Source organism: Colletes gigas, unplaced genomic scaffold (assembly GCF_013123115.1).
Source record: "Colletes gigas isolate AHSC1104 unplaced genomic scaffold, ASM1312311v1 Colletes_gigas_Sc00012, whole genome shotgun sequence".
Lineage (NCBI taxonomy): Eukaryota > Metazoa > Arthropoda > Insecta > Hymenoptera > Colletidae > Colletes > Colletes gigas.
In genome coordinates this window covers 4,624,522-4,696,610 of record NW_025106641.1, presented here as the reverse complement: position 1 = coordinate 4,696,610, position 72,089 = coordinate 4,624,522, and the positions used below count along the sequence as shown (strand labels likewise).

At 45.7% G+C, this 72,089-nt stretch overlaps 2 protein-coding genes across 4 annotated transcripts; both read left to right on the top strand.

Annotated features, from left to right (window-relative positions):
* Nucleotides 1–28,957: 28,957 nt before the first annotated feature.
* On the top strand, nt 28,958–44,876 carry LOC122399259 (glucose dehydrogenase [FAD, quinone]-like). 3 transcript variants are annotated; one of them, XM_043399810.1, is made up of 10 exons: nt 28,958–29,141; nt 31,820–32,028; nt 41,596–41,724; nt 41,906–42,102; nt 42,416–42,775; nt 43,131–43,278; nt 43,338–43,655; nt 43,977–44,347; nt 44,412–44,506; nt 44,597–44,876. In XM_043399810.1, the coding sequence occupies exons 2-10, from the start codon at nt 31,821–31,823 to the stop codon at nt 44,676–44,678; spliced, it is 1,908 nt and encodes a 635-aa protein (XP_043255745.1). In that variant the 5' UTR covers nt 28,958–29,141; nt 31,820; the 3' UTR covers nt 44,679–44,876. The 3 variants fall into 3 exon arrangements, with proteins under 3 accessions (XP_043255745.1, XP_043255744.1, XP_043255746.1); XM_043399809.1 differs by lacking the exon at nt 28,958–29,141 and adding an exon at nt 31,101–31,414; XM_043399811.1 differs by lacking the exon at nt 28,958–29,141 and adding an exon at nt 31,513–31,642.
* A 1,075-nt stretch (nt 44,877–45,951) lies between these two features.
* On the top strand, nt 45,952–48,716 carry LOC122399261 (glucose dehydrogenase [FAD, quinone]-like). Its single transcript, XM_043399812.1, has 9 exons — nt 45,952–46,100; nt 46,184–46,403; nt 46,460–46,588; nt 46,655–46,851; nt 46,914–47,008; nt 47,067–47,331; nt 47,396–47,864; nt 48,048–48,418; nt 48,497–48,716. The coding sequence occupies exons 1-9, from the start codon at nt 46,098–46,100 to the stop codon at nt 48,584–48,586; spliced, it is 1,839 nt and encodes a 612-aa protein (XP_043255747.1). The 5' UTR covers nt 45,952–46,097; the 3' UTR covers nt 48,587–48,716.
* The last annotated feature ends 23,373 nt before the right edge of the window (nt 48,717–72,089 follow it).

Sequence of the window (72,089 nt, the reverse complement as noted above, 5' to 3'; positions counted from 1 at the left end):
AACAAGCAAATACCGAAGCTGAGGCGAGCTAGATAGGGGAGCGAATCTGCCATCCATGGACCGCCGGCACGGCCAAAACTCGCGCCCTCGCTCGACAATAGCGAGACCCGTAGTCGTGCGAATTCTATCCGCGGAATGTTTGGTCGTTCCCCCCCTCCCCTCCCCACCCCCTCGTCCCAGCGATAACAAGGGCCAACGCTTTAACGGACCGACTATTTGCAATTTCGAGCGTTACAAAATTATTAGCGAATCTGCCGGGGAAATAGCCTTTGCGCCCGAAAAGCTACGCGGTTTCAATAATTCTATAACAATAATCCCATTATCGATCGCGCCTGTAACCAGGCAAGAATCCCACATATCGGTAAAATCCAATTTCTAAAAAGACTGATGGAAATCCTTTTTCACGGACGTTTCAGTTCCACCCGCTTCTGGAAGGAGTCGAAAGTCATTATTGTTGCACGGAAACCGTCGAGTTTGGATACGCGGCGTTTTTCCCGGGTCCATCGTCGATGCGTCGCGATTAGAACAATTTCGGGTAAAATTTCGTATCGACGGGAAATCCGCTTTTCGGGGGATGATTTTTTCGCGGATGGGGTGGCAGGCGCGGCCGAACGATCGGAAACAAAGTGATCCGTAACTAGCGCCAAAAAGCTATTTCGCGATCGATTTCACTCGAATCCAGAACAAAGACCGTTTCCGTGCGCGGAGCTATCGTCCCGGCCACGCGTACGCCGGTTCTCTCTCTCGCGCGCGCGCGAGCAACGCGCCGCGCTTTTTGCGCCCGAAATACGTCCGTCGATCGGCGATCTCGGTTTCGTTGAACGCTTCGACGAGGATATCTCGTTCCCGCGATCCGACAGCCGATATCTCCCACTGTTTGACTCCGCGCGCCAGCCTGTCGCTATCTTTTTACGAAACTTCCACGCTTCGAGCGGGGAATTATCCACGCCGGATTAATTATTAACGCGTTCGCGTCGATTCCTTGTCGCCGAAACTTTTTCTGACGAACGTTCAATGTTTTCGAAAGTACGTTTCTCGAGCTACTTCTTGGAAAAATATTAATTGCTATAGCCATGATAGGAACCGATGTCAGAGGTCAAAAATTTATTAGAAATGTGTATACGTGTTTCACTGCAAGTTGTGAAACCGAGAAATAATTATTTAGTATAAAATAGTGGAAGTTTCAAGGAAAAATCACTCGATCTTTTAACATCACGGCTACTTGGAACTTGAATCCACATTTAGAATTCTCGAGAATGATGTTTCCAATTTTCATAAAATAGTTTCCAATCTTCCTCGACTTTTTTTGCAACTTGTTTCGACAACATATCCAAGTAGTCTATGGGAAAGAAAACCGCTGACAATTTTTCTCCCCGAGAAAATTGAGGGAGACGCGTAACGCGGTGGAGAAGGACGCGCGATCGAGCGACCGAATCGTTCCCCGTGCTAATTAAAACCGCGAATAATTGACCGTCCGCCGCTTTCCAATAATTAATTCCATCGGTGGCGATAACGTCGACGATTCATTCCGCGTAGGCATAACGCGAACGAGCGGAGCATCGCGACGCCCCGGCGTCCTCCCGCGCGGCCACGCTTCGCACACACGCTTCACACACGCCTCGATATTCCTGACACGGCGTGACGTTGTACCGCCGTTTGCACCGAGCGATTTCCCTACGTATCGACTCAACCAACGTTTGTTATTTCCATAAACTAATACGAGCGTTTAACGGTCTGTCAAGCGCCGTTCCAGGAACGCGTAGCGAATTTCCATGCGGAAGTAGCCCACCCCCGTCGACAATTTTTCGGCTCGAATAACAGAAATATTCGCTCTCGACACAATTTTCCCAGGATAAATTCGAAAATTACATCTGTCCAGTGTTTTTGATCGAGTAACTACGGTATCAACGAAGGAACAATTTAATTATCTCGCGTACCGAGAATGGGAAAAATACGTTTCCCGGAGTCGTATTCGGTCAGACGATCGCAGCCAACCTTCGTACGAGTTAATTACTCGACACTCTGGTTGCTCGTAGCACCGCATTCCCCCGTAATCCGGAACTATTCCTTCTTTCACCTCTTAGTGCAATAAGAAGCACGAAACTCGCGGCGACATTGCACGCGCGAAGGCTTCCGATTGATAGATAAATCACCGAGGTCGTTTCGTCGATCGAAAGTCTTCGCGCCAGTGACAATGGGAACCAGTCCCCCCACCTTCTGCTACGGTTCTACGAAGATATTACAACGCAACGTGGACAGATGTATTATAGTCGGGTATAAAAGAAATTTAATTGGTTGGTTGGTCCTCTTGATGGTCGTTTCGTTTCAAAACGCGAGCACACGCGGAATTCATCGACGGCGATTATCGTGCGTCATTTTGGTCGTTCCGGGTGCTTTTACACGAAAGTTGCAAAAACACGAGAGGTTAGCAATTTTCTATGAACGTGAAAAACAACGTCATACATTCGTATGGAAATATTCGTTACCGCTGACGCGCGGTAATTAAAATATACTGAATGTTTCGTGGCAGGATGTGCCCGCCCGTTTCTCGCGTACGTTCACCAGAGGCCACGAGCACAAAAATAAGTTCCAATTCTCCATTTCACACGCTCGCGGATGATTTCAAAGCACTGTTATTTCGGATTGTGCGGTAACGAGTTTCGCCAAGCTTTCTGCGCTCGCCGGCAGATGGCTACGCTCGACTTATTTCTCTCGTAAGTGCTCGTGCGGGCTCTATTCTTTGTTTCTAGACTCTGAGCCATACTCTAAGAGGACTCTGGGCAATTCCTAGGTTAAGATACATCTGCGATTGCACGAAAAGAAAGCACAAATTTCTCTGTCGCTTAAATTGGTACTTGGACCCGGTACGGTTGGGTCGAAGCTAAAACGGGGGAAGGTTCTATGCAAAATTCGAGGGTATTTTCGTGCGCCCGGGGCAAAAAGCGCGCGTGTGCCCGGCTGTCAGGATGCACGTGCTCGCATCTGGCGCGTCGCGACGCCCAGCGATACGGAAACGAACTTGCTCGCTTCCGAGAGAAGGGACAGAGAGCCACGAGCGCGATAGAGTGTGGCAAACGCGAGCAAAATAGAGCAACGAGCGTAAGAGAGAGAGAGTCGATCGGTGAAAGGGAGAATATATCCGAGAGAGAGAAACACAAAGAGAGTGAGAGAGAGAAACACACACACGGGCGCGTAGATTGGCAGTCGGAGGCGGAAATAGAGCCGCGGAGAGCTGAAATCGAGCGACAGGGACGCGGTTGCGGCGCGGGACGAAGAGGAACGTAAAAATTAAGAGCGACGAGGAGCAAACGGGCTGCGATCTGGGACGAGCAGCGGCCAGCACGCTCTCCGTAATTCGCCGCGATGCGAAATTTCGGCCGAGGGAGAACCGTCGCGGCGCCCTGGCGCCCCGACGTTCGAGATAACGCGAATTATTCGTCCAGCCTGTCTGTCGTACGAGGCTACTCGTAAACCTAAAGTCGCCATATATATAAACCACCGTCGAATGGCGGCCATTTTTCTCGTAAAATGACTCCCTTTATCGTTGGGTATTATAATTCGCCGGGTGGGAAGATTTTGTCGCTAAATATGTACATTCTTAATCTTCGTGGCGTCGCTGGAATTTTTGAGAGCCATTTTTGACGCAATCTTCGATAAATCGATGGAGTTTCAAATCGTCTGCTTTTTAATTTATATTCCAAGATATTTATTTTATACTCCGTTCTGTATTTTCCATGATAATTAAAATAACGAATTTAATGTAATGGACGCAATATAAATATCGGTGAACCGTGGTTATTATTATTAAACGTTCGTATTATGCAATGGCCGAGCACAGCCAAAGACAACTTTTCAATAAAACTACAATGGCGTAGTTACAAGACCGTTCGAGTTTACAAATATATAATTCATTGTTCGGACTTTCCCTGTTCAGACGAGTTGCCTTTCCACTCGCTTAGTTAATTAACGATGCCTTTTCACCAGCTCCCATCAAGTATTTCCTTTATTCCGTCGGCAGAAAATACGAAACAGATCGTCGACAGCGGGCATTTAGTAAATTTCAATCGCATTTTGACTCTACAGGGAACTTTCGATCGATAAAATTCCAAACAGAAATTAAATTTTCCACTCCTAACACTGTCACGTGTGCTTAGGTATTACAATAATAAATTAATCGTCAAAATTCTAACTAACGCGTACCCTGGCGTAGCTGTCACCGATAACCCGTGCTTCAAACTAACGTATCTCAGAAACGCTCTTAATAAATGAATTTTAATATCTGTAATTCTTCGAACAACGTCACACAGGCATCAGGAACATTGGAAAATAACAAACGCGCTAAAATTGACAGTCCACGTGCCTAATATGAATAATTCAATTCATAGTAATGTTTTAAACGGCGATAACAGGTTCGAAGGAATAGTGACTGGTGATCGAAACACTCGTTCGGTAGATCCTGAGAGGACTGGCCAACTAACTCGCGTAATTCAAGTTAACAGAAGCTGGCTCGAGTGCAACAACGTTAACGTCCCGGCGTAAAACACAGTCAACCGGTTATTTACGCGCTTCTAATTGAGTCACGTAGAAAGCCTCTTGCGGCCATAATGTTATTCCAGATATTATCGGAGTCCTTGGTGGCGGGAAAACCGTCGGAAAGTCTGTGCCGTGGCTCGTGGTTGCGATTGTTAGTCGTGCTGAATCGTTGGGAATATTAGACGAATCATTGTAATTAAAAGTAAATATACTCGTTGCGCCCGGCCGCGGAGAAAACGAGAGATAAGTTGAACGCGAATGATAATTGCGAAACCGAACGCCCGATGGTATAATACCGTTTTTACGCGAACACTCAGACCGCTAGATCGTCGTCGAAGATTTTGCGGAGGGCACGGAGATCCTGAGAAAATAGATCTCCCGATTCGAAACTCTATATTTTATTCAAACTATATTCCTTGGCGCGTTTAATGTTCCATAAGACTGTCACTTTGATTTTAGACCATCGTAAACTACATAAAATTTGTTTTAATACTTATTTTTGTAACCTTGCTAAAATCCTATCCAAATTTACTTCCGTCGATATGTCAGCATCAGCTTCAGTATTGGGTTTACTCATTTACACGTAGCAAACGTCAATAATGAAATTAACTATTTTTAAATAGCTAATATGAACAGTGTCTCGAGACTTATCAGGAGGAGAGCACTTTCATTGGAAAATAAAGAACGAGAAAACGTTCGCGGAAGTAACAAACGTGGGACCTAATTATGTCGTTACATTTTAACAATAATATAAAAGTTCGTTCCTCAATAAACCAGGATGATACGCGGAAAACTATAGATCATTGAACGGACTAGAAAGTAAGACAATTCTCAGAATCCTAGCACGGTGAAGAATGTATAAAAAAACATATATATAATGTATGAAGCGAACTCGCATAAAGTACAATGAAAACACTCCCAATCACGAATGCATTAATTGAAAACGAAAGTTACATTATTTGTATGCCTCGCCAACAGAGGGCTACGCTCTACTTCTATCTTTCTCACAAGTGCTCGATCGTGTATCCATTAGCGTATCATCGACGTATTCTGAGGTTGTTGACACACGGAAAGAGATCCCGTTTAAAGTAATAATTACGTAGGAAAAGTCGCGACGCCCTTTGTCTTTGCAGTAACGATCAAGGCACCGTTCGTTAGGCGCGTTAACGTTCCTAAGCGACGAATGGAGTCCCGGGGAAGAGCTAATCTTAAAAATGGATTCTGTATTTTCATTGGAGGGAACGAACAAAGGCTCGTTTCCCTCGAATCTCGTTACGGAACGGCGTCGGCGGCGTCTTCGTAAAATTAGCAGACGTCCCGTGGAAATAAAAGTGGGTAAAAGAAGCGAGCCGGCGGACGCCTGCATAATTTCACCGAGTTCTTTCGCCGCGCAGCGAACGGTTGTTAGACGAACACCGTCGCCCCGCGGATTCGACGGTGAATACGAACCGTCGCGACGACTCCTGGCTTCGTCGCGAAGAAAAAAACGAGGACTAAGTTCACCGCGCCCCGTAATTGCGTCCAAGAAGGTCTGCTTCTTCGCGGGGAGGGGGGTGGACAAAATAGTTAATTTCATTTTCTCATTGAATCAGCATGGGAAGAGCCACTGGGCGGAGCCATCGGGTGGGAGGGGAGAGCACTTTGCGATTAAATGGAAAGTACTTTCGCCCAGGAAAGCGATCTTTCACGCTTTCCACGTTTCCAGAAGCAGTTCGCGACGCTCTTTTCGTTCCACGTTGGGCGATCCGGCTCGTCATAATCTGCCTCGGTGACGAGCTGTAACGGGCAGCCTTTATTTCCGGCTCGTTCGTTCCGGTGTCTTTCCTGTTACCTCAGCGACGGCGCAACGTTACGTTCCGCCTACGCCAGTGTCCCTCAAACCTCGTTTCACCGTAGGAACGCTTCCAGAGGACCTTCTATTAAAGCATAGCAAGACACTCGAAGCCTTCGTTGACCTCAGAGAGCCCCGTACCCGTCGAGGACTCGAAAACCCCGAAGAAACATGCTTGGAAATACGTTCGAGTCAATTTGAGACGCGTGTTCTCTCTTTGGACGAAGCCGTTTTGTTAATGTCGCGGTTATTGTTGTGGACGTGGGTCCCAGTTTGAGAAACGCTGGCCTATTGTATCACGGGGGCGCCAGAGACGCTCCGTTTATCGAACCAGCTTCGGTCATTAACAACGGTGTCGGGGAACAACGCTCGTTCCCTTTGAATATTTATATACTATTAACGCGTACCGTCGTTCTATTCGTCATTCCTTATCGCGGTTTCCTCTACTGCGAGCGACGTCGTGTTTTGGCAAGGTCCTCTTCGATTCGACGACAAAAAAAATGAAACGAATCGTTTGTTACGTATGCAAAATACAACGCGAGGACGGGACAGGTCAGCCCTGGCTAACGGGAACGACTCTCGCAATTCCTCGACCCATTTCTATGATAAAAAATTAAATAATTTCTAAAATAAAGTCGAGACTTTGGAAACTTTCGACGAGCCCAGAGCGAACGATGCATCGAAAGTACCCCGCGATTCGTTCGGTGGGAAGAACGGGTTCGACGAGTCATCGATTTCGGTTGCAGGATGTTGGCGTTATTAGAAGGGTCGGTTCCGGACCTGGGGCGCAAAACCCTTCGAATCGTGCATCGGTTAAGCCGAGAATGATTGCCTCTAATTTCTCTCAGGCGGTACGCAAGAAACTTCCTAATGCTTTCAACATGTTCGCTGCTAGTCGGTATCAGAGGGGCTCGCGGTCGGAGTCGGTTTTTGCCCCGTACGTGGAGGGGGTGGGGGGGGGGTAGCGTGGGAGCCCGGTTGCTTGCATCGAATCTCCGACGACACGAAAATGGAACGGTCAGTCTTGCTTCCACGATTAGAGCAGCCGTGTTCCGGGGGCTTCATTATCGGCGAGTTCGATGCCTGTGCTCTGCGACCCGGCCAGATGTTTTACCCCGACGCTCGCCGGGAAGTTATCGAAATTAACAACTCGAACTCGCGTGCACGGTCCGCGTGATACGTTTTAATTCGACCACCATCGCGACTCCGACTAATAACCGACGAATTAGCTGTTCAGTATACTCGGTTTACTCGGCTGCGTTTCGGTTCCACCGCCATCGCGGTTTCGACGGGCCTGGAGACTTCGTTATAACCACCCACTTTTGGCAATTACCATCTTTTTTCAAAATTTTTACATTTTTGGACAATCATCTTCAAAAGAAACAAAAGAGTGTGGTGATATGGTTGCCATAGATTGTATATGTTGAGAAGACATGAAAGTGAACGTTATTTGTATGGAGGGATGAATAACAATGTGTGACCACTACATTAATAATAACGATACTTATAAGTTTTACGTATTGAAAATTTTTCTCTGCAGTCGGTCATTTTCCTGGAAGTTTCCTCGCCTTAGAAAGGGAAGCAGATCGTCCTCGTTACAAGGATATTGCGCATTTCCGATACCCGTGCTTGCTTCTGACTGGCGTCGTTTTGCATTACCTCGCCAGACTCTGCGAATGTCTTTGACGCAATTGATCGCGACTTGTTATTTGCTAAGTTGCGCAACTTTGGTATCGCTTTGAGTGCTGAAACTTTCCTCCGATTCTATTTTTCCTGTCGCAGTCGGCTTGTTCATCGTGCTGCGCCCTGTGTTACAATTGCTTCGAAGACCTCTTGATCCTCTATTGTTCAGAGTTTCCTACCTGTATATAAATTTCTTTATCAAACTCGTCTTTACGCTACGCTTTCCTATATAAATTTTCCCTTGTAATTTAAAGAAATTTATCGAATCAAACTGTCTCGAGCATAGGTGCATCCAAGATTCCAAACACTATTAACGACTTCGAAGCATCTAAGATCATGGAACAGCGTGAGATACCGCCTTTGTCGCTTAGGACTGTAGATTTAGTGTAACGAGGATAAGTAGGTAAATTGCATCGACTGGGGTTGGTTGTAAAGTTACATTCCACCCCGGGTAACCATGTCACGATTGTTCCCGATCACGCTTTCTAACTTTGGTTATAAATTTCCGCTAACGGGCTGCTCAAACGTGCCAAATTAAATGCATAGAACATCCCTTTTTGGTAATTTAAAATAAAATATTTCCTATACTATGAAAATTCTAAATTCCACCGTTTACCCGGAACAAATTCCCCAAAAATGGTGAATCAACGTTAAATCGAACATCCCACCGACTCGGAAAAATATATCAAAAGTCGAAGAACAACGAGGAAGTCCAGTTTCCGTGGACGTCCACCGCGGACGTCTTCGACGCCAAAAGACTCGTTCTTCCGGGTGTTATCGCGCGATAAAGTTTTCTGTTTAAAGTTTGCTTTGCAACCGGAGCGTTTTGCAAGGCACGTTCTCATCGGCTCGCGTGCGCGAGAACTTTATCGGCGCCTCGAAAATTTCCGACGGGAACTGAGAATCGTATACGAACCGATTCGCGACTGCCAGTCGACGCCCCCACCCCCCTCCAGGCACCAGATATTTACATAAAATATCAATGATAAAATCAACTGGCTCAAAGCGACGGATGCAAATACGGAGGAAGGCAATTTCGCGAGATAATCGCGCCCGTTCCACCCCCCCGCTTTCTTCCCCCGTCTCCCGAGTTACTCGTATTTAGAGATCCTCGTCTTCTCGTCCTGACGTAATAAAGCTGCCCTCAGTTCGCCGCCCCCAACGTCTACACCGACGCTTAGGCGCGTTAACGAACGTGATATTATTATACAAACATCGAGCAAATTATTTTTAAATTAATTCGTAATAAAAGATATTTTTCACAATAAGAAAACGTGCGGTACTACGATGTTATTTTATTAAAATAAAGTTCGAGCTTCGTAACAGGGAGTACGACTGTCGAAAATATTTAGTACAACGTGTAGCGATCGTAATCCTCGAGAGGGGTTGTTTCTCTATCGGTCAGGAGTTTATATCGGACGAGCTAATAAAATCGCATCACTGCCGTAAAAACGCATTTTACGGTCGAGCAGGCGGATTTTTCTCACGGCGTGAACATCTTTCAGTGGCGTCCTTTATGGCTTTTTGTAGTACCGGGTACATAATAGTACGTTTCCCGTCATTTACGCGCGGCTTCATAACACGGGACTAATACGTCACTCGCCTTTAACCCTACAGAGATCTAGGGGGGCTATCGAACCCAGAAATCATAAATTCTTCCATCACTCTAGAGACTTTACTTCGCCTTATTCCGTACACTATAACGTTGATTCATTATAAATGAAAAGAAACTTGTTGCTCCTCATAAATTGCCCCCCATTTTTACCAAACTTTCTTTAGCCAAACTGTGGTCACTTCTACTTACGAACTAATCTTTTTCTAACGAGCTTTAACTATAATACAAACACAAAACCAACCTCAACCAAACTCAACCTCCAAAAAAAATGAACACCAGATTCGAAAACCGTACAAATGGGAGTAAGTATACGTGAAACAACGAGCACACGATAAATAAAATTGTACGATTCACGATCGAAAGAAGTAAAAAAGCGACGGTGCCCCGAGCCTCCGGCGTTGTCTCGCGTCCTGCAAAGGGTCCGCAGGGCCAAGGAAATGGAACAGCGGGAAGGGTCGCGGAGCAAGCAGGGTAACGGCCGGCGAGGGCAGCGGGGGAGGGGGGGGGGCGGGTGGAAACCGTGGACCGGTGCGACAAACTTCGAACAAGTCGAGCAATCTGGAATCGAATGGAGTTTCGGGAGACTTAGCCGAGTGAAAAATTGCAGGAGCAACTTTCGCGATGCTCTCAGACCCATTAAGCGGCTCAACAAGTACGATTCCAGTAACCGTTTTGCCCGTGGACTTTGAATGGAGCCACGAGCTCGCGTCGCGTCGGGGGGAGGGGGGAGGGAAAGAAAAGCGAGTCTCGAGGGGGATGGGGAAGGGGCCGGGGGCGGCACGCTCGGAGGGAAAATTGTTTGTTGGAATCGCGGACCGGGACTCCCGAAGGGATGGAAAGAGAGAGACAGGAGAAGGGGGGGACAAGCTGGCAGAAAACACGAACCAGGAAACACGCCGGTAAAGGAGCCAAATGCAACGACATCGTCCGTGCCTTTTAACTGGATCTCGACGCTCGCTTCGAAACTCGTACTCGGTCCTTCCTTTGAGCGGACTGGTTTAATGGAATGCGGACGAGACGATCCCCTTTCTGCTTAACCTGCGTATCGACGACAGCCCGACCGAGGGTTAATTACTTTTTTACGAGAAACTGCGAGTAGATCCTGTTTCGCTCGATACGGAGCCTGTAAGGCAGGCTTGTACTCATTCTTGCTCCGTGGACCAATTTTGCACTTTGGTGCCGGGTTCGCAGTTCCTCGATCCACGATCGTTTCGACGCGAAAATATTTTTAACCCTCCTTGAGAATTCGTCGATCGATGGGAACCGTCGCGTGGAAATCCTGTTTCCCTCCTGCGTGATCTTTTCAAGGTTCCACGCGATGGAACATTATGCATACAGCGGAGGGTTAAAGACTTATTACTGCATTGCTATTCCAGCATTTGTATTCACGTTCCCTTAATCCACCGCGTTTGTCACCCGTGGAGATACACGCACTGCACGCAAATCGAAGTTGTACCTCGTTGAGGGTTCCACTGTTTTGATAAGCAGTGGTTTTAAATTTTATAAATCTTTGTATGGTTCCACGATTGTAAGAAAACTGAATGCAGTAAAATTTCAATTATTCGGCATACTCGGGACTGAGGCAATGCTGGAAAATCAATTATGCCGGATAATTGGAGTAAAACGAGAAATTGAACCATTTTGTTGGGGTTAAGGAACAACTTTTCGAACATACTTGGAATTTCTACTTATTCCTCATAAAAATACGCGTTATTTGCATTTTTAAATATTAAAATCCTCCAATCCGTTCAGAAGTTATGACCTTTTAAAAATACGCATGAAATTTCAGGGGATTCAGGTATTCATGATCAGACATACTTTCGGTAAAGAATTTTTTTCTCGAAAGTACGCAGGAATTCGGGGGTATGTCTATTCACTGAAAATGGTTGTGCTTGACCCTCGCAGCTGAAAATAATTTTTTTAGAACCATTTGAAACTTTTCAATTTCGCTGAAAAATTGCTGCACTTACTGAATTTTTTTCTCGAAAGTGGGTAGGAATTCGGGGGTATGTCTATTCACCGAAAATGATTGCAATGGACCCCTGGAAGCAAAAATAATTTTTGCAGAACGATTTGAAACTTTTCAATTTCGCTGAGAAATCTCTGCATTTACTGAATTTTTTTCTCGAAAGTGGGTAGGAATTCGGGGGTATGTCTATTCACTGAAAATGATTGCAATGGACCCCTGGAAGCAAAAATAATTTTTGCAGAACGATTTGAAACTTTTCAATTTCGATGAGAAATCTGCATTTACTGAATTTTTTTCTCGAAAGTGGGTAGGAATTCGGGGGTATGTCTATTCACCGAAAATGATTGCAATGGACCCCTGGAATCAAAAATAATTTTTATAGGTCGATTTGAAATTTTTTAATTTCTCAGCTCCTATCCATGGGTAATACAATTTATAATTGTAACAGTTGTATTGTTTTTTATGTTTGAAGCGGTTGGCAATCACGTATCCGTAAATCGAAAACAGAGGGTCTTCTTATATAGCACCGTGTAATTGCTTCGTTCGACGGCGAACAACAATTCCGCCCTCCACTTTTTCAACCTTCGGCCATTGTGTCTTTGGCGATCCGCGTTTCGCAAAGGCAAGAGCCTATTGTTTCAGATCCGTGTACGGAATTTATTAAGAGGTCTCTCCAGTTCCTTTCCGCGAAAAGAAATTGCATCCTTGGTAGGTTTTCCGTTCAAAGTTACCTTCGCGAAAAGAAGTAGCGCGGTAGTCAAACCTTCCGCTCACCCCATGTCGTCAAACGTTCCCCAGCTTTCCCAATCTCCTCCTTCTATACCCTGCAATCGCCAATAATCGTTCGTTCGGTCATTGGAATTTCCGACTCATTTTTTTCCATTTTAATCGATATCGTCTGGGGGGAGGGGAGGGAACTATCAACGCACGAAAACGATCCGTCGACTCTTTGTTTTAAAAATAAAACGTTCCAGAAAATTACTACCAGTCCGACCGTTTTCCAACGGAACGCAAATTCGATAGTTCCGCTTTCTAAAAAATTAAATTCCAAACTTAAGACGCCCGTAAAATTCATCCTCAAAACATTTCGTCGACAATGGCTCCGCACGAAACAATTTATAGACGAGTTTTCCATTAAAAAGCGCACGTTTTTGTCCCGTGGCCGTCGTCGATCTTTTCAATACAACGCGGGGGTGTTTTTCCCCGGGCCAATGTCGCGGAAAAAGCTGCGCGACGATGGAACAGATTTCTTTTCACCGGGAGGGGGCAAGAACAAAATAAAGCGTCCACTAATTTATAAGTCGTCCGTGCCTGGTCCCCCGCGTCGTTCACGGACGTAAATAGGATTTATTTAACTCGCGAGGGTGGTTTTCGCGCGAGCGCAACGTAACGGAAGCGGGGCTCGGAATAAGCTGAAAAGGGGAAGGCAAGGATGCAGAAGGAAGACGGAGCCGCTCAGGGCACCGTAGAAAGAACCTCGTCTGAATGGATCAAAGGGTGAATGAAGGCACCGGAGTCCGCCAGGGGGGGTAGCGCGCCCCTATGAAGCGGAAACGTTCTAATTACAAGGATGCACGAGTCCGCGTTCCGCCGTTAAACATATTTTCCTCGCGATTGTTCGACGAACCGAGAGTCGAACAGTCCATCCCTGAGAGATGCTGGGGGGTTGAAACGAGGCTAGACAGGAAGGGGACGGACCTGGAAGAAGGTCGTGGATAGTAGCCGAGGGCTGGAGTTTTAATCAGAGAACCATTTTGAAAGGGAAGACGAAGAATCTTTTGTAGGAGGACGCTTATTCGTCAAACTCGGACGAAAGGAGCGTCGTTTGTAATTTTTTCTATTCCGTTGACCTCGTCCGTTCGGGCTCTAGTAGTCTAATTCGGTTTGGCTCGCCCTTCTTCCCTGGCCCGGGCTCCCTTTTTCCCTTGGCTTTCTTCGGGGGAAAACTTTCGAGAGGTCTACTTTGCGAGGACGTGCCAGAAAGCTCTCGCATTATTTCGTTTCTTATGGAAGAAAGCCGAGCACTCGGGCCTCTTCACTCCTCCAACTTCAATCTCGTCGAGTTTCTCTCCTTCGACGAGTGGCCCGTTTGAAACGACGCTGCCCCGGGTATACGTGTGCTCGACGTGCGTGTTTCGAATCATTTTCGGTGGGTCCGGCGAGGAATTCTGAAGCCCCGTGCACGGGAAATACAGTGGCCCCGAAATGCCTTCGATTTCATAAAAATAGTATAGACTTCTATGCGTGTCTGCGTTTTTCCGGCGCATCGTTGCACTTATGACAAAGATAAAGTCACAGAAAAGTAGACGCTATCGTGCTATTCAACTTTTCTCTTTACAGTTTTTCTCTATTTGGTACCCAGTCCGAGATATAACAGTGATTCGTTAAATGAACGTCGCTATGGGGTTGAGACGCTCATCTTTCGAACAGCGGAGGTATTCATACGCAACGATATCCCCCCAATTTGGAGGGATAGAAAACGTTCATTTTACGAATCATTACTCTATACGTCACAGGGTTTGGGAAGTACATTTTGGTAGCATGATTTTGCCTGGAAACGATTAGTAGCCGCCATATTGAAATCACTACGACTGAGGAACGTAGCATTAAGGGGTTGAAAATGTCCTCCTTGCACCCTTTCCTTTTAATTCCCCTGCCATGATGGTGCTTCGAGGCCGTCGATCGAGTGTCACGGAGTATTTTGCGCGTTTCACGCTCTAATTGGCACGCTTCCGAATTCCTTTTCCCCCTCCCACCTGGGTTGGACTCTCGAGTATTACCGCGAAGCCGAGAAATTTCGTAATAAAAGCCCACCCTCCCACCCTAGCGTCTGCCAGAGGGAGTACAGTCCAAGGTGCCGTAAATTTTCGACAGCTTTAAAGGCAAATATGCGGAGGGTAAAAGCAGAGCTAGCCAAGTAAGCACAAAGTGCACGCCGCGCTTTTCAGTCGTCAACACTTTCGTGTTTCGTTGCGGCGGCGGAGCTACGGAGGGCGCAGAAACAACGTCCTTTGACCGTTCGCGGTCCAAGTTTCCCCGCGTAACAACGACGGGACCCTGTTCTTGCTTTATGGAAAGAGTGGGAAAGGTTGGCTCGAAATGCTCACGACGCACGATCCTCGTAACTCCGTGAAATCGTCCTTGCTTTACGAAAAGCGCGCCCGCTGGGCGGCCATCTTGCGTAACGCGACGCCACGCGGGAAAATATTCAACGAACCGCCCGGGAAAAATTGTTTAAACTTGAATTAATCTTGTCACGAATTACAAACACACTAAGATTTATAGGTGATTAATTAGTCGAAGGAACCAAGATGCAATTGAACAGATTCCTCCAGTTCTTATTATTTATTTAATATATGAGATATAAATTGCAATGTGAAGACCATTTCAGCTAGTACGAATATTCCAAAAATCACCATCGACGTTGTACGCGTCAATGTCGAAATCCATACTGCATCGGCATTCCGGCGGTCCAATTTAATATCTAGTATTTCTATGGTATCGTGGACCAGTTTCGTCTATTCGCAAACAACCATTCGAACAATAATTGCGCGCTGGTTCGTTCCGATCGAGCTTTGCGCCCGTGAATCTTTGATCAGTCGGTTGCTCGTCCCCTCGCGGCTCCAACGGAAATGATGGCGGATCGACGGGGTCTCCCGGTTTGCACAAACCTGGACTCGCCCGTCGGTACGCGGCAATTGAAAGCGTTCAACGAACCCCCGCTGTTTGGCAATAACGCCTTCGCGAAACTGTAATCAGTTTATCCTTTTGAAAACGCCGGACAATGCAAAGTTCGAAAGGCAGGCGGCCATTTTGTATAGTATTCACGGGCGAACGGTGGTCACGGTTTGTCGTTCCGTTTCTAAAATTGCTTTACGATCGCGCGTGTCTTTATTTTTCGTTAACGAACCGTAATCGTCGAGCAAGAACGATCAAACCGTAGCGTGGCAGTTTCCAGCAGCACGGTCGGTCCCATTATTAATATTATCATTAAACGTCTTTATTGTGCTCGGGTTATAAAGGGTACCGTACATTATATATAGAAATGAGCAATTTGCGCAAAGGCGAGGCACGGCCAGAGGCTGCTTTTCACCCTAACCGCAAAGTTATTTCGCAGTGCAAACAAACACGGAACAATCGAGGCAAAACAAGCGAGCACCCTGGGAGCGGATCGGAAGTCGACGAGGGAAAAGTTTAGGCGATGCTCGGAATTTAGAAATAATAATCTCGTAAGAAAATCGGTGGATTTATGTTGTCCAAGGGGGAAAGTAATTTATAGTTTGAGTCGATTCGGGCACACGGCGCTGAAAAGATGTGTGTTTGTAAGTCGATGAAATCTTAAGGCAATGTCTTAACTACTTCGGGAGATACCACTTCCGCGAACTCCGGCCAAGCTTGATTCGAGAAAATAGCGTTTAAAGTTTTACGCGAGCTTTAAACGTACGTAGTAATATATTTATGGCATTTACTTTTAATCTGCCATTCCTACCCCATGAGGACCACTCTCCTCGACCACGGAAACTTCATACAAACACGTTCCCTCGAATCTTCGGCCATTTTCATAAATTTTTACGCTGTCGTTTCATTTTGCATTCATTCGTACTCACACGCGTCGATAATTGAATAAATTGTTCGTAAATCTCCGTTTAAGCTTTTAGGAATTGCTTCGATCCGGGGTCAGATTTTGTGCATTAAGCGAGGGACTACTGTACTCCCCCCGAGAAATTCTTTAAACTTGGAATATGGAAGCCTCGACACCAAAGACCCGTGAACAGGGCTACTCGAACAACCATAATTTTATCATCGCTACGTATTTTCCGTACCTTTTAAGTTTAAACCGCCAGATACGAAAAGCTGCGTTCGTTACCCTGCATAAAGGGGAACGTGGAGCGCATAATTTCTCTTCTTTGATCATTAAAGCGGTTTTAATTCGTCAGCATGCAGTGCAGCTACGTTTTGAATTTCGTGTTCACGTTTAATCGTACCATCTCTCTCTCTCTCTCTCTGTACGTCTCTCTCCGCAGACATTGATCGAACTAGCTCCATCGAGTTTCTCCCTTTGCCTCGTAGGTCGCAGCGTTCAGGTTCGGTTGTTCGATTACCTGTCCGATTCGACTACGCGCCACTTGAAACGAGCCAGGTTGCGCCTCTGTCGATGATTACGCAACACTGTTTTTGACCAGGCTCCTCGACCGTAACCGCGACGGCCACCGGTGACCGACGCTTCATCACATAGTACCCTAACATTAACCTAAATAAAAGAAAAATATTCTCAAACTTCCACCGAGCCCTTTCACGACTAAATTCTCGACTTCTTAATACTAATATGGGAGGAATATTTGCACGAGTCGAATGCTTGTTTTTCCAAGTGTCGCGAGAACAGGGCGATCGGTGTTCAAACACGCGGAAACATTAGCGCCGTGGGTGTGCAAATATTGCTAGTGAAAGCATCGAATTCGGGCTTAGAGATCTACGGTGGATCACACGCTCGGCAAAGATAATATTTTCGCCTGGCAAATTCGCGGAATGTTGATATTTTTCGACGCCCACTCGTGCAGTTGTACGAAAAGTTCCAATTTGCGCGAAGGATTTCAGATAGGGAATCAGAAAACACGCGTACCTTGCTTGAAAGCGTGTCAACGGATGGGTGAAAATTGTGAAACTTCTAATTTGTAACGATCCTATCCTCTTCGAGAGGCTCGCGTTCGAGTTTGATCAATTTTCCTGGATCGTCCCTCTCTAAGGGCGGTTTAGTAGGGGGCACTGGGGATTACTGGGCCTCGTCTAGGCTCGTCTTGTCCGAAAATTGCATCGTAGGAGTTGGACGCGTGTAATAATTGCGGTAATTAAGCCGCTTTGTCCTGGCTGCTGGACGACGACAAATGCGCACGTTGAATAATTCAGTGTATTCCGAACGCGCGACACTTCGCGCAGGCGGTCGTCGTACGCACGATGTTTAATGAGTTTGTAATCCCTGACAAAAGGAGCCCGCCGAGCGGCGAAAGCTTAAGTGTCGTCGGCGTTGCTCGTAACGCGAGCCCTCGATGAAATCGATGCGGTGGTTGGCGGTTTCGACAACAATGCCAGCCAAACGAATCGATCCCGATACGCGTAACAGGACACCCGCGAAATTCCGAATCGAGATTCTGCCGGTGCAATGATTAATTTTTCCACGTTTACTTTTCCGCTTTGCATCGAATTGTTTGCGAATCCCAGTTAGTGGAATCGCCCTGTATATCGTCCGACGGGTTAATTGCTGTCGATTTAAAATTACCTCCGCGGGACGATGCACTCTCTACCGTCGTCTTTTGTTGTGCTCGTTCGAGGGATGGTGGCGGGTTTATGTCTTCGTATTAACGGACGGAAGTCGTGGCCGACCGTACATCATATTTTATAGACCGTAGTCGCATGTATGATTATGATCGATCAACGACGGGCGGCTCGTATCCGACGCGATCGATATTCTCAGCCGCGTATTATGTGGAATTACGGAACAATTATTTGGGACAATTTGCAAACGTTCCCACGTAAATGATAGGTTTATTAGAATACCGTTTACGGGGACAATGCGTTCGACAAGTGGTTCGTAACCCACATCTTTAAATTTAAACCCGCGGAACAGCAAATCCTGTATTCTTTGACAAGATTTTAACATAATTTAACCTTGCGCGAGGGATGAGTTTGCGGTATACAAAAGAATTTTTATTTGCATTGTATTATAGAACGACGCGTTGTCGTGCAGCAAAGAAAGCAAAATATATCCCGCTGTGACGAACTTTATTTATCGAACAAACATTGTTATACCAGACATTAGCTCTCTTTTTTATTGAGAGCGTAACCAGTTCATAATTTATGTGAAATTACGCGAACAGAACTGGTCCAGTTACGAAATCTACCTTGCTGGGAGAAATGCGATAGAAAGTATAGCGCTGGAAAGACCATAATTACGTATGTTTGGGACGAAAATAGTCCCAAGGTGTTTTTCAGCGTTTTGGTCAACGCTCCGTCTGTATCTTCCGTATAATCTCACTGTAAATACTGCAAAGCAAAGAAACAATGGGATCTGCGAAATCTCAACCGGAGCTCTGTTGCAACTTATTGAAATTAAAATATGATTTTTTAAATACCATTTGTAATGTTTCTAATTTGAAATCGTAGGAGTTTTCAGGAGACCGACCACTCGTGGAGACGATTTAATTTGCCGCAAAGAAATTCGTCGATATTGTTTATCGATTACGTGTCAATTATTCCGCTGTAATATGTACGCGAAACATGATCGATGTCAATTTTTTATGCTTTGGATATAGAAACGACGTGTAAATAACTTTTCACGGGATGTCGCAGCTTGTGTACGTCCCCGCGAAACATTTATAAAAGAAATTTGATTTCCACGCGATCAAGCTACATTAATCCGAACGAGACGAGATGAAAACACTCCCGCCCAATATTGAAATTGACGATAAATCATGTTTTGAATACGGACGTATAACAGTCGCACCTGGCGGGAAAGGATATCCATCGAAAACGGTGACAAATATATAGCCACCGGGAAAAAAAATAAAATTGCAAATCAAAACTATGTTGTCGCAGATTAGAAATGGCTGTCTGCCTTTAGCATGTCGTAAAAGATAATTCTGGGACGTTATATACTTTCTATTTCTAATTTCTGAGAGCCCTTTAGTTGATCTAATCCGATTTTTTATACTAATGTAACGTAATAAATAAATTAAGAGATCGTGCATTGTGTTTTTGTTATTCGACGAATCTCTCTAGAATAATTTCGCGTTTCTCTGAATTAATACAAAGGCTATTATGCGTCGATCAAAAGTACGGCGTACTTTGTTATCGCCCACACCTTGATATTCCAACAAAGGAAGAAACCTTATCGATAATCCGTACGAACGTCCACGTGTGCCAGTGTCAACAGGCAGGTGCCACATTTCATCACCAAACGGGACTTTCAGACAATAAATATTTTCCGCGGCGATTAAACTGAAACAAAAGGGGTAACGAGAGGTAAAAATTTTTCCTGCTCCGAAAGTCGTATTTCCATTGTAAAACAGCACCGTGATTTTCCGTTTGCCGGAGGATTAATCTCAAAACGAGGAACAAGAAAGGATGCGTTAAATAGGAATTCCACATTAATTATTTTACTGATTCTGATACAATTTTCTAAGTAACGTTCGCGTGCAAGTTTACAACCCTCGTGGGGGGGACGAACGAGCACTAAAAAGTGGACAGCGACAAGGGGGAAAATAATATTCGAGGACGATAAAGAGTTACGGTTCCTCGTAGATCGTTAAAAGTGGGGGTAATTCGAGTATCGGTGACTCGGGCGAGCGTGAAAGTGTGCGTTCGCGCGAGGCGTACGACTTGGCGCCATCAGCGGTGCCCCGCGGTGTACAAGGAAGTACACTTAGAGGCGAAGACCGGGCCGAAGTATCGTACAAATCTTACCGCAGGGGTCGAGCTTCCGGTTCCGCGAGAACACATCCGCCACAATGGCCGAACGATGTCGCCCGTGAGCTCTTCTGCATCCCCTCGGGGGCCCCACGAGCCGGAATTATTGGATCGACGCTCCGGTCCCACGGTATTTTCCTGATCGTCGTCGGCCATTCCGCGCTCGATCCGCAAACCTCGCGATAATAATTTCTTCTCCCGAGCGGCCAAGGTTTGCAGCCCCACCGAGAGAGCCGCCCCTCGATTTATTTTAGCCGCGGAACGTTTACGTACCGTGACTCGTCCCCGCGAAGCCGACGACGGAGACGTCTGAAACTTCCTACCCGGGTAATTATTAGATATTTACAGTAGATGGAGGATACGCGTAGACGGGGGAGCCACGGGTATTCCCGTGGATCGTCGGGTAGTCCTCCGGAGCCGCAAGATTAACAGAAACGGCAAAGTAACTTGACGTCGCTTTATTTTTCCCCGGAGAAATAAGTGGGGGAGGGAAGGGGGGACCGGAGGAAACGGAATTCCACGGTATTTCCGGGTACCGGTCGGCTGATAGAGAATTCCTCTGGCAAAAAGTTCCCCGTCGACGAGCAGACGAGCCGCCACCAACCTCGGAGAAACGCCTGCTAGAAGCCTATAGCCGCGCGACAGTTTGCTTATTTAAGCTCGGCTTAAGCAAAGCTCTCGAACTCGCCCGAATGAGTAAAGGAGGACGGAAACCGGCAGCTACGACCGAGCGTTGCAGTTTGCCAATCCTAAGATCGAACTTTCCAACTTAGCTACGCTCCCCACCACCCCAAAACCTACCCACGCGCGCGCGGTGTAACCACAGCAATCTTCCATGCCGTGTATCCGTCGTGTAAACTGACCTCTCTGCGAATCACGGATACAAACCGGCTACTTCGCAAATTGCATACCTTATCGATTACTCTCGCGAGCCTCCTACGACCCCCTGTCGCGAAATCAGGGACCATTTTTAATCTGGGCCCACTAAAACTTATTTCTTCACTTATCAGAGGATAATACAGGTTAATAAATGTGTTATAATTCAGGTGAAACGGTCAGAAAATTGCATGAATCTCAATGTCCATCCTCTCTAACGTTCACGAGGTACTCAAGACTATACTCCCTCGAAAATTCATTTCTTTACTTGTCAGAGGATAATACCGTTTTATTTATATTATGATCAAGTCTATGATCACCAATGATCTCGATACACTCCCTCGAAAACGAAATTTGACGCGTCATAAAAAAATTGATAACCCATTTATTGACACAAATTAAAACAGGGTTAGAGAGCTCTGGTAAAAATAGTTTATTTGACCTTATCAGGTATAGCTTGAAATTAGAAGGGGGTTGGAGCGACTTTTCAGCCGGGATTAAAAACTTCGCGGGAGCCTGAGTCTTTATGAAATTCCGCGCTTATTATAATCCCGGCGAAACGAGGAAACTTGCGTCGAAATAAATATTATTGGACGAGACCCGAACCCGAACCCGAACTCGGGTCGGTGTTCGCGAAATTTTTGAAAGTTTCTCTGGAAAGGGGGACTCGAAACGAAGTCGAGTATTCAACTCCCCGGTCCTCTCCGGTGATCAGCGTTCGTCTGCAACGTTTCAGCGTTTGAGCGGTTCTCGGATGTGAACGGAAGTGGAAAAAATCGGTGCACGCCGGCCGAATCTTTTCAACGGAGCGATCGAAAGGGAGGCGATCTCTCGCGCGAAAGTAAGTCGGGAATATACGATACGATTTCTCGAAGCGAAGTACGCAGCGGCTTGTTTTTCCACGATGATAAGGAGCAGTAATTTTTATCGTGCAACTTCTTTATTTGAACGAACGTTACGTAAGAAATACGAACGGATTCGTCAAAAAGGTGGATCACGAAGTTATTCTAGCTGCTCCGGGATACGAAAGTTAAACTACGGGTAAATATGTGCATAGTTCTATATAACGCGAAGATATACACCGACTCTCGTAAAGTTTATCTTGAGATTAAATCTAACGACGACTACGTAAGCACGGAAAGAAAAGCACGAAACGATAAAATATTTAATCGAAGGGAGAGATTAGACAAAACTTCTATAATAAAATATTTGCGCTAATTTCTCGCGAACAATTCGATTCGACGTGTGCTATGATCGAAAGAGTCATGTTCGTTGAAAGCAGAGCGACGTCGAAGGCGTTTATCTTTCGCGACGATTTCCCCCGGCAAAGTTCTCTCTTTCGCTTTTATCGCGGCTCTTTTTAAGAAGCGAGGATGGATTTCCGTAATTCTGTCGAGCTTCTTTCTCCATCCATTATCGCGAGCCGGCGAACCCGACGGAAAGATAAACGAAGCACGGTTAATATATCCGGGAACACGAAAATTACAGTCCCATAGTTCGCTGAACCGCGAACGAGAGAAAAGTGTATTGTCTTTGCTTAACGACGGTGTATTCTTTTTACGGTAACTGCGATCGTTAGGAGATATCTTCCTATCGCGTAGGGTCGTTTGAACAATTCTCCACGCGTTAGCAGTATTACCTCGTTGCCCCGAGTGTGCTCAAACAACTGGCTCTGGGACGGGGAAACCGTTCTCGATTGGAGAACTCACGTGTCGCTTTTGAATTGTTCCTGGATTTTAATTTCCAAACGAAATATATTCCTTATGTTCGAGGATGTTGACAAGGAAAGATACTTCTCTGTATTTTATGTATTTAATTTGAATTTTTAGGATTCACGATAACTCGAGTTTGCTTTGGTGATGTTTAGATTTCGAACATGGTACAAAGTCTAGTACTATTTAGGCTATTTGAACACATTGTTTCTTCCGCTAAAAAATGATGTAGAAGCAGGGATGACGTATGAAAAATTTCCAACGCGTATTTTCGAGTGATCGATACAAACAACGACGTAACGATGGTTCTTGCATTGTCTATTTTTATAGATAGATAATACTTTGTTCGCTCACAGAAGGTACGCAGGGAAAACTTCAGTAACCTTCAACAATTTCCATCGCATTTGGTTTGGTTTGCCGTACGATCAACGTCAATTCAGATAACAAATACATTGTTAACACGTGCGCGCAAACCTGACTTCTGTCAACAAATTGCGCTGATACGTGCTTAAGCGCTCTTAAATATTAAGTCTCGTTTATGGAACCTGAAAATCTTTTTTTACTCGAAACCATGTGTACAGGCGCTATTTATCCAACGTTGAAGATATACTGCACCTTCGGAAAAGTTATTTTTACTTGAAAAAAATTTCCAAAAACGTAAGTCCTTTATTGTTCGTTTGTTAAACACGCGATCTGCGTTACACGCGCCGGCAGTAAAACGTTACGGAGTTGACAGTCAAAACAAGCGAGGAAAAGTGTTAAAGAATAACAATCCTCGCTACGGAAAATCGTGTCGAAACATGCAACGAGGGATTCATCATATTATAAATACACTTAATCTCCGCTGAACTACTCCAGTACGCGGCGGCGCCTCCTGTACTCGCCAGCAGAGGGCCACGCTCGACTCATCTTTCTCACGAGTGCTCGATTATAAAAAAAACTATATTCGTACCAAATAAAAAATTCGTTTTCCTCGTCCCACGAGCCTTTATTTTCGAAATGATCCCGGTGAAGTCGAATAAAATTTCCAGCGAGAACCAGGGCCCCTACAGTCCGTAGGAAAAAGTGCCATTCGAGAGGCTGTGAATCAAAGGGCCATTAGCAATTTTTCGCCCCTGCCTTTGACGATCAATTTTCCAGCTCGCGCTTCGCGGAACTTTAATCAGTTATTTGTGGATAATTACTCGATCGATGGGTTCGTTTCCCGTATCGTAACGACCGGCGGAGGGGGAACAATTTTCAATTCGCGCAGACGCGCGGATACCGGCCAGCTCGCGACGACTCCGGAGACAATAATTAACGATCGTTCGCCGGGATTTGTTTAACGTTCCATTAGATAACGAAAACGGTGTCTGGACAGGACGTCGGTCGAGGCTTGCGTAATCGTGAATAAAAAAAAAAAAGAAAGGAAAACGTGGCTCGGAGCGTCGTTCGTCGACGCGTATGACGGATTATCCACGGAAGGAGACGCACGATCGCGGGTTCCGGTTTCCGTGCCACAGGACCCGAGTTTTTTTTACATGATGTCATCGCCATTTATCGCGACGGGGTCGGCGCTAAAAGCGAGCGCGCGTATAAAGGCGGCGAGCATTACCGGTGCATCGCACGCGCGACGATATTCGGTAGGAGGGAGAGAAAAAGAAAGAAGAAATAACCGTTTCTGGTTCGCGGAGAGTCGCCTTAATGCTCGTAACGTATAAAGCAACGCGTAAAATACGGAACGATCCCCGGGTTTTCGCGCTCCAAAACACCCTATGGGCTCCAACGGGGGTTGGGTCCACGCTCGTAGACGGTCGAAATATTTTTTTACGAAATTTCCTTTTTTTTTTAACCCGAGTTTCAGTTTACACCGGGCCATTGTGTGTTCCGCGCTGCCGGGAGGCGCGAAACGAGAATAATTCGATAAAATATTTAGCCTCGAAATTAAAGTTCGATGTCTGATACCAGACGCGGCCGCGAAGAGAAACTTTCGTTCGAGGGGCGAACAAGGGGGGAAAAAGTCACCGGGGCTGACAAATCAGACGAACCGTATGGGGGGATGCTCCCGAAGTTTTGATCGATTTTCAAGTTATAAACTCTTTTAGAGGACCGATTGAACGGGAGGGACAGTTCTGGAAGAGAAACTTCAGATTTTTTAACGGGGAAGCATTTTTCTATTTACCGGGTTATTCGGGGATAGGATCGCTATAAGTCGATATTGTTATATAATCGCGAGGCTTTAATATCCTTTTACAATTTGTAACAGACACTGCTTCTCGTCTTCGTTTACCGTAATTACTTTATTATAATCTTTCATCGGTTTAACGCCTCCCTCCCAGCTATCGTTAATCACTTTTTAGCTTGTTTTCAGGTGGTAGATGAACGGGAAAAAGCTCGTAATCTAAATTTAATCCGCGGGGAAAAAGCAGCCTAAAAGCACAGTCCGGCTAATAACCAGAATCTTATACGGGCTCGCGTTGGAGATTATCGTCGACCAGCAAATTTATTTTCTACCCCCAATAGGGGATGTATATTCAGTGAAAAACGTTTCGAATATCCAACACCCATTAAAATATAAATTAGAACCACCGACGGGAGTATAGAAATTATAGATCGTCTTCGAGCTCGAAAAATAAAGTCGCAAAACACGTGTGTACTGGATAACGAAAGACGAGAACTCTGTCCGGTCTAAGCTTGAATTTGGTATTCCCATTCCACCGAGCACGACGAATTTATTTGTCTGGTGGAATTTTACAACCGACAGAATGGCTCTGCGGTCCTTTCCAGCATCACGTGCCGTTTCTCGAAACGGTAACGCGATGTTTGCGCGTCACGTGACGCGTAAAGCACAGTTAGACCGTTGGTTGTTCGCGGAGGAAATAAAAAATATTCGCAGATAAGGCAACGCGCGGTGTCGTTCAATCTAACGAAGGTATTTGCATATTCGATAATGCAGTCGCGGATGACCTAATCGTTCGCGGTTGTTGAAACAACAGGACGGAACAGGTACCAAGCCTCGTCGCGGAATATTCGAAGGGAGCAAAGACAGTTTAAATATCCCGTAGGCTTCTAATTAAATTAATAACTCGAACGAAAACACTCGACGGCGTTATATTCCCGCTAAAAACGTTGGCCGCCGTGCACGAGACCCCGGTAATCAACGAACGAGTGTAACCCGCGCAAACAGATCGCGAATCTCGTTTGATCTTCGCAGCCAATGCGTACGGGATTGCCGCGAAATTATGCCAATGTAAATTCGACGTCGACTACTCCGCCCCGGGACGTACACATTTTAATTATCAAACCCCCGTGTACACGGAAAAATCGAGGAACGAGAGAAACTATTCGAATATTTCACGGGGGGTGTTAGCGTTTCAATTTCGCGAATTAATTTCGCGTACCATTTTTGGAATATCGAATGAGGGAATTCCAACGAATATTTGTAACGATACTGGGCACGTTTAATCAATGGTCTCGTTTAATATCCTAATTGCTATTTTAACTGCATTAAGTTATTTATTCGCGGAACAATGCCTGGTCGCTGGAATTAATATACACGCGAACTGATCGAAGTAACTTTGATTCGTTCGGGAAATATCGCAGGCATCGATTAGTTATCGCGTCAGTCGGATAATAATTTCATAAGGCGCGGACGCGTCATCGACGATGGTTATCGTTTCGAATGGAAACGTCGAAATCGTACGGTATCGATTCCCGCGAAGGAGAGTTTGCCGAACGCACACAATCCGCGGAAGAAAAACAATGGGGGAATCGTGCTCGTGTTCGTATTCGTCGACGGGACTGGAAATACCTTGTGCAAACGCGTTCGTCATCGAACCCCGCGAGTCATCGAAACTTCTCGTCGCATCATCGTCGAAGATACTACGCGAGGATCCGCGTGTACGGCAAAAATGAGAGAGAACTCGATGGCTGCCGTTTATTACGTCCCCTCCTCCCCACCCTTCGTCGCCGAGATTAATGAACGTATTAATGGACGAATTTTCCACGCTTCTCGATACCGCAAGAAACTTCCACCCGCCGTGGAATCGCGTAACTCGTTTAGATTCGCAAGAAAACTTGTCGCCGGCGAACCACTTAGGCGATGACCGAAAAGAACCATTAATCGACCGCCAGCTCGAAAAACAACGATACTCCCGGCAGCAAACAAATATTTTTACGCGGCCGGAAAACCGCTGCGTAACGTCCACGGTTCTTGCCCTCTGCTTCTCGACGGCCGAACGAGTTCGTGCGGTTTTGCTAGCGCGGGAAAATTGCAGCTCGAAAAGTTGCTCGTTGAGATAAGCAAGTTCGCGTTATTAGAGCATCTGACCTTTTCACTGATCGAGGAAACGTCACTTCGCTTGCGTTTCCTTCGAATGGGAGTAAATTAGTGTTAAATGTTGTCCACCTGGAACGTGTTTTTTAACTTGTAAGGTTTTTGTAAGGAACGATAATGCGTCTGTCAATAAACGTACGTGTTAGAATTTTATCTGACGTTTTGCGTGTTTTAACAGACCCTAATTCCTTGATTTACGATCATCGGAGGTAATTGCGTGAGCTTTTGGTTTAACGAGATTCGAGAATGAAGGAAAGATCGAGAGTTTGTTGCGTGTATTTTTATTTAAAAATGATGGAATAAGCCCCAATACTTTTCGATCGCGCAAGCTATAATAATTCAAACTCTGTGTGTAGTGTAAAGCATAATCGCTTAATTTAGATTGCAATTAGTTTAGATATTGAATATCAGGATGCTTAGAGATTGTCACCTGATCACGTGTAACTATTATCAATCTTCACTCGATGTTTTCACAAGCAACATTGTTATCTTCAACCTTCCATAAAATTAATAAGCACACGAAGATAAAGCTGAACGATATAGTACAAACACACTCCAGATGGAGGAGAAATTACAAACAGAAATAAATCTATCAAGAGAATGGATTATTGTATTTAACGCACTAAAATTCTGATTAGGCGCGGAGAACGCTTATTTTCGAGACCATTCGTGGTTTCCTCAATATGGATCGGGGAATAGTTTGATCCAGGGTATTGATATCGTGCTTCTACAAAATTCAGACGGTTCCGGGTATCTTCGTCCAGGGGTTGAAAATGGTTTCGGGCCAGAAGCGAGGAACGTTCGCGCGAAACGTAATCGACGCTAGTAATTTGGATAATGGCCGATTTCGGGGTGTTGTTCCGACGTAACGGAAGCATCTCGAACAGAAGAGTTACCGATCCTCTGTGTCCGGTGTCGCGTATCCGCGGTCAACGTATCCGATTCTGCCTAAGTGGAACGCTATTATCGGTCGACGTGCGTTCCCGCGTTATTATATTCCGGCCACGCTCGCTACGAAATAACCAGCGATTCACGGTTTATTAACGAGGCGAACGGACGGTGCATTGCACGACCCCGTGAATAATTTCATCGCGAAGACCCGAACAGAAACCAGTTTCAACCCCCGACCGACGGACGGACGATCGTTTGAACCGACGCTTCGCGCGGAAATAAGAGACTCGACGCGAGAAACGAACACCGTTTATAATTGAGTCCCGCCCTGAAACAAACGTCGACTTAATTCAGAGCGAAAACAGACCCGGGTGCAATTAATTTGAAAAAAAACACGCAAGGCGATGCAAGTGGGATAGGAAACACTGTTTTGGTTGAAATACATCGGTGGTTGCTCTGTCATTTTATTGTATGGAGTCTGATTTTAAGTATTTTATATTTATTTGCAAAAACACGGATCATTTTTAATCTGGGGCGACTAGAATTTATTTCTTTACACTTTTACACTTTTTTGGTCGAATTAAATATTCATTTACCATTAATTTATATTTTGGGGCCTTGGTAGTTGCTCTGTCATTCCATTCCTGAATCGAGTCTAATTTTAACTGTTTTTTACTGGCTTTAAAAATGGTTCCTAACTCTTTAAGGGTTTCTTCTCGCCCGAACTATTCCCGAAAACACAATATTTTTTAATTCGAAGATTCCTCGAAAGGTGAGTGGCGCCAGGCTAAGTCGGAGGCTGTTAAGAGCTTCTAAGAGGATAATGAAATAGCGAAAACGATAAAGTTACGCGATAACGATCCTCGTTAGGCCTGTTTGAGCACATGACAGCGCTCGTCCCCCGGAAAATCCGCGGCACGAGGATGACTCTGGCCTTGGATCCCCGGGAGTCGAAAAATCACGGAGATTCTCCCGATGAGACGGAGTCGCGTGGAGTCGACGGGGCAAAGACAACAACGGGGAAAAGGACAACAACGGGGTGGGAGGTGAATTATAAAGAGACGGTACGACGGTGAGAGGTTTTACAGTTGCAACCTGCACGCTTGTAGCTGCGAGATTGTGTCTCCTTGCCCGATCTCTCGTCTTATCACGCGTTTCGCGTTCTTATCGGGCCAGTGAAGTTCGGTTCTGTGATCCCCGCATCTCGTACATCGTTCGATTCTGCTATCCAGGTGATCGTACCACCGCGTTATAAGGTCAGAAAACGTTAATTATTACCACGTAAGATCGTACAAAAAATTTATATGCAATCTTGACACTGATTTTTTTTAAACGTCGACACACTATTTTAGTATCGACCTTCGACTCTCGTATCTGCACGATAGCACAGTTTAGAATTCAAATTCCAAGTTGGAACGTATGCAAATGGCATACAAATTTTCGAATATACAAAGTATTATATTACCGTTTCCACGGCGTGCAGTTGTACGATTCCTCCGCGTAACAGGTCTTAATTAGAGCGACTATCATTACCGGTAGTTGAATTTCAATCATTCGCTACGAGGAGTTCTCCTTTTTCCCCACTTTCTTTCGATCTATTACCACTCTATTCCCAACGAAACGTCAACGTACGACATTAAGACACTTTCGTCGTCTGTTCTGTTTCCCGAGCGCATTTTTAGTACTGGTCAAGTTGTAAGATTATGCACGCGAAATGGGAAACGTTGCGCAACCGAGTCTTTCCCGGAAGTTAAGCCACGCGCGTCGGAAGTAACTCGTTTTTCTTGAATATCTGCTATTAATTAATATCCTCGGTGATATATTACCATCGTTCAAAAGTATCTTCGTTTAATTTATAACTTATCATGGACGAAATTTTTTCAAACTTCATTGTTTATTTTTGCGAATTATTTTGAAAACCCGACGATATTAAAACCATCATTGTTCGAGGAATGAATGGGTTTATTCGAGGAACAATCCAAACAGCCATGTCATTGCTTTCCAAAGCTACATCAACCACTGATAATCGTTACAAAGCACACAACGCGTATTAAAAAAAAATAAAAGAACTCTCTAAATAAACAAACGGTTGGACGGTTGAAATTTCGACGCAGGCTTCTCCACGACCTCGAAAGATCGGTTCCCGCGATGACGGGGCCGTTGAGCGCCGAACAATGAAATATTACTAAATCGCGAGCGTGCGTGTTAATAATAGCCGGTTTTCCGCGCGTATTTTTTATTTCCTTCGGATATCAACGAACGGGCGGGCTCACGCACAGGGGGAAACGTCGGCCACGTTAATTAGAGGTAAATTAATTAACACGAACGGTTAGTTAGGAGCGGATTAACTCCCCCCCCCCCCTCGTCGCCGTCGTTGCTCGCTAATTAATGCCGAATATTTCTACCGATGCGATTTCAATTTGCCACGAGTTTACGTAAACCGGGATCGGGAAACGCGGCGGTATCCTTCCGCGGAAAAACGCGGCAAACCAGACTTACGAATCGAGTTTTTCCCGCGAGAAAGTCGCGGGCAAGTTCGGGCCACGCGATCGCGATCGGATTTTAAACGCGTCCCTGACTTCGTTCGGCCAGCGCAGGATATATGGATGCAAAAACCAAAGTCCCGGGTGAAGCACGAACACACGATAGCGCACGCGATTCGCCTGCGAGCTACTGCACGCCGCGAGCAAATCGCCAGTCGTTAACGAATCGTCGTTTCTGCTGCTTTATTACCCCCTTTCGTTCTCGAAGCATTGCGTTTTGATCGCCGCTCCGATCCGTAGCAACAATTTACCCTTTCCATGCCGGATTATCGATATTGTTTAAAACCTCTCTGCTCCGCAGGCAACGAATTTTGTATTACTTTGCATAACTGGTTTGAAAATTTACTGGTCGCGTGTCGGGATCGACGAACGTATTTTTAAAAATCGACGGGGGGCCAATTGTTTTATTTCGGGTTGAATACACGGTGGATCGATTGTCAAATTCTGCGTAGAATACAGTGGCCAGGGGCTATCGAGAATACGTACTAACGACTTGTACGATTAGATAAACCGTGCGTGACACGTCCCTTTGTGAGTTTGACGTGTCACACGTGTAACACGTGTTGATGTTTGACGTCTCCCGCGACGTACGATTAAACTTCTTCCGCGACAGGTACCGTCGAACGTCACGAAATTGTAATTTGCAACCGAATTTTGAAAAGCTGACAAAATTCCGACGAACTGACGATGTTCACGCGCGTAAGATATGCAGAAAAAAACACGTACGACTCATTCTTGTACGCGAAATGCACGTCCACGGAAGTTAATTATGCAGATATATGCACATATGTGCACTTACCTTGTAGAATTCGAACTATCATTTCGATAAATGTTTTTAAATATTTTACCCAATACACCGACAATTACAATTACGATAGAAAGACGTATAAAATATTTATAAAATTACAAGCTTATCTCCACTTTTTTCGCCCAAAGAGCAGATGTTCGCAGACGATTGCAGACCGATTTCAGGAAGCACTATTACGGTAAAAATTATGTTCGATTGCCTTTGTCGGTTAATAAATAGTGGCATTGAAGTGTGCAATAGTTTGCAAAATATATGCATTATGCAATATATGTAATAGCACATTTCTAATCCTCTAATTATGAAACTCCTATCTGCTTGACTTCATTTTCCTATCTATCGGCCAGGGAAATATTGCGTTTATACGAACATTCGCAGTCTAGTTACGGAAGCTTGAAGCAGACGATCCGTAAGTACTCAAAGTAATGAAACTAACGACTTGCAACATTACACGGATCGTAAAAACGTATCGCGGTTCACAATTACCGTATCCGCCGTGTGTGTTTATCTCTTACATTTCTATTTTTGAAATTACGATCGTTTCACCGAGTAACTCACAACGATGATTGTTTTTTATCTTTTACAGAATGTCGTACAACGTGACCGCCATGTCGCCCTGCGCGCAGCCGTATCTCGGTCCCGGTCTTGGGGGCCTCTGCCCTGGTCCCCAATTTTTGACCTTCATGACCCTTCTGGACACGTTCGTCCGCGCGGAGGATGAAATTTCTCAACTCTGCGAACGAGTCAGACCAGTCAATGAACCAGAAAACGTATACGATTTCATCGTAGTTGGGGGTGAGTATTCTATTTCCGGATATGGGGGTCGAAAATGGGGCCTGAGACTCTGAGACAGGTGTCAATAACTTCCAACAGTTAATCACGTTGGAACACTGAGATCAACTCTCTCCTGGTTGGATCAATCCGATCGAACGAGGGTTAATAAGGGGATTAAGTGTTGCCATCTTTGGTCACACGAATTGGAGAGAAATTCGTAAAGATATAGTGAGAATAAAAATTAAAGATTTCGAAATTCTCGAATTTTTATGACGATCGTTCCCTGGTGTTCGTCGATTTCCAAATGTTATAACAGAGAATCGAGCGTACTATTATCCGAGAATTCCGCTGACCGGAACTATGGAAGTTCCGCCGTATTATATTTTTCCGTTCGAATCCGAGCAACTGTTACCGCGAACGACCATTCCCGTACTTTCGACAGTTCTGACACGCGTGTTCGTGTTATTCGGTAATTTCAATCGAGACACGGTCTGAAATTTTCATACACATCGGCCAAAATAGCGCAACGAAAGCAAATGGCTTTCGCTGAATGATTTACGAGTCTCGGTATCGAAGCTCCGCAAGCTAAATTATTAACGACACTTTCTCGTCGTTCCGATGCAAACGAGCTAATATTATAATAGACTTTAATGGAAGAAGAACTTTCGTTGTGGGGATCGCGAATTATTCAACGATACCCGCGAACATTAATTTAACGGTGCTCGTTAAAAGTGCCGTCGTAACTGGCCGCGTACGAAATCGTTCGAGCATTAATTCGCTGATCAAACCAGAAAAGGTAGTCACAAGCATGCGATTAAAAAATACTATGAGAATTTGTCGCGAAGCACTCGTATAAAAGTAGCCTGGGAAAGCTTCTGGCAGTCACCACCAGAGGGCTACGCTCACCTGCACCTTTCTCGCAAGCACTCGATCGTAAATTCGTGTTCTACAGTATATAATAATGACTGGTCTGCGATCTGAACCGGGAGAATTTGCACACAGAGAATTATATATCATATGCAGATATATTCTATATTAGTCAGAAACGCAACGAAACGCGTGTTATAGGTTTATCATTCGATTATCCGCGGAGAAAACGATTGGAGAATGTTTTCTGCGCGACAATTTAAACGCGTTACTCGCTGGAGCGTTTCGTGTCCGCGCGATTGATTATTTAGTTTACGAATCGCGGGAGAAGTTGGCCAACAGGCCGCGTAAGCCAGACACGCGCGCTGCATCCCGTTCGCGGGCGTTCCTCTATCTCATTTGCATTTAACCGATGTATCCGTAATAATCGCAGTTGACATTATAACTGGGGGGGAAAATCGTGTCTGCGACCGGACGGCGCGTCGATACAATTTTCGCCCGTTAAATGCAACGCCGAACGACGGAAACGCTCCGGCGGTATCGACCATGTCCCCCGGATTTCGATTCACACTCTTCCGTGCGTGTATATACGTGTGTGTGCACTCGATGGCTGTAAAGAAGCAATTGTACGATTCCAGTCTCGGGCGGGGAAGATCGAATCGGAAATAAAATAATTCAAAAACCTCCAAAGGGCGTACACTTTCCTCCTTTTTCGAGCGTTTAAATTCTCGTGCAGCGTTTCGCGAGAATACCAAGCGGGAAGTTCGGAAAATCTTGGAACAACGCGGTGGAGTATTTCGAAAATATGCTGGGGTTTTTATTCGTCGCGGAGTATCTCCCAGAACGATATTGAAAAATAGTTTCGACGAAACTTGGTTTTTTTACGCATTCACGAAGCTGGCCGCGATTCTCGAGAAAAATAAGGGCTCGGGGCACCGGAATTTCTCGATAATTATTTCCTCGATGTTTTACAGGCGCGAACAAGAATAAGAATCGTTAATATTTAGCTTCGATGGACTCCAAGTGTTTCCAAATTATATCGTCTCGATCGAGGACCATCGTCGGAGGTAAATTTTCCGAAAACACACACACACCCTTGCTATTGATTGATCGAACTGGGGCACCGAGTAACGCGTGTGAATTGCAATAAACGCCGGGGCGGTGTAATTTAATTCCGACGGTGTAATTGCAGAGAGATAAATTCACGGGTGGAGATTCACGAAAGAGACTGGATATCAAGAGGGCTCGTTGTCGTCCAAGTTCCTTCTTTGAAGGAGTTAAATAATAAAATTTCCCTTTATCCTTTTAATCTCGGTTGCGATAAAAATAAGGACGATATAATCCGAAGAATTCGAGAATAAGGGTAGAAAAAGGAACCGAGTGTAACGAACATAAACGACGAAGGGTGAGCGGGGATGGGAAACAAATGGCACGCTCTTAGCATTTTCTGAACCGGGCGTAATCAGTAAACTTTGGCGACAAGTTAACTCGTTACGGGGCGAAACAAATGACGACGTTACTCGTCCTGGCCGCTTAACAGGCTAAGGAGGTTGGAAACGGGGCAAGCTTCGCGCCGCGGCTTTAAAAAAAAAGGAAGACTTGTAATTGGATATTTTACGAGGCGGTTCGCTAGACCTGTAAAATCCGCATCGCGGAGCTGGCGGTTCCGACTTGACCGTCGAAATTAATCCTTGGTTTCTCTCGGTTTCGCGGGTGATTAATCCTCACGGAACCGCGAAGGACCATTTTACGCGACGAATGTCACTCGGAACGGAAGTGAATCTCGGTTTTATTATTTTTCAATCATCATTCGTTGGACAAAATTTATTCAGGATCATACAAATTTTAGACTAGTAAACTAACCTTCCTCTGGGGTTTTGTTTAATTAGATTTATCGATATCTGAGGGTAATAAAACATCTTTGACTCTGTTATTTTTCATCCTGTACCAAAAAAAATTGCCACTTGGAAATTTTGAATTTCGAACCAAATGGTGGCCAAATAATTCGTGAAGAAAATTTTTCTCGCGACTGTTTCCGGATGGGTGGAGGCCGCGATAGCGATAGAAGCTCTGTGGAACGAAACGACAGGCATTTTCAGGGTCCGTAAACGGAGTTTACGCGCTCGCGGAGGTCAAACGGAATTATCGCGAATCGGAGCGCGCCAATAGCGCGAGCCTCGATCGTAATTCGTCGATTATCGGGGTCCGAGGCAGCAGACGAAAACGCGACTCGATGGTCCGAGATCGTTCGATGTTTAGACGCGATATTAATACGAACTGTTATTCATTCGGCGTCCGAGCCGTGATTATTGCGTCATTAATTTAATTTCCAGCCCGGGTTTCGTCGTTGTACCACCGCCGAACGTTCCCAGCCGTCCCCCACGGTTGCATTATTACGTACGTTCCGGGACAGATAAATCCTCCAAGGCGATAAAAACCGACGAGGCAGCGCCGCGGTGCCATTTACACGCCAGGAACGTAACGACGAGATCGAATCCACTCCTCGAGGCGAAAATTAACTTTGGATATCGGAAACTGTTGAAAACGATTAACTTTAAATTTAATTTAATCTTTAAAAGTATTCCCAATATACACAAGGTGTCTACCAAAAGGATGGTTCCTCGTGAAACGAAGAGTAAAGTTTCTAATAAGTAGAAACAGCGAGCAACGTACAGACAAATTCTCAAACAATGCACTCTACATTTATGCACTCATTACGTCGAGTAGCGATTGTACCAGAAGTTTCGATAAATTTTAGTGTACCTTGCATAACAACGCAGACAACTTCCGGAGTCCTTAATAGATTTTATTCGAGAACTCGAGTGGTCCGAATAAGCCAACTTTTAATACGCCAAAGTGCCACGCGATTCGTTTTAATCTCCAGATGAACGCAATAATAGACAGCCACTAAACGACGTTCCCGTTGCGAGTAATTGACAGTGTTCGAGATAGGGGCCTCTAATTATCGACTAACTTGTCTCTCGTTGAACGTTATCGTTATATCGCGCACTAAAATTCCAAAGCCCTTGGCCTTATTAACGGAGCACCGCAATATTTTAATGAGGCAAACGCATTAAGAATGCCCTTATTACTCTTTGACGCGTCCTCGTTCGGAGAACTGTTCGTTAGTCGGATCTCTTCATTTTAACAAACTGTAGATCCCTTATCGAGAAAACGCAACCCCGAATTCCTTCGGCCTAATTGCGTCCCGTATGGGTTTTCCAACGCCATAATTACGAATCCACGCGGTCTGACACGACAGAATAATTCTGAAACGTTCATTTCACCTTTTCCCAATTACATTAATCGCTCGATAAACCGGACCGATTAAAAACGAATTACCTCGTTTTGTCTCGGGGCAAGAAAAAATAAAAAATAAAAATAATTCCAACGATCGTTAAACGCTTCTACCATTAATATCGACGCGTGGAAACGACCGTATCCAGAACACAGAACTTTCTTCCGAGCCGATTCGCCTCGGAATGTTTAGGTTTTATTAACCAACCGCGGACGAGGAAAAAGTTTCCGCGACATTTTGCGCCAACGATGGAAAGTACGGGCGACGAGGCGTTTTCGAGCGATCGCGTCCAGACGCGACTCGATCCTTTTCTTTTTATCGATATCGCTGGGCGCTCCTTTCCCGCCGGCGGAGCCATCGTTAACCGGAAGTTGCCGCACACGACGCCGATACTGGGGGATTACATAAATCGCGGGAGAACCGGTTCCTTCCGAAGACAGAGTAATTAAGGCTACGCGGATATTAGCGCAACGTTCGATCGTTAACGAAGAAGCGATCGAATCGCAGCTGCGGCGTGCGCGCGTGGCCGAGCAGACGCGATTAAATAATGAATTTCGTCCCGCGGAACGGTTCACGCCCGACGGAGCCCGTATTTTTGCATAATCTCGCCGAATATTCGCGTCGAGGACGTTGCTTTCCACGACGACACTCGCGATTTTTCGTCGGGATTACTTTCGACGATCTCTCAACAACACGTCGCGATTACGGAGGAACGCCAGAAATATTTACTTTGCGAATTTCAAGAGGCTCGCCGCGCTGCGTTAATTATTGCATTCGGTTGACAAAGCTTTGAATAGATCATTTTTGGAGGAGTGGAATTCTGGAAACAGAGATCTCGTTATCAAAAGTAATCTTGTCGATGGAAATCAATCACACCTCTTTTTAAGTGTTTTCTAAATTCCGTTTCCAATCTTACGAGGCGTAGTCTTTTCGATTTAAGTCGTAGCCCCGCTTCTGGATGGCGTACATTAATCAGTTACTAATTACAGGCAACGACGATACGAGGAAAGTAATGGCCCTATCGGTAATTACGAGTAAACAATCGCGAGGACACTCGCTTCGAGGAAGTCGTTAAGCTATCGATCATATTACCATTGCTGTCCGTTTGTTTCGCGACGAGCGTGTACGATTTAAAATCTGCGTGCCGATCCGATCGGTTGTTTCGTTATGCAAGAAGCGCTTCGTGTTCTTCAAGCTTAGTTCAAACTGAGTGCACTTGCATTGTCCGGAAAATTCAAGAAAATCGTACTCGTCGCGAGATAAATTCGCGTTAATTTTTTTCCTGAATCGAAGTTGCTTTTCGTGCATGTCTGGCAATTCTAGGGTGATTCTGGAAACTAGGACGAGCCAGAGCAGCCCTCCGAGCGGAACAAAAAGTTCATGGAGGAATAAGTTGAATTCCCCACGTGGGACCATCTCTCGACGACATAATTTTTTCGCTTGATGCAATATCCATTCGTTTTTTTTTTGTAACCACAGCTGGTACTACGACGTTATAATACATGATATTGCAAAAACTACAAATTTTACCCACTAAACGATTATTCGAATCACGAGAGGCCACAAAGTGTACACTGTTTCATGAATATGATTATTTTGAGAAGCCTTACGCAAGGGACTGTAGTGAAAAATAATAGGTTAGATATACGTATGCGTCGAGTATATGTGAATACATTAATTCCTAGGATTTCCAGCCTCGGATATTGGGACATCGCAGATTTTCTAGATTTCACCGTAGTTTATCTCGACATCTGCATGACTTAGCCTAGCAACAGCAAAACCCTCGTTAAAGTTTATTAACACGTTCGCTGCCACCTGTCACACATAATGACACAACGATTCTGGCGAAAGACCGACGTAACCCATACCTGACAGCGGAGATTTTTTTTATTTGTACTTCTGTGCAAACACGTTATCTGTTATATTCAGAGTACTCGATCGACTTTTATCGGATTACATTTACACACTCTGATCAAACGTGGAACCTTTTCATTGTTTTATAAACGTCGCGTAATTGCAAATTCTGCTCTAAAGATTCGCTTGGAAATTGATACTGGAGAAACACACACTCCGGGGATCTATCCGGCGTGTTCGCCGTCGTCGCCTCGACTCACGAGGTACAAGATCTATGGTGGAGTGGTGGGTGATCCAGACCACAGGTTCGACTGCGAGCTCCTCTCGGATTGGGCGAGAAACGCGTCGATATAATTGGCCCCAATTTACTCTCGAATCGCTGGGCACGCGGGTATCACTAAATTTGAATTAATATCAGATCCACGAAATGGGTAATTTACGTAAAGTAACAAACTATTCCAAGGAAATATAGTTACATATATTCGTACACACTATTATACTGGTGATTCACTGTATTCGAAGAGAAACTTATTTATTTCTAAATATTGTTTTTATTGCAACTGGTTGTTACTTCTATTTGTTAATTAGTTTTTTCCCCCGTTAAACATTAATTGCCTAACCGCAAACCTGATGGAAAGCTTTGATAATAAAATAAGTAAAGGTATTTATATTATGTACTAAATATGTTTGTTTTCCACGAGCGGTAACCCATCCTTCCTGTGTACTGCACGCGACCCGATGCAGCTGCACTTCGATGATCGCACGAAAGCCAACACTTCCAACGTGCCACGATCGTCACACAAGTATTTATTTAAACATAAACTCTTAAATATTATAATGTACAAGGTGCTGTATGAAAAAGAATTTGGAAAAGTAATACTGGGATAGATCTTGCGACGGTATTTTCGAAGAAAGGCGCAGCGGCTATGAAGATCGGATCGACGATCGGAATAAGCGACGAACGGGACGCTTTATGCTGGGATAAACTCCCGGGGAGCCGCGGGCGGAACAACGTAAATAACGTAGCGCCGTTAGGTCGTCGCGGCGTCGACGGAACGGAAACGGTGCACGTCGGACGTGCATCGAAATATGTTCCCCCGCGAATATAACGCCGGGCCCGCGCGGCGCGATATAAAATCGACGTGAAACGACGGGAAAATCGTGGAAAACGAAGGATAACGCGTGCACGATCCTAGGTACGGTCCGCGGTTACGCAATCGCCGTTGACCGTGTTTCTCGACCGAGCAGAACCGTTTTCACTCGCTCCCGTTTCCGGAAAATGACACGCAGAGCGCGAGAAAAACGCCTCTCGCGTGCCAACGAGAGGGAACTTCTTTTCGCGAGGCCGACTGTCACCGCTGACGAAAGAGGGGATTCGCGCCACGGTTCGCTGATTCGACTCGCGGAGCTCTGAAAAACTACGGAATTTCTGCCACAGAATTATCCTAATCGCCCGGGGAGGGGAATTGCATTTTGTATCTTTTAAATCTGGAGGACGTCGATTAGAAATCTTGACGATATCGTAGCCTCCGGAATTGACATTCTTTTTTCTTTGACAGGACCTTTTAATGCTTTGGTTAGTGGAGGTGTTTCTACTTTTCGGAATTACTGACTTTGACACGTTCTAGTCGATGTGCTCAACCGGTGGTACACCATGTGTTCGATACCCCGGTGACCATCTCTGTGAATTCAATTAATTCTCCGATAGCTTCAGATTTCCAATTACCAGCAACCACCTGTTTATTTACAACCTTAAATTGTAGTGGTAATTGTCTCAAAGCAACTGCGTTTTAATTTTTAAATGGGCCCAATGTTAATTAGTTGGCTAAATTCCACGTTATCGGTTTTCTACGAATCATTATGACGTAAAACCATTTGCCAAAGTGCCAATATATGTAATCGGTCGAGAATTATGGGCATTCATGGCTCCCTAAGTTCTCACGATAAGAACAGCGACAATAAGTCATATGACACGAAAGACTCTCACAAGATTAGTGTATCGTTGCGTAATACGGATTGCATTAACGTTTCTTTGGGTTTGCACTATTTTTAAACCAGCCACGAGCAGGTTTCTGGTTACCTAGGTTCACCAATAACTTAGGTGAAACAGTCCAGCCTTGGCGCTCTCGCCGGCCGACTGACGCAACGAGCCTAAGTCCAGGTGCGGCGACCAACGGGGAATTTATGAGCCACTGTCCTCGAAAACTAAGGGATTCATGCGTGGCCTGAGTCCACGTACACTCATAGAATAAGCCGTCCACGATTCTAAGCGTTCGCGAATGCAATATTTCTTGTCGTACTCGGGAGGACCATGCTCCATACGAAACGTTAACGGGTTAACTAAAACACGTTTGTCTTGCCTCTGCTACAATGTTTCTAAACCACCAACGTTTCGGACGTACTTGGCTCAACACCCGTGTCTAACATTTATTCGTATAAAAAAGGTGGAACGCGATCTCTCTTATGCAGATACCAAATGCAGGCAACTGTTGAAAAAGTATTGCTTCGAACATACTTGGAATCCTTATCGCTTCCACGAACAATTCCACGCACTTCGATAACGTTGTTTTGCTTATGTAGAACAACTTCGACCATGTACGTAATTGATGAACGAGTCTTGTCGTTAGTTTAGGGAATAATCGCGAGTTAATCTTGACGAGATTGACGACTGAACGATTAATGACCGTGAAAGGAAGACTGATTTACATTTTAAGTGAATAGAACTTGTTTTATTCGTATTGGAAACGCGAAACGGTATTCCGCTACCTGTTTTCTTAAAATGCAATCATGAGATTTTTCTACACCAATCTGTTAATTTAGATTCCTTGACTGGAACTCGTGTGAAACTTCTCTACATAGCGAAACGGGTTAGTGCAGCTCGACGAAATGTACGAACTGCCATAATCAGTTTTACGGTACACGATGGCCAAGACCTTACAAAGTCGTTTTCTAGTCTGATGAGCATTTCTTTGCGACTGGTGCGCCGCGACCAACATGGTGCTCGTTAGGGTCCACTGGACACATGTTCCAACAACGCGGAACGAGCTCACTGTTGCTTAGAAGCACAGCTAAACACATTTTATTCCCCGACTACCTTCCACGTTCGATCGTAAATTAACTTCCGTTTGCGTTTCGTTCTTAGATTACAATCCCATCGATTTTACTACGAATTTTAGAAACTAAAAGACCCCTGATTGGGTTCCGCGTGTATCGATTATCTATAGGCTACATAATAATTAACGCACAATAAATAATAATCAGTTCACTCTAAATTATTGCCAGTAAATGATTATCTATAAATCAATTATCGATAAAACATATAACAGTACATGATAAATAGTTTTAATATTAATTGGTTCGTTATTATCAGTTTCATAATTAATACGAGTATCAAACCGAAAGTTTGGAGTAAATTTTATACACCGAACAACGAATGAAAATTTCAAATTGTAATAATTGCAGCTTAGCGTAAGCTATGGACGAGCACCAAATTATGAACGAAGCTTAACGAAATTGATTCGCGAATAAAAATGTCTCGAAAAGGTTTCTAACTTGTACTTTTCTCGCAGGTGGAACTGCAGGTTCCGTGGTGGCGTCCAGGCTCAGTGACCTACCGCAATGGAAAGTTCTGCTGCTCGAAGCCGGCCCCGACGAGCCCCCAGGTGCAGATATTCCGAGCATGGTGGGAATGTTCCTGGGTACGTATTTTCGAAGATGAACTTAAACGGAGCGAGCACGATCGACCGTAAGAAACGTCGCGCGGAAGAAAAGTGAAGGGGAACTGAAACGTAACGCGAAACTATGAATGGAACCGCCGCGACGTTTCCCTACCCAGATCGTGGATCGTCGATAAATCGTTGATCAATTTGCCTCGAACAGGCACCGTGCTCGACTGGCAATACAAAACCGTGAACGAACGTTACGCCTGCCAATCCACCGGAGGATCCTGCACGTGGCCGCGAGGCAAGGTCCTTGGAGGAACGTCCGTGCACAATGGCATGATGTACATGCGTGGACACCCCAAAGACTATAACGACTGGGCGGCTGAGGGCAACGTGGGGTGGTCATGGGAAGAGGTAATCAGGAAACCATCGAAAATGTTCAAATTGGCGTTGAAAAGTTCGAGTTTGAGTCTACCAGTTGATTCAACTTTTTCCCCCAATTTAACATACGTGCACTTTCGTTTTCCACGTTGTCACTTCAACGAATATCAATAAAAATGATTCTATCTACGCGAGCAATCGTGCAAACCGCGTCAAACTTCGTTTGAAGCATAGATCTCGCTCTGTCCCGGTACCAGCGCGAGTTCCAGTTGCGAAAATCTCTGAACGAGACCGATTTGCCAATCCGTCGGTCTGATTCATTTACTTTTTGTCCCGCGCGACGCAGGTTTTGCCGTATTTCAAGTGCTCGGAGAACAACACGGAGATCAATCGGGTGGGTCGCAAGTTTCACTCGACCAACGGGTTGCTCAACGTCGGGAGGTTCCCCTGGAGGCCCGCGATCTACAGCGATGTGCTAGCGGCGGCCCGTGAGAACGGATTTCCGATCTCGGAGGACCTCAACGGCGAGCAGTTCGTCGGGTTCACGGTCGCGCAAATGATGCAGAAGAACGGCGTCAGACAGAGCGCGTCCACCGCTTTTCTGCGACCTGTTCGATACAGGAAGAACCTACAGATCGCTGTGAACACCACCGCCACCAAGATCATCGTCGAGAACAACAAAGCAGTGGGCGTCGAATACTACCACGTTAGTATAAATCGCTCTCGATGGTACTCGATGTTAGGTAACAGTGCGACATTCAACCCTTAAGCGAATTATTGGGTTAGCTTAATATATGTAATCCTCCTTTGGTTCATTATCTTTTATATGCTTTAAAGGAAAGTTAATTCACATTTACCAGTTGAGATTGAGAGTCTACCTAAGGGGTGAATATCGCGTCAAATGCAATCTTTCGAAACAATAACAACGCGATCTTGACACAAGTTTTACGACGATTCGCTAATTACCAGAGCGGTTTGACCGTGTACCAAGGTTTTGCAAACGATGCTCCCTAATATTCCGAAAGTTCGACCTCGAGATAGGAATATTCACATGTTTCCAGCACGGTGTGCGTCGAGTTGCACGAGCTGCACGCGAGGTAATCGTCTCCGGCGGGACCGTCAACTCTCCCCAGCTGTTGCTGCTCTCCGGAATTGGACCCAAAGAGCAGCTGGAGGCCGTGAACGTCAGCGTCGTTAAAGATCTTCCCGGTAAGCGAAACGACGACGACGTTCGTTCGAACCTGGGATTCATTTGCCTGCGTACACAGGTGTCGGAGAGAATGTACAGAATCACGTGTCGTACACTCTGTCCTGGACCATCGACGAGCCCAACGTCTACGATCTCACTTGGGCGGCTGCTCTGGAGTACGTAGCCTTCCAGAAAGGACCCATGGCGTCCACCGGGCTCTCCCAATTGACTGGGATCATCCCCTCGGTGTACGCCACCCCCGATCACCCGGATCTGCAGTTCTTCTTCGCGGGATATCAAGCCGCCTGCAGTGTTACGGGCGAGCTGGGGGCTCTCATGAGCGACGGACGTAGGAGCATCAGCATAACACCCACGAACGTTCACCCGCGCAGCAGAGGTATATTAGAATGTGAAAACAATACTGTACAATTCATATTTCTTTTCACACTCCTGTCATTGGCTTTCACCAAACATTCGACTGGAAAACGACTACGTGTCACTAAGGAACCAGTTCGACGTTGTTAGCCTACTGTGTGTACCCGAGAAGTTGGCGAGTGAAAGGAACGTGGGTCTGATTGGTTCCCCTACTCTAGGAGCCCAATGACGATGCAAAAGTGGAAGAAGGAATCCTCCCACTAGCCAACTTCTCGCGAATGCATAGCGTTTCCTGACCACTCGCTAATCCAAAAATTATGAGCCCCATTTGCTGTCGCGTTAGGAACCCTCCGTTTGGCCAGCAACGATCCCTTCGCCAAGCCCATAATCCACGGGAACTACTTGTCCGATCCCATGGACGTGGCCGTCCTGGTGGACGGTATTCGCAAAGCTCTGTCGTTCGCAAACACCACCGCCATGTCGAAGTACAACATGACGTTTGGCGATACACCCCTGGCGGCCTGTTCCCAATACCCGTTCATGAGCAACGACTATTGGAGCTGCGCCGTTCGCCAGAACACCGGTCCGGAGAACCATCAGGCTGGCTCCTGCAAAATGGGTCCGTCCAGCGATCCCATGGCCGTGGTGGATCCCCGACTCAACGTTCACGGCATCAAGGGGCTACGCGTCGCCGACATGTCCATCGCTCCTACGGTATTTTTCTCTCTCACGTCGCTCTCGACGATACGCAAAGCCTAATTTCGATTCGTTCGCGTAGGTGATGTCCAGCAACACGGCCAGCCCGGCGATAATGATCGGCGAGAGGGCCGCAGCCTTCATCAAAGAGGACTGGGGTGTCGGCGAAACACAATGGTACGGGAGTCGACGCTATAAACCCACGTGGAAAGCCCCAGCCCCAAGGAAAGGCTATTATAGTCACTAGAAATTTGCCATGTTTCGTAGTTCCCGTTTTACGATCGACAACTCGCTGGATCTATTGCTCTGGGGGATCAAGTACATCGACTGGGACCAGGGCGTCTGGTAGCCAAGATCCTCGAACGATCTAGTCCGCGATTCAGCCGAGTCTCAGCGTCGCCAAAGAGACGAGTTTCCTTCCTCCACTCGATCGAGAGTCGATCGGAAAGCGGAACAGAAATCCAACGCAACGCTAACGGATTTACCTTTAACAACTGTTACCAATATTATTATTATCATTATTATTAATTATTTCGACTTCCTCCGATTTCTGCTCTCGTTGTTTGTTTTGTTTTTATTCTCTTTTTCTCTCTCGTGGCACGACTTCGAGGATTCATCGGGCCGATCGATCCCCCGCGTCGATCGGGGGCCCGAAACTTTGTATGCCATTTCGTGTGATGTTTTTGTCTTTTCTAAGTAAATAAAGAATAAGTTGCCTCGATGAACGAGCGACCTCATACGACAGTTTACGAATTATTCGAAACGCTTTAATATTAATCTCGCCGAACGCGAACGTTCGTTACCACGGGTTGCTGAATTATCAATGAAAATACGTGATTATTATTAATTCCTACACGCGCGTTCTCGAGAACTCGTCGTATCGCTCGTTCCGCGCATCGAGCAGAGCTTTTGCGAATAAAACTGTGGAGATAGAATATTATTTACTCTTTATGACGGTGTTTAACGCTGCTTAGTCCCACGTAACACGCTCGACGAAAACACTGTAACGACAACCCAGAACTTTTACCGTGAAACCTTTCATTGGCTATCCGGTTGCACCAAAATCGAAATTCCAAGCGTTTTCTCCAAGCGAGAACCAAAGAACCACTCAGTGGTGTCACTTATTTTCCCTTTTAACTCTTAAGTGGGTTATTGGGCAAATTTAAAATAATGTATCGATATAATTATTTGAAAATTTATGTAACCATTATTTTTGAATGCTTCGAAGGAAAGTTGATTTCCATTTACCAATTCGATAAGAATCAACATAAAGCGTAACAACTCAGTCGAGATTGAGAGTCCACTTAAGGGTTAAAGATCGACGAGAAGACGAAACGAAATTTCAATTCGTTTGAGAATTGCTAAAAAACTATTTTGCACTGTACTCGTCGTGCACGTTCCACGCCGCCGTCCCTTGATGTAAGCTAATGCAGCGCGAATGTAAATCAAAATGTTGTAAATAAATAGTGAGAAACTGTACGCGAGACCGTGAACGTCGTAACCTGTCCAGCGTTTTGAACGCACTCACACCGTCCGTGTTGCTTTCCGCGATACGCGATCCGTCAACACAACGAAACGTTAGATAGCGCGGACAGCACTTAGCATTCACGATCGCGTTATCGATAGTACGCGTGCGTTGTAGAAAAAAACAAAAATACATTGTTATCGTCGCACATACATTGTTTTTTTCGAAGAATACCGAGGTATAAAAGAGGATGGCGGTCAAAGTTTGGCAACCAGTCAAAAAGCTTGCACCGAGTCTCCGAACATGGTACGTCTACGAAATTTTCTCCACCGAAACTGCACTTTTTTACCATAGTCGGCGTGACGCGCGCTAATTTAAAATTCGATCAGGATGGGTTACAGGATATCATCTTCGAGGAGTTGCCGTTGTGTCGCAATCCCTTCACGGGAGGTCCGCAGCTGACGGATGTTTGCGTCGCGAATTCAACCCTGACGTTCCTGACGTTGTTCAACTCCCTTGTAGTTAACAACACGAAGATCAACGATCCCTGCGGCCGCGTGAAACCGATCAAGGCACCGAAAAAGGAGTATGACTTCATCGTCGTGGGAGGTAAGTTCTAACGCGATCGACCAGGTCCGGTGTTAAACGTTCGAGTTCTACGACAGCTGGAGCTGCTGGCCCCGTGGTAGCCGCCAGACTGTCCGAGATCAACGATTGGAATGTTCTCCTATGCGAAGCAGGCCCCGACGAGCCCGCAGGAGCTGAAATACCCAGCAATCTTCAGCTCTATCTCGGTAATTAACGCTCCCCGTACGCGGGGACAGCGAGTCGTCGGGACGTTATCGCGTTTCGTTTCGCAGGCGGCGAATTGGACTGGAAATACCACACCACCAACGAGTCCTTCGCTTGCAGGAGCACGAACGGCAGCTGCAATTGGCCGCGAGGCAGGAACTTCGGAGGAAACACGGCGCACCATGGAATGGCCTACCATAGGGGTCATCCAAAGGATTTCCAGTACTGGGTCGAGCAGGGCAACGAAGGATGGTCCTGGGAAAAGGTAATCCAGCGCGAAATCGGGATCTCGTGACGCGTGTGCGAAACTTGTACGTGTTTTTCTAGGTTCTGAAGTACTACAAGAAGTCGGAGAACAACACGGAAATCGGCAGAGTCAGCGCCGAGGACCACAGCACCGGTGGACCCATGACTGTCCAGAGGTTCGTTGTTATTTTCCCTCGGACGATACCGGTGGATGAAACGCGTTGTTTATCACAGATTCCCCTGGCACCCAAATTTCACCCAGTTCATCATGGATGCGGCGGTGGAGACAGGTTTCGGGCTCACCGAGGACATGGTCGGCAAAAATCTCACTGGCTTCACGATCGCTCAGACCGTGAGCAGAGACGGCGTTAGGCTCAGCGTGCCCGCTGCGTTCATCAGACCGATCGCTCATCGCAAGAATCTCCACGTATGCTTGAACTGCATGGTCACCAAGGTCCTGACCGAGAACAAGACGGCCACTGGCATCGAATTGGTCATGGTTCGTGTCATCGAAGGGTGGCAAATGGCTTTCTAGCGACTGATTCGAGCATTTTTCTGCGTAGAACGGAAAGGAGTACACCGTGAAAGCGAAAAAGGAGGTGATCGTCTCCGCTGGCTCGATAAACTCGCCTCAGCTGTTGCTTCTGTCGGGAATCGGACCCAAGGAACACTTGGAATCCGTCAAGGTACCTGTCGTGCACGATCTACCGGGCGTCGGAGAGAACCTTCACAATCACCAGTCCTTCGGAATAGACTTCACCGTGGACGAGGCGTACAGGTCGCTGCTCAACGTGGACACAGTGGCCATGTATTTGTACAATCAAACTGGACCGCTGTCGGGCACAGGATTGGCCCAGGTGACCGGTGTCCTGGCGTCAGAGTACACGACCGAAGACGACCCCGACACCCAGATCTTCTTCGCCGGGTACCAGGCCATATGCACGCCCAAAGAAACGGTCGTCGATTTGGGCAACTTCGGCGACAAGATGTCCGTCAGGTTCTCGTCCGTCAACTTGCAACCCAGCAGCAGAGGCGAGTACTCGTTCAACCCTTAACCCTTTGCCACAGAATCACGAGTCTGACTCGTTGCTAGTTCTCGATGCCAAGTTTTACTATCACGAAGCTATCGTTAGGCTATCCAAGGCTAGCAACTTCTATATTTTCTAAATTTTTTTAGTATCTGAGAGCCCTGACGTTCGAGATCGTTTGTCGTAGGTCGCATCACGCTGAAGGACAACAATCCGTTCAACCATCCGATTATCTGGAGCAACGACATAGGCACCGAGAGGGACCTGAATATAATATACTTCGGATTGAAGAGCATCTTCAAACTGGCTAACACCACGGCGATGAAGGAGATCGGTTTGACGACAGTGCACAAAATTATACCGGAGTGCAGCGAGCACGGCGAGGACACCGAAGACTATTGGAAGTGCGCCATTCGTTGGGACACAAGACCGGAAAACCACCAGAGCGGATCCTGCAAGATGGGTCCATCTTTGGATCCGATGGCGGTGGTCGATTCGACATTGAAGGTGCACGGAATTAATGGACTCAGAGTGGCCGACGCCTCCATCATGCCCAGGGTACGATTCTATCGTTTGTCTACCGATTACAGAGGCACAGAGAACGTTTGTTCATTTGGTTTTTCGTTTGTTCGACAGGTGGTGTCGGGTAATCCGGTCGCGGCGATCACTATGATCGGCGAAAGAGCGGCGGACTTCATCAAGGAGGACTGGGGAGTACTGTCGTGAGAGGAACGAAATAACGACGATGTGGATACGAAGATACATATATCATTGAGAAATGTATTGTAACGGCTCGAATTTGAGAAACTGACGTCCAAATATTTCTGAATAAATTATTATACGATTTCTGCTCGAACACGACTTTTTATCGCAGCCCCTTTCCACTCGTTAATCGATCTATGTCGCCGTGAAGCAGGTTTCTGTAAGCTCGTAAAAAACACGCAGGATCTAGTTGCTTTAATATTAAACTTATTGCGTTCATTTACTCGTACATGAAAATTCTAGTCGCTCAGCCATTGCACGTTTGTTCAGTTATTCGTACAGCTGCGCGCACACGTTTCGCCAAGTAATTAAAAAACAAGCGTATTAACGCGAAACGTTAAATTGCTATAACACAGAAGGCATTAGTATAACTAGTTTTTTAACATACTTATTTTTTGTACGAAATTAATAAGCATTTATCGAATACATTGCGAAACAATAGGAACAAAGCCTCGAATACGAAATAAAAAGAAAGTTATTTCTTCGTCCTAAAATGAATTTATAATTTTATAAGATTTCTTATTATGTACCATTCCGAAAATAAAACCGCTTCCTTCGACGAGCGAATATTGACTCAAGCAGTTATTAAAACGAAAGCCTGAATAATTAATATTCATTTTCATTTACCTTATATCTCGCAGCTAATTTCGTACACTAACTCTAATTGCTGAATCGGTCAAGCATACAGTCACGTTTAAAGATAAGTTTGCTGTCTCAGCCTTATCGAGTCCGCCAACGTAAACCGAACGGAACGTTTCGAATCTGGAACGAATAATTTTAACGAACGCCAAATTAAACATATCGTGATACGAGAATATACTCTTAATAAAATTCACAATAGATCGCAAGATAATTAATTATATTCATCGTTTGATCCTTTTGCTGGAAACGTTGAAAATGTCACGATTAGACGATAGTGGATTCGATAGGACAGTTGCCATTAAACCAATCCTATTACGATAATTTTGTGGTTTCTGTTGAACAATTTGACAACTAACATATTTAAAACAATTGCAACTGACAAAGAATGAGTTATCGATATCTAAAATACTGCCATTAATTCTTATCGAAGACCTTGCTTTGCACGTAGAATGCACATTTGAAAATTTGCATCAAGGTCCTTATTTTAGGATGAATATATTTTAGTGCTTTTACATTCAAAATTCAAGCTATAAAGAACTGGTAATTCTATTCGAGGGAATGGAGGCTGACCTTCTTGCGCTATAAATACCGTTATAAGATTATGTCGCCTTTGGAGCAAAGTCCTGACGGAGACATTTTCGTCTATCGGTAAAAGTTAATCCAGTTACGTAGGTGGGCTATCTCGAGTGGCTCACCCTGTATAACAATGGCAGGTATAGCCATCTAACCGTTAGCGTGCCACGACCCGATGCGCACCGATGCAGCGTTAACTTGGGATGTGATGGGAATGGGTTAACGGATTAATATTCTATCGCATCCATCAGCACGGCAGCGCCTAATTAATTAGATACTCGCCACCTTCTCCTGATTTCCATCCAATCGTAGTAACTCGAGTGTTCCCGACGTTCCATCGACAAGGAGACAAACAGTAAAATAATAAATCCACGAGACCCAGCGGTGGCCAAAAATACGAAAAGGCTCGGATAAAAAATCGTTTCCAATTATTGCGTCGGCATTTCAAAGAGTCAGAAAAGTTTTCTTTGGCAAAAAGAGAGTACACGAGAGGGTTAACCATATTTTCCACTTCGCTACGAAAGCCCCAGTTCCTTTGCGGAGCTCCAACGTCGAAATTTAATAATCCCTCCACGCTCGAAACGCTTCATTTCTCCCCCCACCCTAGCCTCGACTGCGTCTCCATATCGAACTAATTGAAAAATTGTCGTACGTATCTTCCCGTTCGCAGGGAGATCCGATACGTTGAATCGTCCCCGACAAACCGTTTGGAAGTTTCGTCAGAATTCGAAAGGCAGCTCGAAGAAGCGTTCGAATTCGCGTGGAACGACCCCCGAGCACGTCCGAATGTCTTGAGTAATTTCGTAAACGGAGTTGACCGATCCCCGTGGAAGTTTATATAAAGCGAGAAGACGCTCCCCGACGACGAGGGCGTTCTTCTCGTCAAACATTGAAACTTCGAGACTTTAAGCCCCCATGAGAGATTTCGCTAGAATCTCAAACTTCCAGCCCTCCCCCCCCCAACCCCTCCATCCCGCGTCGTTCGAAAACGAATATTTACCCAACGACAAAGAGGGACGCGAGTTTTCGGAAAGGTCGAGGAGGGTTCGCGACCCGTCCGACCGGGGAAAACTAATTTCGTTGACTCTTTTCGAAGCGCAATAAAGCGCAATAACGCGGTTTAATTAAAATTAATAACGAGCCCGCGGATGCGTCCGAGATTGAAGAATGCCAGCTCGCGGGATATTGTCTGGGCAAGGATTATCAAGATAAACACGGCCAAGGAAAAGGAGAAACGGTCCCGGGGTCGACGGAACGAGCCAGCGCCAGCCTCCAGGCCGGAGGGTAGCTAGAAAACCGTGGAGAGGGTGCACTTGACCTCCTTGGAGTCTGCCGGCGCACACGCTCGCACGCCTCGAACACCGATTTCGCGACCCTTCGCCTGACCTCACCGGCTATTCAACCGTCTAAACTTTTACGCGGCCAGATACCAACGTCTTCGAGGGTGCATTAGACGTTCGACTGTTCCCGCGATACTAGACAACAGCGAAAAGTCCCTAAACCTTCCTTTGCACCCTCTCAACTTCCGCGCCAAATCGAAATATGCTATTCTGGTGGAAAGATCGCGATTTTATTGGTTTCTAAATTGCTTATAGCTTATCTTAAAAGTTATACACCCCACTCGTATTCCGTACACTGCAATGACGAAACCTGATGTTCCTTTTTGCCATTTATTATAAACAAAATATAGAAAAACCCGCGACCAATGCAGCTGCACTTTAACAATCACGCAAGAGCCAGGCATCTCCAACGTGCCACGACTTTTCACAAATTTTTTTTAAATTTTATTAATATACAAACGTTAAATAGTGCAGGAATACGAGTGGGAGCCATGCAACGTAATTATAATTTTCTGAAAATTCCAAGGAAATTACTTCATCCTGCCATCGGATAAAGGTCGTTTCGTTAAATTTAGAAACGTGCTTTGCATTTTGGCAATACGATCGTGTCCTAGCAGAGTAACGAATTTATTATGCAAAGCGGGCCGGGGAAAATTTTATTTCGCGCGTGTGAAACGAGAAACAAAATTAAACCGAAGTTTGAAATATTAAAGCGGGCTCGTTATTTTCTTCTTTAAAGATAGAATCCGCGGGTTTCGAGGGACTCGCGAACCGGAAGAATAACGATACCTCCGAAACTCCTGACGCCCGCGACGGCGGTGCAATGATCCGCGCAGAAAAATCTGCGTCTTTCGTCGCGAGGAATCCCTTTGACTGAAAATTCTCGCTGTCGCGGGGAACGATAACGTCGACCCTCGAGCGGTGAAAAATATCCTTGTCGATAAGGAGCAGAAAAAAGGAAACGGGTCGCGTTTGGAAAGCGTGGAAGTCGATCGCCAGGTTAATTTATTTTAGTTGCATGCATCCAGGGCAACGAGCAAGTCCTTGATACCTGCCAGCCGGCTCGGTGAACCGGATGCTTTTACATTCACTCGGAAAATGGCGGCTGGTCTTGTACCCAACGCTCCCGGAATATCGCCTACCTGCGCCTCGTCGTTTACCAAGGTAATTCCAATGTCACCGCGGCTGTTCGACGGCCGTATCGTTGTATCGGTATTTGTTGCGAAACTATTCCCAAGATCCTAATCGTCGCGCGCGTTCACCGAGAGAATACCACTCATCGCTGCATCCGCCGACATTACGTACGCGCTGATTCCGCGTAATTGAAATCACTCGCGCAATTTCGCGCGCCCGTTCGATTTATCGAGGCGCGAGATCGAACGCCAAACTGTTCGCGACGCGACAGGAGCGATCCAATCCCGGGGAACACATTTTTCTTCCGCGTCCCTTTTCTCCGAATTTTCCATAACTGTGGAAAAGAATCTCCTTTCGAAGGAACCGAAACATTCATGAGGGGAGACGTGCGGGATCGCAGGGGACCGCGTTTTCACGACACAATTATTTTTCACGGTGAATACACGGTATTCGGAGGTCGTAGGTCGCCGATCACCCATAAACTCGACACAGGGGGCGAAGGGATCAGCCATATACTCCGTTTAATCCCCTCTAGAAATCCCCACCTTTAGATTATCAGCGATTACACTGGCTCGATGTTTCTTCCTCGCCACGCGATATATGTAATCGACTTAACCAATGACGATCCGTGTCACTGGAGCCACGGTTGATTCGATTTGTTGGCAACATACGATCTTTGAACAGTACAAGATGAATTATTTTTATATCGAATTTTATATTACCATTCGCGAGCAAAGATCTCGATTAAACTTTTGCAGTATTTTACTTATTAAGAAGTAAGATATATATCTTAATTGGATATTCCATGACTTTAGAAAGGTACTGTCAGAGAATGATTTATTAAATGTAATCCAAAGAGTACGCCATTCCCAGGACTCTCATTGCTCAAGCTAATACTCGGTTAACAGATATCAGTCGTACTATTGTAGAAGAAAGTAGGAAGCGATTATTAATAGTTCGCGTTGCATAAAATCAGCTATTCCTATTAATAAATGGACCTTCACGAAATTCTCGTTTTATTATTCTAGATCATCGAAACGAGCCTCTGAATATTAACGAACACGATAAATATTATCGTAACACGAGAGGTATTTATAATAATACTCGTTCGAGGAATCTAATCGTAGACACTAAACCACGGTTCTGAAATAGGAAATCCAACATTAACGATGTAAAAAATATGCGTTGAATATAAACTGAATACATTGACATTTGACTATTTCTCTCGTAGGAATCACCAGACGATCAGGTCAAATATTTTCGAACGGTGAGCGCGCTATGCGCAGTATTTTTAAGGGTATCGCTTTAATTTCGAGCGCGCAACGTGCTCGCGATGCGTTTCTGGTCACTTCGTGAAATTATTTCGCTCGGGATCGCGGCTATCCGGTACTTGTTTTGCGAACGTAACGCGATTTAATAGAGGTTTAATCGGATCGCAACGCGAGAATCGAGAGTAGCTTAAGTGCTGACTGCTTGACGCGGATTTCATCCAATTTGCAGCAAATTTAACGGGCGCATTTAATTACCTGCACACACGCGTTACGGGGTAAGCGACACTCGATCCACCCGACGATCTATTAACTCGAAACTATGGAATTATTAAAGCGGATCTTTCCGGGCGCCCGTGGCACCCGGAACGACTACCGTCAAGATTGATCCTTCTTCGTCGCGGTGACGCGAAAACACCCTTCGGTTAATTAATTATCCCCGAATCGCTGCGCCGTAAAATTCCGCGCGTCTGTAATCGTTACGGGCCGACTGCGCGGAATTTGTCGGAAATTTAATTGAATCGGAACGCGGCGATCCACCGACTACGAACAACTTCTTCGTTCCGTGGTCACTCAAAAATATTGTTAACGAACCTTATCACGATCTGACAATATTAATTGCTTCGATATCACATTACCTGCGAACGTTGTTAACAAACCTCCCCGCGACGAGACCACAATCTGACAATATTAATTGCTTCGTTATACAGGACAAATTAACGCTTTAATAATATACATTTTGAGTGCGCGAAAACCGGTCGATACGCACACGTGGGTTAAACGCGACTTTCACGGGAAATCTGATGGACTGGACGATGGAAAACTTAGTTCCGCGAGAAATTGTCAGCTTTCTGGAGCCATTTACGGGGCAGAACGAGGTGATACAGTCGGACAAATCGGTAGATGGAAAGCTGCCGGGAACGATAACCGTAGGGCCCGGGACACGAGTGGCGGGAGAGACCGTGGCGCGGCGATGACATAAACAAATTATAAATAAAACATCGAAGATCTCGTAGACGCGGATAGCTGCTCGACCGTGGCGTACACCATTCGCGACGTCGTGCTCGTTGTCGTCGTGCCAGGAGCGTAACGACTGCTTTGAATTTCATGAGGGTGCGAATGAATTCATGGTGGGTTGGCGGGACGGTTTACTCCGGAGACTCTACGACTTCAAACGCCTCCCATGACCCTGTCCCTCCCCCCGCAGAACGCCTCGCGGGGAAATTTACAGGAGTCGAAGTCTAATTCGGCAAATAATAACTGCCATTTCTACGGCCGGGGCACGACGGACTCGGGGGGTTTCCAACGAGGCGATGTATTTCGAAAAAAAAGGACCACAAAACACGAACCAACGCGAGATTTATTTCTACGCAACTGGCCAGCTCGGGGAAACCGAAGGCAGACGCGAATCGGTCTCGTCTCTCGCCGATTTGACCGTCTAGCGTCGAGAAATTTAGCCTCTGTCGCGACCGGTACGCTCGGATTAAAATTTATATCCCGGCTCTCGCGGTCTATGAAATTATTTATGCATTTTATTAAACGGACGGGGACCACGTTGTTGCGCGTGTAAATTATAGAAACGCGACAACGTCGACGCGAACTGTGATTAAATTATGGAACGCGCGCCAAGTATAACCTTAATAATAATATTTTATGAATTTTGTAATTTGTTGATAGGTAAGATGTTGGCTTTATGAAATAGTAACGAGACAAGTTGCAATTTATAGATTTTCTCTGGAATATAATATCGGAGCTTTCAAGTTTATTTTTAAAAAGAAATTATAAGACGAGTGGGTTATGCAAAACTTTGGGTAACCGGGTGGTTGGAAGTTCGCATTTAAAATGCAAAATCCATGCATCACGTGGCCCCGATATTTTACATCGCATCAACTCCGATGTGCCTGTTGGTAATTTGCGTAACCGTCAGTTATTCCGTACCGATACACATCGTGCGTTGTAACTTTAGTTATATGAACCGTATCCTGCGACAGCGTTAACTTATTCCGCGATAAAACTGACTTATTTTCCGGATCGTCGTTGTCACCGAAGCGCACGTTATTATCGCTGACTTTATCACGCGTGAAAATCGCCGTCGTTACAGGGTGGCAGTCGATATAATGCGAGAGAAAGAAGCAGAGATTGCTGCAATATATCTTTCTTCTAAATTTTTCCGAATCCATTGTAAATAAAAATGTTCAATTCACTAGCTAGATTCGTGGTCAGAAGCCGGTTAATCGTCGTTCGAATATCGGTAAATAAATGCGCCTGGCGGAGTGAACGAGGAACGATGAAAAAGGAATGCTCGACAGAGCCACCGTCGATTGCGTAAGGCGGTCCAGCGAAAGATGGCGTTTAATTGCCGAACGAATTGCCAAGAATCGACTAATCTGTCCGGCGATGCACGAGGTTCCGGGATAAAAACAGCCCTCGTTGCCAGATATCGATTCGAACGCGTCGATGCATTGGGAAAGGTTTATCGGTCGCGGAGCGTCGAAAGGTTCCTGCAAAATAGACGTTTAACCTATTGCACGGAACACAATTGCCTCGTAACTTATTATTTTATCTCAGCGGACTCGTGACTCAACGCGGTGAAAGGCGACCATCGCTCGATTCCCATTGCTCTCTATCGCGGTCATATTATTATTACCGCCTTATTATTTCCTGGCTTCGTTAATGCGATGAGATAATGATTTTATCACTCGTTGAAACTCAGACTTTGATCGTACTAAAGGGAGCTTCACAAGTGGTTAGGGCACGCCAATTTCGTTTGGAAAAATATCCAAAACCCAAGTGAACGAAAGCTGTAAAGGAACTGTAGGGTGTTTTGGAGCCCAAGGGATGAAAATTTGTGCAGATGGTCGCGTGGCGACGTCGTAGCGTCGGGGGTGAATCCGACGGAGTCGCGTGACGTCACGTGCCTGGCTAATCCGTCGAATCCCGTCAGCGGGTAATGCGCCCAGTCACGTTCTCGAGCCGCGACGCGTGCAGCGACTTTGTTTACAAGAGCTTTTTGGTGGATCGCGAATCGCGAGCGATCGTGCCGCCGCCGCCACGGGCGACTCTAAAGACCGTGGTTCGTTATTCCCGCACGAACAGAAACACAGTCGCGTAGGAAAGGAGAAAAGAAGCGACGAGGAGGAGAAGGTAGGGAGGAGGAGGCGGTTGGAAGGGGTGAATCGTTGGAAACCCGGTTAAAGCGAAGCCTCGCAGCGACAAACGCCAAGGCTCGTTTCTTCCTTCTACCCCTTCACGGCACCCCTTTCTCGTCGACCGACTCTTGTTCCCAGAAACGGGTTCAGACCCACCCCGGAGTAGTTGTCTTCGTTCCGACGTCATCTCGAGTAATTGCGGTTGCATAGAACCGCGCCGTAACGCGCAAATGCGCTTTGCAATTCGAACGAGAGCTTCGACGACGAGATTTAAACACCGTTTGCCGTCTCGACTCCTCTCTCGTCACCGGGACGAAAGCTCCGGGAGGATGATTACCATATTTCCGCGTCAATTAGCTCGGCTATCGTCGAGGCTGCGCCCGCCGACCGAGCCTTCTTTCGTTCTCTGCGCCCCGCTTCGCGGGGAACGATTAAGGACCGAGAAAACAGGCCGCCCTAAATGCTCGTTACAACTCAAATCGTCCGTGGTACGTTCTATTTTAATTAAACATCCTCGATACATCTGGTACTCGCGTTGACCCAACAATGAAGAAAAAAGCCTCGAGAAATATATCATTGATGCTATTTTTACCGGAACGGTTTTAACCTTTGCGTTACCGAGGACGAAACATTAAAATTTCAAGCTGACATTTGGATTTCGAGTTCTAGCACCGATCCTGAGAATAGCTTTTGCTCGGTTTTGAAAGCGAGCAAAATGTCAACAATTACGAATTACATCGATCGATGCAAAAAGCGAACGGTGACAAAGAAAGTCTTCGATGTAATAAATTGTACTTGCATGCTCTCGAATGTTGGACGTTGTCGAAAGAAGAGAGACTTGTTTTGCACCGCGGAAACGTTCGCTGTTACTCGTCACGGTTTGTAAGCTGACTGTTTTTGCCCGGAGATCCTAGTGCCTGCTTAGGCTCCCCGGTTTCATACAGTAGAGGGGATCGAGGTTTTGTTCCAAGATGGAGTCGCGACGAATTTTTGCTAATTGAAAAATACTCTTTGATCGTAATGTTATCTAATATTATTCTCGTATATCTCGTTTTATGTACGAGAGTGTATTTAATATGTAATACTCGACGAGTGAAACATCAATTTTAATACGCTGTAAACCAACGTGACAAGAAAGTGCTTAAAATTTATAGCAGCTCGTAAATAATTTTTTACATGAATTATGTATGAGCTCTTTTTTGCGTTGGAAGCACTCCGTTACGATGCTTTCCCCAGATAAGGCACATGGCACCGTTTAAGCCTAACATATTTCTCATCCGTAGAGAGAATATAGAAAATTTACAGTGGTGTTACAATGCCTTTGAATAAAATTTCGAGCACGAAAGAGAAGTATTTGTAAAATAATTCGAGACCTCGTCGTCGAAATCCAGGCAAATTGATCCTTTCTATTAATTTATCTTTGAACGCGATACGCGGATACGTTAATGGAATTTTTGTATAAACAAAATTATAATCAAGAGAACAATTAATACGAATTAGAGACGCGGGCGAAACTCGCTTGTAACGAGCATCGGGAGACCGACGAAATTTCCGCGCCGTAAGCGTAGCTCGTATCAGCGAAAAGTTGAATTTACGTTCTATTTACTTTAATTTTCAATAACTCGATGAAAGATAAATCCGCCGGAACAAAAATATATTACAAGAGAGAGAGAAAAAAAAACCAACGTATTTGCACACGCGCGTATCACTTGCGTTAATATGCTCGTGCAAACTGCGATAAATTTCATTCTAAACAGGATTTACTCGCCCCCCCCCCCCCCCTCGCCAGTGACTTTAAAATCGTAACGCCCGACGCTAAGCGCGGATTCGTTCCCGTGTAACCGGAAACAATACCGGTTAATAAAACACGCAATTCCAATTAATCGTCTTATTCGCAAATATTCGAAATTCCCGTTTGTTCAAAACATTCACGTTTTGATATTTCGGAAAATTCCTAAACTTTATTCGCACGCGTTTCGTGCGGCGCGGTCGTTAAAGAGTGAGCAATTGCCGGGAGGGGTAATATTCGTAAATTATAATTGTTACGGCCCTTTGCTTTACAACCGCTCGTTGCAACCAACTTCGACCATATTTACAAATAATACGAAAATCAGAAAATATTGCTGGCTGGCTCTATCGTCTTCGATCCAAACGAGTTATTTCATTATAATTCGATCGATAAAGCCGTGAAAAAATAGTGTTGCAACAATCCGGAAAGTTCGTGGAAAAAGGGCAGCACGTTCGAACGCAAGGAACGAGGAGTACACGAAGGGTTGGACGGTGCAACGGCGATGGAATTATTAAAAACCGCGACAGAGGGGTTGGGAAAACCTCCAGAAAAAGATAAGGCGGGAAACGGTTGGTCCGGTTATTAGTATTCCCGGGCGTAGGAGTCGGGAACGCGATGGGTAATTAACCTGGTTACTGGCAGGCGAGACGTGCGTACGTTCTTCCCGGTTTTCTTGCACGGCCACTCGCGAATAAACGCGTTCAAACACCGCGTTACTATCTCGAAATTGTTCGGACCAACTGCGGGGGTGAGAGAGAGAGAGAGAGAGAGAGAGCGACCATTACGGCCGATGGCTGGGCTCGAGGGAACGGGTTCTTACCGACCGCGTCAATAATGCAAAGGCGTGTAAGCCGTGGGGTATAAGCAAGATCGTAAATATTGCGCCGCGACGCTGATGCTCGCGGAAAACCTCGGCGGTAAAACGCACGGAACGGTATGCTGGGAACAACAACGGGGGCTGAATCTGGATAGGATCGCCAATCTCGATTCTATTTACCGTATTGCCGTGCTTATTGTTTTTATCGTAACAGAAGTTTCTGGTGAAATAAACTTTCATTGAAACTTGTATCGATACCTCGATAGAAAATTGTATAATTGTTTTTAATGTACTAGCAGTATCGATCAATTTGAAGCAAATATGAGGGACGAGAGTTTCGTTGGTAATAAGATCCTTTTCCCCGTTTCTCGTGTATCTCGTTTCGTGAGTCTTTTCAATCATCCCCCGCGGAAGCCACGCGAACGTCAAAATACGCGAAAGAAACGACGTTTACGTTAACGCGCGTTGAACGATCCAGCTGCACGTTATCGAGCCGTCCGCGAAACCGAATATCGCAGGAAGGAAGGGAAAAAGGCTCTCCGTCTTCGCGTCGCTTCCGGTTGCTTCCCCTCCGGTATCCCTCCGCGGGCCCCGAAACTCGGTGCGTCCGGCGTGATCCTATCCGTCGCATAATTTTATCATCGTCGTTTCGCCACGTCACACCGCATCCGCGGGCTAGGAAAAATCCACGCGGCACGTCGCCCAGTAATGGCGGTTATTAAGAATAATGATTGCCGAGCGGAAGGCTAGAGACTGGCACGCGAATACATATTCATGAGAATAAGTGAATCGGCCAATATCTTAGCCGGACGACGCCAGAAACCGCGCAATCTCGGCCGTTTCGTATTGTCTACACTAACCACCCCCAATTTCAATAATATCGACAATAGAATTTAGTTGCAATTTAAATTAAATAGGGTCGATCGTGGAACAGATAAAAAGCGTTACGAAACTATAAATAATAAATTGGGAATTTCAATGTCACCACATTACTAACAGTTTTTCTAGTAATTTCTCCAATAACACATATAACTCCTAAAAATTTCAATAAAATATATCGATTACAGGAATTCTTTATCATTTATGATGGGCCACTTTTACCAAAGCTTTCCTACCTGTATTTAAACCAAAAATAAGCTTTTTAAAAATGAACCACTGTCATAAATAATATCGAAAAAATTACTAGAAGAACACACACCTGTCGTAGAACGAGAACACTCGTTTCCAACCGGTCTATGGGTTAATATAATTATTGTTATTCACCGCTCCAAACTTACACGACCTAAACAAACGATCGAAAGCTTGTAAATCTATAGATAAAATCGATGTAAATCCTAGTTTAACGAGCAATGCCGTCGTCGTCGTCCCGATAAAAACGAAACAAACCGTTGGCCCGGCGACGCTTCGATTTCAATCCGACGCCGTCACGTCCGTGTCGCGTAAAGTCACAGCTTTCCGCGTTTTGGTTCCCATTCATTCCCCGTTTATATTACCCGCGACCTTTTACGTTCATTCCGCGACCCATTGATCGCGGCGCTGCACCGTCGCGTTAAACGGTTGTCATCAGGTTTTCATTCGAACGACGCCCCCGGTACATTGTACGTCGGTTTTAAAATAGCCGACGTTACATTTGCATGAGCAGCGACGAGCTGCGGTTCGAGTCGGAAAAAAATGCGGGTCGACTCGATTATAGGGAGAGGGGGGGGGGATCGTTGTGTCCGTACGAGACATTTTTTTCCCCCCGTCGACAAAAGAATTTATTTGAGGGGGTGGAAAAAAACTCGTCACAGCCGGAGAGCAAAGTAGAATTTGCATCGGGGCATACGGGGAGGCATTTTTCGAGTAACCAGAGACCCTTGGTCGAATTTTAATCGAGTTTGCATGAAATACGAAAGAATTCTCGTGATAGAACAGCTTCCTTCTTCGATTCTCTATCTTTGTATGGTCTGGAATGCATAATAGCTGTATCAAACACGAATCCACGAGCTTTTGTACGCGTTTCGTAAAGTACAAACACCATAATACGACGTCCCCTCCGCGAACAGCGTAAAGATTTTAAAGGGAGGGGGAACAGATTCGAAAGGAAGTCGATGGAATTGTATTGGGGTGGTAGAAATAAATCGGCCCCAGTAGGAAGGGATTCCTCCGGAATGCGAGCGCCGCGAGGTCGGGGATCGTGCGTCGATCCCCTTTCTGGGCTCGATTAAGCCGCGCGATGATCGTGATTGGATCTAGCAGGAAGCCGAAGGGGGGCAGAATCAATTATCCTTACGCGATTCAGGAGCTCGAGATTCGTTCGAGCCGAATGGAAGTCGGCCCTCGACGATTAAGATCTCCGCGAGTCGTCCTCCGCGTCGGTTTATTGTTTTCTTCCGGCGCGCCCTTCGTCCGCCGCCCCCTTTTTTTCCACCGGTCTTCGTTCAACCCCGGGGTTCCTTTTTTTCTTTCTTTTTCTTTACGCCGTTGGATTTACGCCTGCAGCTTTATTTATTCACGCTTTAATTACCGTCCCGTGGCACGTGGATGCACTCCGAAACGAGAAACTTCACGGTGCCACCGAGATTAATGGGCGTGGTTAGCGTTCTTTGCCCTCGGTAACGCGCGCAGCGCTCGAGATATTTGCCCCGTTCGAAAATGGAAAAGACTGCGCGGCGGCCCCGTAGACCGCGAAAACCGTAGAGAGGAACGACGAACGTAACAGAGACGAGTAATGTCGTTATTCAGGGTGTTTCCTACGTTGTTTCGAAATGACGTTGGCCAGGGCTTTTCAGGGCTCTTCTTTGTTTCGGAAACAAACGGTCGAGACCCGCTGAAATACTTGACTCCGTTTCATCCCTCTTTACGACCCCGATGCCAGCCTCCGTGTAAGTCGGTTTGAGAAATTCCCTTCAAAATTTTATTGTTCCACGGGATTGCTTCCCCGACGATTCGACGCGATTGATTCGAGGATACTTCGTTCGCGTAGGTAACGCGATAAAGAAAGAAATCTAATTCGTCGCGTTACGTTCCATAAATCTTTTCGAAGCGCGAATGATCCAGCGAGAGCTACTCGTTGACTACAAATCCCCGACGAAATGTAGGTCTATTCCCCAGGAAAGTTTTCGTCTGTGTTCCCTACCCGTGGATGGATAATCGCAATTGAGAAAACACGTATTCCGCTGGATATCGCGGACGATGGATGCTCGTAAAACTGCAATGCTTTTTAAGAGTTTCGAGTGCTCGGACTGCCGCGCGTTGCATAGGTCTGGACCTAGCGTTCCCGGGCGATGCAAGTAGCCGCGGAAGATACGATCGTGGAAAGCCGAGTCGAGTCGAGTCAAATCGAGTCGAGTGGAGTCTAGGGTCGGTCGAAGAGGGCAAGGGGCGGTCCGGCATTCATCCGAGTAGATAACATCGCTTGTTAAATCCACCCTTGCCACACCGGTGTAGCCACTACGCTTACCTGCGGAGGCCTGCTGGCAACATCCTACTGACACGAGATAGCGAGTCCAGTCGCCTTCCACCCTCGATTGTCTACAGTCGACGATGCTACATCACTCGCATGGCCACTCCCGACACCCCCGCCATTACCAATTTCAACCATCGGGCCATCTGTCGTTCGTCGAATTATTCAAGCGTTTTCAGATTAATTACACAGTTCTTCTGAAACTCGATTTTCTATCGAAGGTTTCACAAAAAAGTTGATACGAAGTCTGCACTATGCACTCAATTATATATCTGTTATCTAGACATTGTACTTTCGGTAAGGAATTTTTTTTCTCGAAAATGGCTAGGATTTCGAGGGTATGTGTATCCACCAAAACTAATTGTAATTGACCCCCGCAACTAAAAATAATTTTTTTAGAACGATTTCAAATTTTTTAATTTCGTCGAAAATTTGTACCCCTTCATGAATTTTTTTCTCGAAAATGGATAGGATTCCGATGGTATGTGTATCCACCAAAACTGATTGTAATTGACTCTGGCAACTAAAAATAATTTTTTTAGAACGATTTGAAATTTTTTAATTTCGTCGAAAATTTGTACCCATTCATGAATTTTTTTTTCGAATATGGTTAGGATTTCGATGGTATGTCTATTGACCAAAACTGATTGTAATTGACCCCCACAACTGAAGATAATTTTTTCAGAACGATTTGAAATTTTTCTTTTTTGCCGAAAAATTCAGGCAGCTACCCCCTGTCGATTTTCCTTAAAAATTTTGTTTCACGCTGTACTGAAATGTTGTCTAATACTTTTTTGTAGGTATCCATGAAGTCTATAACCTCCTAAAATTTCATTGAAATATATTCACTATTGTAAGAATTATGGTCGTTTGAAAATTGGACCACTTTTATGAGGCTTTCCTCATTTTAAGGTGTCAAGGAACAACTTTTCGAATATTGGAATTTCTACATATTCTCCACCAAAATACGCGTCGTTTGCCGGTTGAAACATTAAAATCGTCCAATCCGTTCAGAAGTTATGACGTTTTAAAGATACGCCTGAAATTTCAGTGAAACATATCAACGGTATGGTCAGACATTATATTTTCGGGAAAGAATTTTTTCCTCGAAAATGGTTAGGATTTCGATGGTATGTCTATTGACCAAAAATGATTGTGATTGACCCCCACAACTGAAGATAATTTTTATAGAACGATTTGAAATTTTTTTTTCACCAAAAAATTTCAGCACCTATCCCCTGTCGATTTTTCTTAAAAATTCGTGTTTGAAGCTTGCGACTGGACAGTTCCCCACTTTAATTTGCTAGCCAACTTATTGCAGACGCACGATACGCAGACGATAGAACAAAAATCTTATCAACGTCGAGCGTGATCCATCTCGCGCCTATTTTCGTTATCGACGACAGCGTTTCAGCGTTCGAGGGGGAGGGCGAGTCGGGTTATATTTTTCCCGCGTAAAAGGCGCCCGATAACGAGCTGTCCATCGATACGCGAGCACGGATCGTACGTCGGGCGTTATTAGTCCGCAGCATCGAACGAGATGCTCGCACGTCCGGGCGTGTTTCGAGCCGATAGAAACCGGCTATCCGTTGCGTTTTAATTCGCGCATCGATTCCGTTCTTCGCGTAACGCGAGTGGCCATCGATGCCAAAACGGGCCGTCGATAGCTCGAAACACGAGTATCGATCGTTGTCAGTTTCAGGTAGCCACGGTCCAATCGGGTCAGCTGTTACGCGTAACGCGGTTAACTGTCGCGTCTAGACGTCAATATTGATTTGCCTTTTTTTTTCGTTACGACGGAAGCCATCGATAACGGGTCTACTCGTCCGGGATTCGAACGGGGCGTCGAGTGTCGGACATTGTCATTCCGAGGGGCTACGATCGAAGCCCCGGCGATCGACGATGATCGATCGCGCGCGCGACCCGCGGCGCCCCGCGAGATCGCCGACAGACGTTTTAACATTTTCGAGGAACGCGTACAAGCACGATGGAGACTGGTAATAACAACGTATTATCTGGCACCGTGGCCGGTTGAAGGCGCCGTAAAAAGATGCTCGCGATAATGGCGGCTGGTAAAAGCGCGGCCGGGCTCTCGTTAAACTTGTCCAGCAATTAAATATCTTTACGAATATCGGAAAGAACCGTAAATTATGCCGTAAACTTCCCGTTTCGTTCCGCGGGAGGCACTCCCTTCTGATGTTTACAAAATGTCCGGGGAGTTATCGTTCCCTTCCAAGTGCTTCTCGTTTGTTTAAACTTTATCTCCCCCGGAATTCTATTACGGTTGAATTGCTCTCGACCGTTCGCGGTATCTTTCGCCCGCTAAAATGGCAGTTTGCACGATTCCCTGCGTTTTTGGAATAATTGAAGACGCGTAACGATATTTTACTCGCGCAAAGGCTGAAATGTTCGGTCTGTTTTATGTTGGCTACTCGTCATCAGGAATTTATAGATCGTTTTAAGCCTACCGATGACTAAAAATACTATTTATTGTTACGAAAGTAAGACGAAAGCGAGATTAAGCTAGATCGGAGTTTGGGAAACAATTGTGTCGGCCTAACGGCGACAATTTGTCGGTCGAGAAAGGCGGGTTCACCCCAATTTGAGATCCGACCTCGCCGTGAACCCCTCGCTATTCTTGATACGGGAGGGGGCGGGACAAAATGCCCAGGAAAATAAATAAAGCGTGCTGCTACTTTATTCGGGCAACCCTTGAGGGATCCTAGCGAGAGAGGCACCTAACCTCTGCTCGACGAGGACCGAGGGTCCGTGGCAGAAACCTCGGTGAAATTAAGCGAGCTGCGAAATCCGTGAAAAGCCCCCTTTTCAGAAGCCCCGACCTCAGCCATCTCGAGATCCTCGAAACTCCTCGTTGTAATAATTTCACCAGCTTTCTTCGGGTACCGTGCAAATATATCGCCCAAACAACATTCGTCAAGCAGCCAAAAATTTCGGGGGTGAACTTCGAACGCCACACTACCATCGAATCAATTCTTCAAATCATTGTCACTAATTTGAGAGACTTGCTTTGGTTTCGAATGTTTAATAAAAAAAGGGGAAACTTTCGACCAGATTACACCCTGGCCATCCACGTTGAGCTTTCGTCTCTAATGATTCAGCGACTCGAATTTAGCATCATAGTCGAGAAAGTAAAATTCGAGTAGCAAAAATCGTAGACGAATTTCCGTGAAATTTATTGCTCGAGCTAATAATAAACACCGTGGAACGTTTGCTGGGGCGGAATCGCGGATTTTTTAGCGGGTCGAAATTGCAGCTTAATGGCCACGGCGAGGCGAGCACGCGAATCGGTAGCCGTGCGTGTTCGTCCGAGCGATCGTCGAACCGTGGAACGAGAGAGACGCGTCAGAGGAGAGAGAATCGTCGGAAGGGGTTGGCTCCCCCCCAGGGAGGGAAAAAGAGGGGAAGATCGGGCACATGTGCATCTACGCGAAACCGGAACCGGATACGGCGGAAACGGGGTGGAAAGGGCTTGGGGAAACCGGCGCGTGGGCGGTGGGACGGACGCACGGTTTGGTCACTGCGACGGAACCGCCGCGCATAAATCCCCTGCTTGACGAGCGCCGTTGTTTTTGCGATTTACGAAGCGCGACAATATTTGCGCATTTGTCCTGCGCGATCGGTGTCGGCCGTCGTTTCGGGGGGCGCAGCCATAGGAATCCCGACTTGACGATAATTATTCAAGAACCCTGGCGCTTTTACGTCACTACGCTTCCCTTCCATCGCAAAAACCTGTAGGCGGCTGTCTCTGCGCGAAAAATCCGCGCGCCGCCGCTCGATCACACCCTGGAGGGACCAGGAATACGGTGAAAAATATTATTGATCGTTTGGGTATTCACGCGTTTTTGTAAACATCGCGATTCGATGTATGTTTTGTGAAATTTGTGAATTTTCCTCTTAATTGAAGACTATTCTTTTTCGAGAAAGTTACTGATTTTGATTCGCGTCCTCCGCGTCGGTTTTCGAAGAACGCAACGCAATGGCGGACTTTACCGAGAACGAAAGTATTCCTGCAGCGAGTTTAAATTTCGCGGGGCATCGGGAAATCGCTGCAGCCGCAAAGAATGTTCGATAACTGATCTCGAATGCCCAGGCCACTAATTACCGGGCGTAAACCGGCGTTGCAGGTTTATGTAATGAACGCGTATGTTTCAAGTTCTTCCCCTCTCCTTCCGGTCCGCCCGTTGTTCCGCGGGGCAGCTCGTTATTTTCCAAGCAAACTTTCGTAATAACGACGACCGTCGCTGAACTGGGCAGCGTTAATCAATTTTCTAAAACACCGAAACCATCGACATTTTATTGGACGTGGCACGTACGCCCGCGGCGGGAACTATCGATCCGCAAAACTGTTTGTTGTTAAGCATAATTGGACTAACGAAACGGCCGCTGGGAAGAGGGATCGGTGAAAAAAAAAAGAGCGGCATCGTTTCCGAGCCACTAACTTCGAACGATAAGCGCCGCTGCAAACGACCCACTTTTCTCGGCGTTCCATATATAACGAAAGGCGTACGCCCCTCGGTAACTTTACTTTCCTTCCGCTCCGCCGTAACCTCCGCCCCTCCCACCCCCTTTTCTCGCCCCAAACGAGTCATTCTCTTCTTCATTAACGTGCCAATTTCTTTCTTTCCTTTTTACACCCACCGTTTCGCGCCCACCGTCGATGCCTCGGCTGCTAATAATACGCTTTATTTTTATAAACATCCGCTTGTCGTACGCCCCCGACCACCCCCTCCGCGGCCACGTCGACCACTTTGTCGCTGCGCGATCGTTTCACGCGAGATCGAACACTTTTCGAGGGAAGAAATTGGTAATTCGGTAGAAAGGGAACGAAATTTGTCGATTCATGGGGTTTGCAAGATTGTAAACACTCGATAATTTATAGAAATTTGGGGTCCACAACTGGCTGAAACTAATTTAGTAACTGGAGATGAGAAATATTTCCAAATGAAAACGCTTCAAGAGACAGTGTTGAGTTATGTTTCAATAAAAAATGTTGCACACGAAACGGGTCTCGGGAAATTTTTAAAACCGATCAGAAATAGCAATTGAATCACAATGGGATTCCCAGGGCTTAGAACAGAAGCATTGAAATAACAATTTAAAATTACACGCGCAAGAGACGATATACTGGCGATAAGAAATGTGATTTAATTTCTAAATGGCGGATTACGCAATGACAGCTATAACGAAGTTATTGGCTTCTGGTTGAAAGTAGAAGATTATTCAGTTACTCGCAATGAAATGACCCGATTTAACCCCATCTGATTTTAATGTGCTTCTGCAGACCAGCACAATACACTATCCTTGTTTCTATATGTAAAGTATCGGACATAGATAATCGATAATTTACAAAATATAACTAATAAATAGACGTATAACGTGGCTCGCGGTTATATCGCGGATATCGGTATTTTCCATCGGGATCGATACCCGATTCGCTGAACGCTCTATTCTTTCGAACTAGTTTCCATTTGCGTCTATAATAATAATTATCTGAATTTCCAGCGAACTGTGGCCCAAATTTTATCACTGATAACGATTACCAAAATTAGCGACTTTTAAATTCGATCTACGGATGCTCCATTTTTGAAAACATCGATTTGAAAATTTATTGAATATTCGGTATAAGTAGAAACAGTCGGTAATGGACAGACGGACCAGCCAAGTCTCCTTCAATCAAATCGAGACACTCTAGATTTTTATCTTATTTTCCACGTATGTACGTATTTTCATGATTTTTATGGAATTATACGTTGCAAATCTAAATGCAGCTTCTAACTAGCATTATTCGAGCAACTAAAAACACGACAAAATTCGCGTTTTCGTTTTTGCATTGCAAGCGACGAAGCGACAGTTTTTGAAATTCGCGAAACTTGTAAAAACAACAAACAGTACTAATCTCATTTTTTCCAATTTTTTATTTTTTAGCTTAGCTGCGTTACGTCCAAACAATTTTCAAGAGGACAATTCGTAACAATTACAAAAAATTATGCTCCGTTCTCGAAATATCACATTTATGGAGATGAAAAATCTTTCGACGTGCGTTTACATATTTTTTGCGAACGACACGAAAGCTACTCTGGGGATCTTTTTATTTTCAATACGACGGATCCTAAAGACCCTTCGATTTCGACGTGGAGGAACAATCAGCCCCGAGCTCGTTCCGGTTTCTCGAGTTATCGAGCAACGATTTAATATCGTACCTCGTGATTTCAACGTCGACGCTCGAACAATACGCGTCAAACGATAGGTCAGCAACATTTGGAACGAGCGAACGCGATAACGCACGAACCAGTGGATTACGTTCGCGATGACCAATCACACGCGTCACACGGACGATCGTTCATTATTTACAACGGATCGAAAGAGGATTCCTTTGCGCCACCGACGCAATGCACCATCCATTTCGAAACGATCTAATAAACACGAGGAGTTAATTAACCTCGCCCTAGCGTGTTCAGAAAAATTCTTTTTAGACACAAAATACTCTTTTCAGGTCGACGATATCGTTAAGCAAGTGCAACGGAAACGAAGACGATTTATAGCGCGATATTTCAACGAAGAAGAGTACAATTTTGAAAGCTGTTTATACGTTCGACGAATAAGTCAATAGAATTTTCTGTTTCGTGGCTCGACAACAGGAACCGGAAACGCCTCGACGTTCACTATTGCACGCACGGACTGCGCAACCATTATCGTTATTATTATCAATTGAAACGCGTTCTGAGATCGGTATCGGCGTAATTACGGCCGGTAATGACTTGTAGGTTAATTGGCTACTGTGCAAATCGATTTTCGATAATCCGTCAAACAGGGCGTATCCGATCGGCTTTATCATCGCCGGCGTAGCAGCTCGAACGTGTGCAAATCGAACATCCTCTGTCTGCTTTGCCTCCACGTTCGTTCTTCCGCCGAAATATCGACGATCCGCGCTTCAAAGAATACCACGGCGACCGATCGAGTCTTCCGACAACGTTGGTTTTTTAATTATTGCGAAATGGGATGCTCCTCGTCCCCCATGGAAAGTGGATCGATCGCCAAATTTCCTAAAACGTTCAACTATGGGCTTCGAAGCAACTATACTAATTTACTCAATCGTGAACTAAAGTCTCTACACAAAATCATCATCATTGATAAACTGTATCTCAGAATCTAATATTATAACGTGTAAAATATAACTTACAAGTATAAATTATTCGTAATCAATTTTGTAATATGTTATATTCACGTATAGCTAACTCTCGCGAGATTTTCTCGAAGTAAAATAAAAGAATAACTGTCTGAGAGAAATCCAAGCCTCTCGAATGGCCGCTCAATGTTCCGCGCTTAATCGTTCGATGAAATTTTTCAGGGAGCAGAGGTAAACGACCGGAGTTCTTTTTTTTCTGAAATCAGTGCCGCGATCGCTGATTCCCACGTGGAAGACGCAATAACGCGTACGAGTCCGCTCTCCTCTCACTGTTCCCGGGACTATTGCAGCCTCGGTTCTTCCATTTTAACTCGTCGCGCGAGCTAATTGGAAAGAATGCAATATCGCTCGCTCAGCGAATAATGGCCAGAGTGTCGCGGTACGTACAACTCGTTCGCGATAGCGAGTCACGCGCGACTGCGTCGCTTGAAAGCGACGATTCTCCCGGTAACGCGAGCGTATCGTTCGTTTTCTTGGCATTTTCATTTATCGCGCCAGTTACCGAACCCCGGAACGCGTTCGAGGAGTTTCGACTCGTCGGCTACGGGTCCCTAGCCGGGGCGGATTAATTATACCAGATTTGTTTTTTAGTCGCCAGGGCGCCCGGTTGCACGCGATGAATAGGCCCCCGCGAACAGCCCGCGTTCGTTACGCTCGGAGATCTTTCGACAAAAAGAGTCGAAAGGAGCCGTAATTTCGATCGAATCCGGCCATTGTGCCACCCCGTTCGACGGCGAAACTACCCTGAAACTCCATTCGCGCGACTACCGACTTCGTTAATTCGCGTCTCGACGCGCGTGGAAACCCGGAAATCCTCTCGCGGCGATCGAGAAAGACACGTCGCTATTTTTTTCACTGGGTTAACGAAATAGCGAATATCTTAATTTTGAAACTATAAGGATGTCAGTTCATATGAACTATAATTGTTACCCTCTTGATTCCTATCTACGATAAGCATCCTACGGTTTAAACATGCATACGCTTCTCACGAGACATTGCACGATCCAAGAATCCTTCCATTGGCTTTAATTTTTGCAATTAAAGATCCGAGCGTTTCCTTAAACGCAAAGGGTGTGGTTGGCTGGCCAAAGTGGAAGAGCAGCAAGCAAACACGGCATAATTCTTTGGCTGGATCAATGCACGTTCGCGCAAAGTTTCGTCGAACTCCCGGCAGCTCGCGACGTTCCCATTTTAGCTATGTTCAACTTATGCTCGCAGGTTCAGACACGACAGGAGAACGGTACAGTTTACTTTTGCACTTTGCATCGCATCCGAAGACGTCGCCGTAGATTTATTCGAGAATGGACAAAAACCTGGATGCAAAATAGCAGTCTATCCTCGCTGATGTTCGTTTAATAACGATGACTACGCCGCGAAGTTGGGCACGATTATCGATTCGACGCGCATCGGGGAGCGTATAGTAAACGATTTGGAAAACCAACCACGACTTATGGTACCTGTTGCTGTGGAGCCTTTTAGATCATTGGATTTAATGGATTTCTCGAAAATTTCCTTGATGGTGTTTCGAACTATCGAAATTCGTAGGGCCAACAACGCGACTCTTCCGTTGTAAGCGAACGGATACGAGTTTCTTGCCCGCTCAAAGAGTAATTGCACTTAACGATTGCTGAAGTAATTAGTCGCGACGAGCGGCGAAAGGCAACAGAGGGGGAGGAAAGACTTAATGCAAATTCCTCGTTAAAAGAAGCTTTGTGCAAGTACTTTGCGAAGCTACTTTTCGCACTAGTAGTGCTCCGCGATGAAATTCGATTTTGCTTTCGCAACTACGGTCTAAGTACGTTAAAGGAATCACCTCCTCCCGCCCCTTTTTCCATGCGTTGTAAAACCGAAAGATATTCATAGTCGGACGTACCGGATGATGAAGATCGCGATGTAAATGATGGGTAGACAAAGGATTTCTGTAAGCACTTTGTAAGAAGCTTTAACGTAAATGGACATGCACGAAGGAGACGCACGGAAAGGTGCTTTATGAATCTATCATAAGGCCGGCTCGCCTTTTGTCGATAGCCTTCCATTATGCGCTCCATTGTGCGCTTTCTTCGAGCGTGGCTCGTCGAGGCGCGTTATTGCTCGATGCAACTT

Bases quoted from the DNA above. Each gene is read 5' to 3' on its own strand.
- LOC122399259 (XM_043399809.1), top strand. From the start codon at position 31,116: ATGTTCACGCGCGTAAGATATGCAGAAAAAAACACGTACGACTCATTC. The intron at 41,725-41,905 runs GTACGTATTTTC...TGCCTCGAACAG, and splicing joins CATGGTGGGAATGTTCCTGG to GCACCGTGCTCGACTGGCAA. The intron at 43,279-43,337 runs GTAAGCGAAACG...CTGCGTACACAG, and splicing joins CGTCGTTAAAGATCTTCCCG to GTGTCGGAGAGAATGTACAG.
- LOC122399261 (XM_043399812.1), top strand. The intron at 46,589-46,654 runs GTAATTAACGCT...TTCGTTTCGCAG, and splicing joins CAATCTTCAGCTCTATCTCG to GCGGCGAATTGGACTGGAAA. The intron at 48,419-48,496 runs GTACGATTCTAT...TTTGTTCGACAG, and splicing joins ACGCCTCCATCATGCCCAGG to GTGGTGTCGGGTAATCCGGT.